At 49.4% G+C, this 72089-nt stretch overlaps 1 long non-coding RNA gene across 1 annotated transcript; it reads left to right on the forward strand.

Annotated features, from left to right (window-relative positions):
- Positions 1–33123: 33123 nt before the first annotated feature.
- Positions 33124–56289, forward strand: LOC117312916 (uncharacterized). Its single transcript, XR_004527327.2, has 4 exons — positions 33124–33412; positions 41925–42010; positions 45286–51014; positions 52547–56289. It is a non-coding gene; the product is annotated as an uncharacterized lncRNA (long non-coding RNA).
- The last annotated feature ends 15800 nt before the right edge of the window (positions 56290–72089 follow it).

The raw sequence follows: 72089 nt of genomic DNA on the forward strand, positions 1-72089 counted from the left end.
TTAAAATATCCAAATGTATCACTTTATTAAATTGATCAACTTTTAACACTTGCATTGAGCAGAGAAAACATGACCTGCATGATCTCAGTTTTTTAATATTTGTTGAATCTTATTTTATGACTTAATATGTGATCACTACAGTGGTTCCATGTGTGTCTGAAGAAAATATGCATTCTTCATTTTTAGGTGCAACATTATATCATTAGATCAAACTTCTTAATTTGTCTTTTAAAAGTCCATACCCTTACTTTGTCATACTGCAAGGGTGAATTATAAACGTCTCCTTATAATTCTGTCAAATCTTGCTTTATACCTTTTGAGGCTATGTTTTGGGGGTAATCTTCTGGTGAAATCTTCCTTTTGCCATTTTATAATGACCCTCTTTGTCATGATTAATGCTTTATTACCTTAAAGTCTATTTTGCGTGCTAATGGAGTTAATAGCTTTTCTTTTCATTTGTATTTGCCTGGGATATCCATTTCTCCACTTTTATTTTCCACCTTTCTATTTTACTTATGGTTTAAGTATTTGTCTTACAAAAGCATAAAGTCATATGTTTTTTAATTTATTTAATCTATCCGTCTCTGTCTTTATCCAGTAAATTTAATTAATTTACTTTTCTTGCAGCTACTAATCTATTTGAATTGTTTTGGCCACCTTTGTTTATGCTGTCTCTCTTCCTAGATTTTATTTCCTTTCCATTCTTCTAGAGCAGGGGTTGATGCACTATAACCTACAGCCCAAGTCCAGTCTGAGGTCTGTTTTGTAAATAAAGTTCTGTTGGAACACAGCCATGCCCATTTGGTTAAGTCTTCTCAGCCATCTGCTTTCACACTGTAATGCTGTTGAATAGTTGCAACAAAGACCATCTGTCCACAAAATCAAAAACATTTACTATCTGTCCCTTTACAGACAAGTTTGCTGACCCCTGTCCTGTAGGATTAAAGGGTTCTTTTTTTTTCATTTTTTCTTTACTGTTTTGAAAGTTACAAATTCTACTTCTGCTCTCTTAATATCATGATTAAAACTGTAACTTGTGCACTTGACTTGACAGAGTCTACACTTCCTCCATTTGTTCATGGGGTCCTTCGAGGATTTTAGAATCCTTGGATTCTTCTCCTCCCACCTTACAGACTGCTTAATCTAGTATTTCAGATCCTGCATATTTTTATACATTTACAGTAAGTCATGAATATTACTACTGTTTACACTGTCAATCTTGTGTAGGGTTTTACCCACATGTTTCCTAAGTTATTTGCTCACCACTCTGCTTATTGTTCTCTCCCTCCTTCTGGGTTCAATGATCTACTTGCTAAAGTACATCCCTAGAAGTTCTTTTAGTGAGAATCTGTTAGTGATAACTTCTCTAAGGCTTTGTTTTTCATCATTTCTTCCTAATTCTTGTATGACAGCTTGGTTAAGTAGAGATTTCAATTTTCCTTCAACACTTTGAAGATCTAATTTCACTGTCCTCTGGTTACTGTTGAGAAGTGGCAGCCAAATTAATTTCCATTCTTTTTTAGGTAATCTTTTATTTCTAGCGTTTGTCTTTGGTGTTCTTGCATAGCTCACTGTTATACATCCAGATGTAAATTTCTTTTATTTACTCTTCTTAGAGTTATTTTTTTCCCTGAATCAGAGAGCTCAGGAATATCCCCAAGTTTGGAAAAATTTCAGTCATCATCTCTTTGAACATAGACTCACTCCCCTTCTCTCTATTCGCTCCATGTGGAATCCCTTTTGTGGTTTTCTTGGACCTTCTTAGCTGTTCTCCATGCCTGTTAATCTCTTTACCTCCACGTGCTCAGAGTGATCTTCCACTTTATTAATTCTCTGTTTAGTTGTGTCTAATCTGCTTTTTAACCTAACCATTCTGGATTTGTTAAATTTCATTCTGTACTTTTTTTATTCCTAGAAGTTCTCTCTTGTCTTTTAAATCTTCCTTGTCTTTCGTTTTCCTTTGTTGGTGGCTTGTTTTTTTCTCATTTTTAAAAATTTTCACTGTGTCTTTAATTTTAACTACTTTATAATCTCTGTCTGATACTATTGTTTCCCGGAGCCCTCAGGGATTTAATCCTACTGTTTGTTACATCTATGAAACTATTCAGAGTTTATTTTTCTCCTCAGATTGGCACTGCATCTTCATTGGGGTTTATCTGTGAGAATTTTTTTTTTGAATTTTATTTTTTTATACAGCAGGTTCTTATTAGTTATCCATTTTATACATATTAGTGTATATATGTCAATCCCAATCTCCCAATTCATCACCCCACCACCACCCCACCACTACTTTCCCCCCCTTGGTGCCCATACATTTGTTCTCTACATCTGTGTCTCTATTTCTGTCCTGCAAACAAGAATTCTTTGTGCACATCCACAGAGGTTGTATGTTTTCTCCTGCCAGGTACTCCAGAGGTACCAGTCCAGGGTTAATTTTAACCTAATCTCTCAGATTGGGGCTCCATGTCACTCAGATAGTATAAATTCAAACCCCAGATACTCTTGAGGACAGCTACTGACTACAAATCTCCAAGGCAAGTATTTTCCCTCTTCAGAATCAGACCATGGTTGACAGGGTCATCTCCCTGTGACAACAGGTGGATTTTTTATTCTGCTCCACCTTTTCACTGAAAGTATAGCTCTTCAGGGGAGCAGGATGACTCCTGTGTAGGAATCTCAGTTCTAACCTCCAGCCTCTTATGAGCTCAAAGATTCATCTCCTGTTTCTGTACAGCCATTAAAACAAACAAAAAAATCAGTAATTAAAAAGACCCATGAAGTAACCTCTATTCCCATCTTTGCCACGCTCATGCCTACCCCCAGCACAGCCCAGCAGCAATTCCCATATATTTCTGGTTTTCATTCCCTTTTGGATTGGGGTCCTTATAAAAGATACCTTCAGTGAGTGGGGTCTATCTGTTATACTTTAGCCAACATTCCCAGACATTTTGTATCAGGATGGTGTTCATGTTCTCTGATTCATCAGATTTCATCAGAGATATAAAATATATATTAAAACTAAACTATTTTAAACATTATAAAGCAAACTCTAACATCCAGATTAATTTATCCTTAGTTTGAGCATGAAAAAACCAACATGGATGGACCTAGAGATTATCATACTGAGTGAAGTAAGTCAGACAGAGAAAGACAAATATTATATGATATCGCTTATATGTGGAATCTAAAAAAATGGTACAAATGAACCTATTTACAAAACAGAAATTGAGTCACAGATGTAGAAAACAAGCTTATGGTTACCAAAGGGGAAAAGGGGGGAAGGATAAATTGGGAGACTGGGATTCACATACACACACTACTATATATAAAATAGATAACCAATAACAACCTACTGTGTAGCACAGGGAACTCTACTCAATACTCTGTATGACCTATATGGGAACAAAAACTAAAAAAGAGTGAATATATGTATTTATATAACTGACTCACTTTGCTGTATACCTGAAACTAACACAACATTGTAAATCAACTATACTCCAATTTTAAAAATTAAGTAAAAAAGAAAAGAAAAGAAAAGAAAACTACCTCAAAACTGAAAAAATAATCATGGGAAAAAAATGTGTGACTTAGGGAAAAGGGTCTCCCACATTATGAGGAAACTTCTTCATCCGTTCCTAGGCCCCTTCCCCACAATCCTGCCAGTGCGATTTTTCTATCATCACTGTAATTTCTGAAAGCGAGATGGGGGACATGGAGAAAGAATCTATTATGTCAGTGAACATCTGAGGTGCCAAAAATAATACTTGGAGAAAATAGAACTGCTAGTAAGGTAGCAAATCTCTCAAGTCTTTCACAATATGTAGAATTTGCTCTTTTTGGTGTTTCCAAAACACCTGAGAGTTCCTGTTGAAACCCTGCCTCCAAACAAAAGCTCTCTCCAATACCCTGGTCATAACAACGGTGTTTAGTCAGCAGTATTTTTACAGCTTAAAGAGCCCTTCCACACACCTTACCCAATGGACATCTCCTCCTTAGGAATGAAGAGATGAGGCTCGGGGGTTAACCGAGTGCCCTGCCGCAGCGCCAGGAGTTTACTATCTTTAGAAGAAAGAAAATTGTGTTCGTATACCCTTGTAAGAAAGAACAGGAGGCAGAATCTGTTCTCCCACTGTCACACCATCACAGACACCACCTATAGGAACTCCAGCAACATTGGAAGTTAAATCAAACAGCCTTTAAAATCCTGTCCTAAAATGGAAATAGTGCGATTTCTAGCCAAGTGATGCTAGACCAAGGACAGACCCTCTGGAGCTTGGGAGGAAACAAGAAGAGGGAGAAAGTTCCAGACGTTGAGATGTGGGTCCTAGAAGGTGAGGTTGGAGGAACAAGATGTTGCATCATCTCAAGGGGATGGGCTGGGGTCCAGAGCTGCCTGTGGGCTGGCACCTGTGTCAAGGGCTGTTTGGGTGCAGGGAGACGAGTCTCACTTTTACCGGGGATGTGGGGAGCTGGTGGGAGTCACCCCGCCTTTCATCTGCATTCCCTTCTTGGCAGGAAGGATTTTCATTGGACCATACCTCAGCATGACCCAATACGTTTGGGGGGATGCATTGACTGAATTGCTCCTCAAAGAGGAAGAGCTCACAGCTTCCAGTCAGAGGTTTTACTGCTTCAGTCATGGCTTCCTGGCTTTTTGTCCCATGATGAACTGGAAGTCTTAGTGCACAGACGGGAAGTTAGCCATAAGAGACGGACCACCACCAGCCTCTTCATACCAGTGGGCCACGGGACAGGGGCTGACCCAAGCAGGAGACTCCTCTCCAGAGACCAGCCGTGACAGAGTAGCAGAGCAAGAACCAGTGGAGGAACAGAAGCCCAGGACTGTCAGACCAAGGGGCTGGCAGAGATTGACACACTGAGGACAGACCCACCAGTCGGCAGACAAGTAAGGCAGGAACCTGCAGGGGGGTCTAGGAGGTTCCCTAAAACTGGCACGGTGGTTGCTGGCTGGTTTTCCTTGGATACTGGGACACAAAGCAGGAGTGGTGGATCTCAGTACAACGTGTCAAGGATGGGCAGGCAGCCACTAGGCCAGTGGCACGGGAGGGGCCAGAATGAGCAACTGGTGGTGCGTGTATGTGCCTTCCTCTCGAGGAATTCTGTGCCCATCTTCCCAGCTTGATCTCATGCTCCCCTAAAGGGGGCCAGGGTGGTGGCACAGAGACCCTGCAGGCTCCCATCCAGCCCAGGCTCTTTGCTGATCATGACCCCTCCGTACTCATCCATCCACCCTTCATGCAGTAAAAGCCCAGAGTATCAAGCCAAGGACAGGGGTACATTTGTGGGCTGACCTAGGGCCTGAGCTTGGACTAGCTGGTTGTCCCCAGCCCCCCTGCCCCGGTCATGTTCACCCAGCTCAGCCATCCCCTCCCACCTCTCCCCAAATCTGCAACCACCAATAAAATAAAGGGAGGCTCTGTGAAATAGACAAGGCACAGGCACCACCTCTGAGGCGCTCAAAACAGGAAAAACAAAAAGTGGCACTGGGGGTGAGAAGACCAGGTTCCCATCCCTCCGTGACCATCAAGACCCCACAGACTCAGGAGAGTCGTTGAACCTCCACGAGCCTCTTGCGCGGCGATCAAAGTCATTTTCTGGAGTTACTACGGGATCAGATGGAAGTGAATATAACGTGTTAAAAGGTTGTGCATTTCTAATGCAATTTCACAAGAAACCCAAGAGGAACAGGCAGAGGACGGACAGCCCAAGGTCGGATGTGGGCTTTCTGTGGCGTCCCAGGAAGACGGGGGTCTCTGCCCCGCCATGGGAAGAGCACCTCAGGTGTCTTGGAGCTTGGGAGATGGAGCTGGGGAGACCAAGCCTGACTTCAGTCAGGCCAAAGTGAGACCACCAGGCTGGGACCACTCCCCAACCCAGGCGGGCGCCGCGCAGCGTGCGTCTTCCCCACCCCCTCCTGTCACCTCCTGCTTGTCCCTGCGCCACTTCGCAGCATCTGGCAGCCATGGCAGACCCTCCGCTCCGAGGGGGCCTCCCCCGGCGTTTCCAGGCGGGAGGAGATGCTGCTTTCCCCGTGGGCTCACGCAGAGCTCCCTCCAACGGCTTCCCCCGCGCCCAGGGCGGCTTCCCAGCGCATTCTTGGCAGGCTGGGCCTGTCTCATCCTGCCTGGCTGCACATGTGGGCCCCATTTGCAGGGGGGCACCGCGCTGGGGTGGGGAAATCAGAGGGGTGGCTGTTGGGACTGGGTTTAAACGTTTCCACCTGAGAATGTGAGGGAGTACCCCCCAAAGTGATGAAAGGGACCAGAGATCACGGCGCGGAGCCTGCCAAGAGGAAGGGGGCGGGGCCCCCGATGTGGGAAGGCAGGAGGGTCCTCAGGACACAGCACACAGTGCTGAGCTCAGAGACCCCCCAACGAGAGGCTGGCAGCAGGGACGGCGGGTGACAGCAGCGTCTGGGCAGCAGCTTCACCCTCCACCGCAGGCACAAGGCTGGCTGCGGTGCATTCGCGACTGCTCGGGGTTCACAGATAGGAGGAGACCAGGTTTCCGGACCCTCAGACCCGCCGGGTTACTGTCACGGCCGCCGCCACCTCCGTGGCAGCACGTCAGTTGCGGAGCTCGTGAGGGCAGCAGGCTCTGGGGTGGGCGTGGAGCCCTGCCCAGAATGTGCCCGGGACCAGCCGGTGCAGCCACGGCTCCCCGACAGCAAGCTGAAAGGCAGGAGGGCAGGCGGATGCCTGGCATCCAGGCAGTTAGGTGCCCACCAGCCTAAGTCAGCGACTACCCCCTGCAGCTCTTCCTTCTCAAGCACCAGAGGCTCTGCAAGTGTGTATAACCGACCAGGGCCTTCTGTTCTATTGCTAATATTTGAAAACAAAATGAACAAGTGGCAGGAAGGGGCCAAACCCTCCCAGTTCTGGCGGAACCTGGCACCTGCGGTCAGGTCTCGCTTCACCAAGGCCACTGTCCCCAGAACCAAAGCGTCCTCCCCCAACAGCAAGCACCTGCAGGATTCCCAGCCGCAGGGGCGGGACCCAGGGCTTCTCCGGGTGCCAGGCAGGTCCCAACCTCACGCACCGTCCCCCGCCCTTCCTGGAGGACCCTCTGTGAGTCTCTGCATTCCCCCAATTCTTCCAAGCAAAATGGACCCATTAACCTTTTCCCATCAACCCCCACCCCTCTTTCTCAGTTCCATCAAAAATTCTAGCTTTCAGGCTTCCCTGGTGGCACAGTGGTTGAGAGTCCGCCTGCCGATGCAGGGGACACGGGTTCGCGCCCCGGTCCGGGAAGATCCCACATGCCGCGGAGCGGCTGGGCCCGTGAGCCATGGCCGCTGAGCCTGCGCGTCCGGAGCCTGTGCTCCGCAGCGGGAGAGGCTACGACAGTGAGAGGCCCGCGTACCGCAAAAAAAAAAAAAAAAAAAAAAAAAAAACCACAAATTCTAGCTTTCAGTCCATCTGGGTTCAAAAGTTTATAGGCATACCAAGACAGAAAGGCTTTGGCGTACTTTGAGGCCATTGTCAAAGCTAAAACAAGCCAAACAAAAATGGATTGGCCTGTCACTAGGGGTTCACGAAGTGCTGGTCACCCCCAGCAAGGTGGGAACTAGTACATTGCCAGTTTACAGTCAAGGCTCGAAGACAACCTGCAAGGCCAAAAAAGATCCAGAAGGGACGTGAGGAGGACCTGAGACCGGCTGCGGGGAGGGGGGAGGGGGAGGGGAATAAGAGGCCGGGAGGGGTCTGGGAAGACTCCAGCTCGTGGTGGGGTCAGTGGGACTTTATTTAAAGGAGAAATGAGTTCTGTTGGGGGACTGACAACGAGGGGACACTTGCAGGCCTCAGGGGGAGCTGTCCTGCGGAAGACACTATATGTAGGTCTGGGGCTCAAGGGACTCGGGAGCAGGGACACCCAGGCTGCCCCTGCAGGGAGAGTGTAGGGTGGGGAAGGGGCCATGGGAGACCCCACATGGCTGGGTCCTCCTCCAGACGGCCCCGTGAGCCTGAGGAACCTGCCCCAGAATTCGTGTTTCGCAGCTGAGGGAACAGAGGTCGGGGAGGGGGCACGACTCAACCTCAGCCCTCCCCCGGCCCCCCACCCGGCCTGTCCACCGGCAGGTCCAGCAGGCCCGCCCAGAGCGGGATCCACACGAGGAATACAGCCTCAGAGGCTCCCGGTTCTGCTCCTGTGGGTGCACTGGGGAGAGACACTTGGCCAGAGGAAATCTGCTCGGGAAGGAGCCCCCAAAGAGCAGCCCGGGCAGGACAGGGGAGTCTGGAGGGCCCCCGAAACCCTGAGGAGCCTCGGAGAGGAAGGGACCCTCTGCACTTCCAGTACTGATTTTCCCTTTTAAAAAGAAAAGAAGAAGTTTAAAAAGGAAGAAAGAGGAAAGCATGTCCTGTTTAACCTCCAGGCACACTGTCCGGGGGGGCCAGGCTTGGGGCGGGTGGCGATGTGGCGAGGGATGTGGGAAAGCAAGGCGGGGCGCAGGATGCGGGGACCAGGAGGCTGGGGCGCGTGCACGGGATGAGGGAAGGCGAGGACGGGGATGCGCGGGCGCGCGGGATGCCGGGAAGGGGAGGCTGGGTGGAGGACCGCGTGGGACGCAGGGCCCTGGACCCCCAGCGCAAGAAGCTGCCTGGCGCTGGCACGGGGCCGCCTCCTGACTGAGGCTTTGAAAAACAACTTCCTTTCAATAAATGTGAACAAAAGTTTGGACCCATCTTCAAAGTGATGAGTTATGCTGAAAATATGTTCCTGCGAACCGGGGGAACGGGTCCTTCCTGGCATTTGGCATTCGGGAGAGTTTATAAATAACTGCTCAGGTCGGCTTGGGTTACGCCTGCCATGGGAATGCACGCCGTGCCAGCGAGGGGGACATGGGGCCCCGGAGCCAGATGTGGTCCATCACGAGGTAGAATTAGCCCGCCTGCCATTCCCAGCCTCCCCTGGCAGGGCAGGCAAGAGGGCGCCTGGAGAAGGCCAGTCCTCATGCCGGCGAAGGAGGCCGAGGGGCTCCCCAGCCTCTGTTCAGTGCTGAGCAATGAGGAGGACACCCGGACCAGCACCCCCTTTGCATTTTGGAGGGAAAGAAGGAAGAGCTCTCTTCTACATGTGGTTTCCATTGCAGAGAAAAGTAAAAACATGTGCTGGCATTTCTAGCTGACATGGTCCTTGTTATTTTAATGAGAAAGCCCGTAATTAGGGACAAAAGTGAAAAAGAAGCAACACCAGCCTTTCTGCTGGTGCCCGGTGCCCACACCTGGCCCCCCAGGGAAACCAACAGCCCCTGATGCCTGTTCCTTTGCACGCGTCTACCTGCCCATCAGTGCAGAAGAAGGAAGGACAGCAGGAAGAGAGCAGACCTTCCAGCCCTAACAGTTCCCGCCTCGGTGTCGAAGGTGCAGCCGAAGCAGTTCATTTGTCAGCGTTTGAACATCGTTACGGCATTAGCGGCCTCTGTCCATGCCAAAGAGCTGGCTTTGCACGCCTGTAACTCAGAGTATATCAAACCAGAGCTGACTGAGTCGCAGCCAATCAGAAGTAAAGCTTCCATAACTTCTTACAATTCTCTGCCTTCTTCCAATCATATTAAAATATTTATTTGTACCTTGCATGATACATATAAACGTTTTATTAAGAACATTTGAAAGCTGCTTCTTTAAACAGAAGAAATACATACTACATGCTGGTGGAGACGGCCAGTGTGCCGTCTGTGCAGTCGGTTTCATGTAGGGAAACGGCTCAGCTGGCTTTGCAGGGTTATCAGCAAGAACACACAGCTGGTCTCTCGGCTGCTATTTACGGCTGCTCACCTTCCCCAGGAACTTCCCTCCGGAGCAGGTCCCTGCTTGTCTCCCCTGGTCCGGTTCTGGGTTCTGGGACTTTACTCCAGAGCGGCAGGGCACCTTCTTCCCCCGGGAGCTGCCCGCATGCTGCAGAGAGCAGGACGCCGAGGGGAGTAGGAAGCTCCACCAGCCATCATCTTAGGAGAAGGACGTAGGAACGAGCTGGGTATAGAACCCCAACCCGCCACCTTCACCCTGCCGTTTCCTGGCTGTGTGACGCTGGCCCCTGAACTTCCCCTCTCTGAATCTCAGCCACCATTCGTCCTTGCCCACAAGTCATAGATGGTGACTGCCTGGTGTCTCCTTCCATGTCATCTCCATGCCGTCAGTACCTCCCCCAAAGGTCCCTCTGCTGACGACGTGACAGGCCAAGTTCTCTGGGATGGACCGCATCCCAGCAGAAGGATGCGGAGGCCTCCGTGAGCCTCTGTCTCTAGGTTTAATAATAACGCCACCACCAAGAATGCCTCCCATTTATGGCACGCTTACAAGGTGCTGAGCCCTGAACAAGCGCCATCCCTGTGGCCCCCACCCCAGCCCCCCAGGGAGGACCTCCAGCTGTGATGAGGTGTCAGGTGGCTGAAGGACTTGGCCAAGGTGGCATGGTGTGCCAGGCAGGCAAGTGCCAGGGCCTGGCAGGGGACCACAGCTCTCTACTGCCTAGCATTGCAACAACTACTGGACAGCAGAGCAGACTGGCCGGCCTGGGGGTGGTGAGGCCACAGGCAGGATCACCAGCCAGGCCAGGCCAAGGACAACCAAGTGGGGTTTGACGAGAGCAACAGGGAAGGGATTCTGCCCCCATGGAAGCCCCTGCCTGCAGAGAGCGCCCTGGCGTGGAAACACAGAGCTCATTTTTGTTAACATGTCCCCAACCACGAGAAAAAACCTCATGGGGCGTAATGGCTCCAGCACGATAGAAACTGACTTGTTTTTGCAACGTCTCAGGCAGGTGTTTCTGGTCAGCAGACATTCTGGTCCTCCAGTAGTTCAGGGACCAGCTGTCCTCCTCCCCCTTGGGCCTCACCATAATATGCACCCCCAGGAGGGAAAGGAGAAAGAGGCTGGAAGGCACCTCGGGGGCATCCGGGGGCCAGGCTTGGGAGTGGCGCACGTCCCTGTGCTGGTGTTCCATTGGCTAGAAGCCATTCCCACAGTCACACCTAACTGCGGCGGCAGATGGAAATGTAGTCCAGCCACGTGTCCGAGAAGAAGGGGGAAAGATTTCGGTGACTAAGTCACCATCTCGGCCACAGGGACTTTCCCACATAGGAAGAACTCAGGGGGCAGGTTTGACTGCTCAGTGATGCCTTCACAGACCAAGGTTCTGTCTGTTATGTCCAGCCTCCATCCCAGCAAATTAGCTGTTGCCCTCATGCTTGTTTCTTTGTGTTTGCAAGTGGCTGCTGAAGAACCAGACATCACATTTGCATTCCAGCCAGGAAGAAAGGAGACGGGATGGGGAATGGCACCAACCGCATCTGTCCCTTTTATAGGAAAGTGCACAAACTTTCCCAGAAACCCCTTCAGCACATAAAGTTTCACTGGGTCACATGGCCTCCCCTACCTGAAAGCGAAGCTGGGAAACCAGGGACAAGGACTGGTTTCCCAGGCTGATGGTGTTCCCGGCCTGGGATGAAGGGAAATGGGCGTGGGGTAGGCAGCCAACGAGGTCTGCTACCACTGGGAAGACAGATCTCTGCAAATGCAGCTGTGGTTGAATAGTGTGCCTCGAAACTCACGTCCACTCAGAATCTCAGAACACGACTTCCTTCAGAAACAGGGTTTTGCAGATGTAATTAGTTAAAAATCTCGAGATCTAATTAGTTAAGAGGTTGGACCCAATGCAGGCTGAGTTGCCATGGACAAGATGAAGCAGTGGGGCTTCCCTGGTGGCGCAGTGGTTGAGAGTCCGCCTGCCGATGCAGGGGACACGGGTTCGTGCCCCGGTCCGGGAAGATCCCACATGATGCGGAGCAGCTAGGTCCGTGAGCCATGGCCGCTAAGCCTGCGCGTCCAGAGCCTGTGCTCCGCAACGGGAGAGGCCACAACAGTGAGAGGCCCGCGTACCGCAAAAAAGAAAAAAGAAAAAAAAGAGGAAACAGTGGAGCAGAGTGGAAGCTAGTACTAGACGGGTCAGAAGTTCTATGGGGCTGAACAACAGGTAAAACCTTGCTGTGAGTCTTCAACCAAACAAGGATACAGTTTGATAATACAGACAAACGCACAGAGTCCAGCCTCCTGATCTGCAGGAGGTATGTCCTAGAGTCACGCCCTGGTCCCAACATTTTCACCTGCTGACCAATACATGACCTTGTTTTATGTGCGTTTCTAGTTCAAAACACCTTCTTGAATATATGCAGTTGGCTCGTTAGTGTTGAACGATCACAGCCAACCACACTGTAACTCAGGCCTGAGCAAAGCTTCTCTAACATGTATTTTCCCCACAAGGCACGTCGCAGCTTTGTCCTTAGGAACACAGAAAGCTCTTCAGCGCTAGGTCGGGGGCGATTTTAAAGAGTAAAGTCACCAACAAAAGAAAAACAGCACAAAACCTGCAAAAAATGGGGCACTAAATAGGCCAAGAAAAGGACACGTAATGACAGGGTCAGAGCCAGACCAAGAAGGCAGAGCGTCTCCTGGTTCAGCCTCACCTGAGCGGGAGTTGCAAAGAGCAGCTCAAAGTTTATACTGCGCTGCACATGTCCACAAATGACCCGAAAGCACCATGGGCATCGCTTTGGGGGTTACAAATACATTTTAGCAAGTGGGCCAGACTGCAAATATGGAGTCCGCAGATAACGAGCAACCGTGGCACTATAAAGATTTTGAACAAGCTTCTGCTCCACACAGGGGCCTGAGAGCCCTCCCCACCGGTGGGAAGGGGGCAATCCTGGGAGGGGCGGGGAATCCAGCAGGATCCGTCCAATGACCACAAGCTCAGAGTCAACCGACCCGGCTCTAACGGAAGCCAGGAGAAGCCATCAGTAAATGTCTGGTCTGCATAACCACTTGCGTATTTTTCATCTACTTAACCTCCTTTCATCTTAATTAGCCACTCACTCCCACATCGCGTGAAGATAGCCGCCAGTTCCCAGAGCTCAGCAATGCGATCAGAACGGCAACAGGAACTCCATTTGGGGTCAAGAGCACGGACGTGATCCAGTGACAGACAGACCAAGTGCTGGACTTCACTTTTTTGAGCGGATTTGTGGGGAAGGGAGGGTTTTGGGCATAGGAGAGGGCTCTCTATCTTGTTACGCAACACTGTGTACTGCTTAGTTTTAAGTTGTGAAGGTTTTGGAGATTTGGGGAATCAGAGCCCTGCAATCACAACTCAAATTATAAAATGAAACAGAAGAAAAGCAATCAATTGATCGGCCTTGCGTTCCCCTCAAAGGCTAGATAACTGACGCCAGGTTTCCGGTGGGACACAGGTTTCTTTCCTGGGACTGGTCAGCTTACTTCGTGGCCCTTCGAAGAGCTTCTCTTGCCTCTTGTAAAGGTTTTGGCGTGCGCATCAGAAAGAAGACTTTGAAGACAAAATTCATGGAGCTGAAACAGGATTTTTACCCTAGAGAGGGTCGACCGGCTGGGGTACGGTCTCAGCCGGGTAGGCCTTTCTCTTGGGCAGGCAGGCACAGTCCTCCGGGTCCATCTTGTCATGCCCACACTTCCTTTTGCAAATGCCCGTCAAAAAATTAGCAAAGCTGCTCTGCTTTCGTGAGGATGGTGAAAACAGTTGCTTGATATCCGTTGTTGGTAAGAGTGCAAAGTATTACTTTTCTGCTGAATGGCTTGGCAATTAATTTCAAAGCCTTGAAAGTATGCACATCCTCCCTCCTACTCCTCAGGATGGCTACTATGAAAAAATCAGAAAAATAACAAGTGTTGACAAGGATGTGGAGAAATTGGAACATTTGTGTGCTGTTGATAGGAATGTAAAATGGTGCGATCACTACGGAAAATAGTACGGCAGTTTCTCAAAAGGTTAATAATGGAACTACCAGATGATCCAGCAATTCCACTTCTAAGTATATACACCAAAGAATTAAAACCATGAATTCAAAGAGATATTTGCACACCCATGTTCAGAGCAGCATTGTTCACAGTAACCAAAAGGTGGAAGCTACCCAGGGTCCATTGACTGAGTAATTAATAAGCAAAATGTGGTCTATGCATACAATAGAATATTGTTCAGCTTTGAAAAGGAAGCAAATTCCAATACATAGTACACTGTGGATGAACCTCGAGGACATTATGCCAAGTGAAAAATGCCAGTCACTAAAGGATAGATATTGTGTGACTCCGCTTCTACGAGGTCCCTGGAGTAGCCAAATTCATACAGACAGAAACGTAGATGGTGGTTGCGAGGGGGAGGGAGGAGGGGTGTGGGGAGCTAGTGTTTAATGGGGGTTTAGTTTCGCAAGGTGAAAAGAGTTCTGGAGACGGTGGTGATGGCTGTGGGACAATGTGAATGTACTTTGTTCCACCGCACTGCACATTTAAGAATGGTAAACATGGGCTTCCCTGGTGGCATGGTGGTTAAGAATCCACCTGCCAATGCAGGGGACATAGGTTCGAGCCCTGGTCTGGGAAGATCCCACATGCCGCAGAGCAACTAAGCCCGTGAGCCACAACTACTGAGCCTGCGTGCCACAACTACTGAAGCCCACGCGCCTACAGCCTGTGCTCTGCAACACGAGAGTCACCTCAATGAGAAGCCCGCACACCTCAACGAAGAGTAACCCACACTCGCTGCAACTAGAGAAAGCCTGCACACAGCAACAAAGACCCAACGCAGCCAAAAAAAAAAGAAGAATTGTGAACATGGTAAATTTTATAATATTTTACCACAACTTTAAAAATATATATGTGAGTGATTTGACCTCATATTTCCACTTCTAGTTTGTTCTTTACCTGATTAACCTTCAATTATAAGGATTTAGTTACAAGCATGTTCTTATCAGCATTATTATTGCAAAAAAAGAAAAAATCAAACCTCAATGTTCAATAATAAAGAGTTAATTAGAATTCTGCATAAGCATTAAAAATAATGGTACGAAAATATATTTGTTGATCCAGTTTTTAGAAAATAATTATATATTCATATACATGGAAAAATATGAAAAGATCTATCAAAATGTTAATTAAGATTCCTCTGATTAAGGTAATTTTTTTCTTAATTGTGCTTAATCTGTATTCTCTGCTTTTATTCATGTAACTGTGTAATAGCTAAAACTTTACAAGTCAAAACATTATCCTGGAGAGGTAACATGGTTTTTGAAGCATTATTATTATAACTTATATTGCTTGAGCACCTGTAATATGTCAACTGTTATTACACAAATTATCCTATTTAATCATCAAAGAATTAGGTAATATAAAGTCTTCCCATTGTACAGTTGAAAAGCCTAAGTTGGTCTCTAATTAGATAATGGTTTTTAGCACCTTACCATTTCCAAAATACTTTAACACATGATTTTATTGCATCCCTGACCATAGATGAAAGGCATAAGGCAGAAATTATTCCCATTTCACAGATGGGAAAAATGAGGTGCAAAGAGGTTTAGAGATGCATTTGGTCAAGTTCACAAGTCTCGCAAATGCTATAGCTGGGGCTTGGGATCTTGCTTCTTTACTTCACTATATTGCCCATCCATTTGACAGCTGGGAGAAAAGGAAGAAGATAGAAAGTCTGGCGTCAAGTGTGAAGATGGAGGAAATGGGTCGAGATTGCCGGAGTTGCGTCAGCAGCACAGAAAGGCGGGCCCTGAGGCTGTCCTTGCCAGCTGGGTGCCCTCTCCATGCCTCTGAGTTTGCACCTGGGGCTGCCTTGAAACCATCTTCATATTAACTGGTTAAAAATTAGAAGATTTTTTAATTTCTCAGTCCCCAAAGCAAGCTGCAGTGGGTTGAATGGTGGCCCCCAAAAGATATGCCCGCCCATCACCTGTAAATGTGACCTTATTTGACCAAAGGGTCTTTGCAGTTGCAATTAAGTCAAGGATCTCAAGATGGGATCACGCATGAGATCAATTAGGGCGGGCCCTAAATCCAACGACAGGTGTTTTTAATAAGGGAAGAGAAGGGGAGAAGACACAAAGCAGAGAAGGTGATGTGAAGGCAGAGATTGGACGGATGCATCTATGCGCCACGGAGCACCGAGGATTGCCGGCAACACCTGGGAGAGGGAGAGAGGCCCGGAACGTGTTCTGCCCTGGAAGCTTCAAAGAGAGTTACACATGTGCCACATCTTCTTTATCCATTCATCTGTCAATGGACACTTAGGTTGCTTCCATGTCCCGGCTATTGTAAATAGAGCTGCAATGAACATTGTGGTACATGACTCTTTTTGAATTATGGTTTTCTCAGGGTATATGCCCAGTAGTGGGATTGCTGGGTCATATAGTAGTTCTATGTTTAGTTTTTTAAGGAACCTCCATGGAATATTACTCAGCCATAAAAAGAAACGAAACTGAGTTATTTGTAGTGAGGTGGATGGACCTAGAATCTGTCATACAGAGTGAAGTAAGTCAGAAAGAGAAAAACAAATACCGTATGCTAACACATATATATGGAATCTAAAGGGGGAAAAAACGGTTCTGAAGAACCTAGGGGCAGGACAGGAATAAAGACGCAGACGTAGAGAATGGACTTGAGGACACAGGGAGGGGAAAGGGTAAGCTGGGACGAAGTGAGGGAGTGGCATGGACATATATACACGACCAAATGTAAAATAGATAGCTAGTGGGAAGCAGCCGCATAGCACAGGGAGATCAGCTCGGTGCTTTGTGACCACCTAGAGGGGTGGGATAGGGAGGGTGGAAGGGAGACGCAAGACGGAGGGGATATGGGGATATATATATACGTATAGCTGATTCACTTTGTTATACAGCAGAAACTAACACACCATTGTAAGGCAATTATACTCTAATAAAGGTGTTAAAAAAATGATTTAGACAAGGAAGATGACTTGACTGCAGACTTCTGGCCTCCAGACCCGTGAAGGGTTCCATTTCTGTTGCTTTCAGCCACCAAGTTTGTAATAATATGTTATAGAGACCCTAAAAACTGGTCCACAGGCACATTCCCATTGGGAGGGAAACTGCTCTAATTAACTTACCAGTGGTACCTGCCCACACTGCACTGTTTCCCTCCAGCTCTCGGTCATGATGAGGCTTCCAGAAAAGCGCAAATGAGGGCTGAGTCTGCGAGGAGGGCGCGTGACCCACTGAAACAGGGAAGATGTTGGCGTTTACTCCACGGGCCAAGTCCAGGGTGGGTCACCTGGACCAAGAGACCCCGGCTGCTGGCCCCGCATGAGCAGTCAGCTGCTCCTGACCGGCAGTCCTGTGATGGGGCCAGGATACGGAGCTTCCCAGGGTGCACCACTCTGGGGGCATCCTCGTGGTCAATGGCCCCAGCCCACACGGCCCCCAGGTCTGCCTGTGATGAAAGCTTCAAGTGTCGGCTTAGAGGACCCGTTTGCCGTGCCCCTGACCCCTCACCTACCCCTACCCCTAACCTAACCCTCCCCTCGCGCCACACTCACATCTGCTCCAGCTTGGTCTTTTCGGACGCCCTCCCCACCACTTCCCATCCCACATGGCTACATCCATGGGAGCTCCAAGACGGTGAGGTCTCTTTTGCCCCCTGCCATTCCCAGGCCCCAGGACACTGCCCAACACACAGCTGGCGCTCCAGTACTGCGTTGACGGACTGAGTTTAAGGCAAAGTATCATCTAAAATTCAGATGCCGGATGCATCTCAGGGGTCTCATTGCTTCTGAGGGAAGAGGGGTGTCAGGTATGCCTCACACACACTCCACCCACCCAGCAGGGGACAGTCCCCATGCACGTCCTCTTGGTGCTCTGTCTCTCTGTGTCTTTGCCTGGGGCCTTTCCAGCCATGGGCACTTGCTTGGTCCTAGGTAGGGCAGCCCAGAAGCACCGGGGACTTACAGCCTGGGTGGTGAAAGATGGGAGTCAGTGAACGGACACCCCAGATTTCTAGTCTCCCAAGCTCCTCAGAGGACCCGGGGGCTGAGGCCCAAAGTCCACACAGGACCCTGCTCACCCGCCACCCCTCACCAGCTTTCCTCCCTCCCCAGCTCCTCACCTGGGATCCCTCCCAAATCAACCATGTGCATCCGTCTTCCTCATGGGGTCAGTTTTCAGGGGTGCCCACACTAACACGAGGCAAGGGCACCGCGTCAGCCCACTCCCACCCAACAAGAACACGTGCTCTTTGTAGCTCGGGAAGTCATGTGGGCCTCAGTTTAGTCTGGAAAGTTTTCCTTCCCAAATCACCAGACGCTTTACACTCTCTGGCAGTAATCTAGATCCTGAATCTGCAAAGCACTAGTCCCTGCCACGCAAAACAGCCATTCGGCACACATTCTTGGCGGGTGAGTTGCTAATTCAAAAGTTCAAGACACAAGCCAGAGGCCAGTGTGCCTCCTTTTCATGTTTGACGGTTTTCACATGGGCAGCTCGTGGGCTCCGTGATCTGCCTGGGAACAGGCTTGTTCAGCTGCTGCTGCACGTGGGCAGAGAACAGGCAGAGGCAGAGATTTTTAGGGATTGACTTCCTTCCAACTGGGAAACATGTCCTCAAAGCAGGAATGCTGCCGTGGAATGCCTTGGACCCACGCGTGGGAGGGGACCGTGCCCGCTGGGGGACAGAGCCTCTCCAGCCAGCTGTGCCCCCCCCAAGCCCACCAACACGACCTGCTCCCGTTCTCCAGGGACCACCACACCGCCACCTGCTGGCACTCCACCTGGACACCCATGCCTGGCCCTGCCGTCCAAACCACCCCAAGGCTGAGATCTCCATCAGCCTGTTTGTCTTGGCCCAGAGATCCTCATGACTTTTCAGTCATTCTAAAAACCAGCCCATGGCTGTCTTCAGTTTCTTGTTGGAAGAATGTAAAAGCCACGCATCAGCTGGGCTGATAGCATGGTGACAGGATACAAGGAAATTTACTCAACTGAACAGTGGAAACTGGCAGTTAGACTCAACAACCACAGAAACCAATTTTCTCCAAGGAGATGGACTGGACCAAAAAGTCAGCTGCCAGCTCCACACGGCTCAGCTGGTAGTGGATGAAAGTGCACCTCCCAGGGGAGTCAGGCGAGCTGAGGCCTCCAGGCAGGGGGGCCTGGCCACAGTAAGGCAGCCCGGGGCAGGCGGGGGGTGCGGAGAGAGCCTAGGAGGGCCATCCAAGGAGTGACATTTTAGAACATTTTTTCTGAATATAAATTAGCAAGTATTTATATTATGGAAAACTTGGAATCTCGAAAACTTTTAAAACACTGGTTGAATTTACAAGCTCAGGTCACGCCTTTTCATGCTGCTTTAAAACTCTTTTTAAACCTACTTTTCATATTTGCATGCCATCATTCCATTATAGCATAATTTATGCAAGCATTCTCCTAGTAGTAGACAATTATGCTATTTCCAGATGATTGTGGACAATCGCCATGGACATCTTTGTTTATAAATTTTGTCCCCCTTTACACAAAGGCGTAAGTACTGAGTCAAAAGTATGACCCCTCCTTTTAATATTTAAAATAACAATTTTGTTATAGAAATGACACATACTCATCAAAGAAAAAACATGTTTAAATAAAAAAGTAGTGTTGGGAATAAAGACACAGACGTAGAGAATGGACTTGAGGACACGGGGAGGGGGAAGCGTAAGCTGGAATGAAGTGAGAGAGTGGCATGGACATATATACACGACCAAATGTAAAACAGCTAGCTAGTGAGAAGCAGCTGCATAGCACAGGGAGATCAGCTCAGTGCTTTGTGACCACCTAGAGGGGTGGGATAGGGAGGATGAGAGGGAGACGCAAGAGGGAGGGGATATGGGGATATATATATATATACATATAGCTGATTCACTTTGTTATACAGCAGAAACTAACACACCATTGTAAAGCAATTATATTCCAATAAAGATGTTAAAAAAAAAAAAAAAGTAGTGTTGGAGTTCCAGTCTCCACTCCAGCACGTAGGAGCTTGGAAGTCATAACTCTGTCCTAACCAGAAGTAAAAACCTGAACAAACTGAAAAATTAACAATTCTTCTTGGATCCATCAGAGAAGTGTGGTCACAGGGAAAACCACTGCTCCCAAAACTGGAGAGATGGCCAGGTAGACACTGAGACTCACTACTTACCAGAACAGAAACCTACCCGCAGAAATCTCCACAGGAACCAGTGCCTGGGCAGAAAAGCCTGAACTGTAATGGGTGAATTGCTGGAGGCTCAGTGCAGATAAGTCTGAGAGGTAAAAACTCCAGGGGGATCCAGTCATCAGGGACCCCACACTTCTGTGAGCAACACCACCAGGGGCTCAACCAGGTTCTCTCAGTGAATATTGGAGAAAAATCCCCTCATGCTCTTGGCATGGGGAGGGGAAAAGAAGCATTTTGGAATAGGTGAGACATCTGTCCTGGGGAGAAACTAGTTAACCAGAGCCTAACCTTCTGGGTTTTATCAGACCCTAACTGTCCTGGAGGAAGGAAAATCCCCAACTCCCACCCATGCTAGCCCTCCTCTCCCACCTAAGGGAGGAGGAAAAAACTGAGAAACACTTATGAAGTTCACAGTCCAGAGGCACAGGCTCATAAAAAGAATGAGACCTAATCATAGGACCATAGTACCTTCCCTCCACCACAACTCACCACCACATCACTAAGGGCCTATTTACAGCAGGTCCTCTAACCCAGAACATCAGCTCTGGCTATCAGGAAAAAAATTACAAGACATACTAAAAGCCAAAAACCACAGTTTGAAGAGACAGCGCAAGCACAGAACCAGATTCAGATATGGCAGGGATGTTGGAATTACCAGACGGGGAATTTAAAATAACTATGATTAACATGCTAAGGGCTCTAGTGGATAGAGTAGATAGCACACAAGAGCAGATGAGTCATGTAAGCAGAGAGATGGAAATCCTAAGAAAGAACCAAAAAGAAATGCTGGAGATCAAAAACACCATAACAGAAATGAAAAAATGCCTTTGATGTGCTTATTAGTAGACTAGACACAGCAGAAGAAAGAATCACTGAGCTTGCAGATAAATCAATTGAAACTTCCAAAACAGAAAAGTAAAGAGAAAAAAAAAAAAGACTGAAACTGAAAACAGAGCAGAATGTCCAAATATGGGATATTCACCAATTAAAAGAGATTGTCAGAATGGATCATAAAACAAGACCCAACTATATGTTGTCTACAAGAAACCCACCTTACATATAAAGACTTATGCTTCTTCCATTCTAATTTGGAAGCCTTTTACTTTTTTCTTGCCTGATTGCTCTGGCTAAGACCTCCAGTACTATGCTGAATAGGAGTGGTGAGGGTGGACATCCTTGTGTTCTTGATCTTGGAGGAAAAGCTTTCAACATTGCAGCGTTTAGTACGATGTTAGCTGTGGGCTTGTCATATATGACCTTGAATCATGTTGAGGTATGTTCCTTCTATACCCACTTTGTTGAAAGTTTTTATCATGAAAGGATGTTGAATTTTGTCTATTTTTTTCTGCAACAATTCAGATGATTATATCATTTTTATCTTTCATTCTATTAATGTGGTGTATCACATTTATTGATTTGTGTATGTTGAACCATTCTTGCATTCCAGGGATAAATCCCACTTGATTATGGTGTATGATTGATCATTTTAATGTGCTGTGGAATTCAATTTACTAGTATTTTGTTGAGAACTTTGCATCTATATTCATCAGGGGTAATGGTCTGTAGTTTTTGGGTTTTTTTTTCCTGCAGTGTGCCTGTCTGGCTTTGGTATCAGGGTAATTCTTGCCTTGTAAAATGAGTTTGGAAGTGTTCCCTCCTCTTTGTGAAAAAGTTTGAGAAGCATTGTCATCAAGTCTACTTTAATGTTTGGTAGAATTCACCATGAAGCCATCTGGTCCTGGGCTTTTATTTGTTGGCACATTATTCATTACTGATTCAATTTCTTTGTTATTGGTCTGTTTAGGTTTTCTATTTCTTCATAATTCAGTCTTGGTAGATTGTATGTATCTAGGATTTATCAGTTTCTTCTAGGTTGTCCAATTTGTTGGAAAAAGTAAAATGCTTCTGTTTGCAGATGACATTATCTTACACATAGAAAATCTTAATTCTCCCCCAAATCTGTTAAAACTAATAAAACTATTTCAGTAAATTTGCAGGATACAAAGTCAGCATACAAAAATCAGTTGTGTTTCTATACACTAACAATGAACTATCTGAAAAAGAAAACAATCCCATTTACAACAGCAGCATAAGCAATAATACTTAGGAGTAAATTTCACCAAGGAGGTGAAAGATCTATACACTGACAAGTATAAGACATAGAGGAAAGAAATTGAACAAGACACAAATAAATGGAAAAGTATTCCGTGTTCAGAAATTGGAGGAATTAATACTGGTAAAATGTCCATACTACCCAAGGCCATTTACAGATTCAACGCAAATGCTATCAAAATTCCAGTGGCAATTTTCACAGAAATAGAAAAAACAATTCTAAAACTCATGGAACCACAAAAGGCTCTGAATAGCCAAAGTGATCTTAGAGGCATCACACTTCCTGATTTCAAACCATATTACAAAGCTATAGTAATCAAAACAATGTAGTATTAGTATAAAAACAGACACATAAAGAGCCCAGAAATGAAATCATGGAACAAAATGGAACAGAAATAAACCCAGAAAGCCCAGAAATAAACCCATGCATATAACAGTCAACTAATATTTGACAAGGGAGCCGAGAATACTCAATGAGGAAAGGATAGTCTCTTCAAAAAATGGTGTTGGGAAAACTGGACAGCCACATGCAAAAGAATAATACTGAACCCTTCTGTTACTGCTTCCTCTGGAAAAGACAAAACTATGGAGGCAGTAAATGTATCAGTGGTTGCCAGGGAGGGATGACTAGGCAGAGAACAGAGGATTTTTAGGGAAGTGAAACTATTCTGTTTATGCTATAATGGTGAATATATGTCATTGTACATTTGTCAAAACCCACAGAACAGACAACATCAAGAGTGAACTCTAGTGTAAACTATGCACTTTGAGTGATGATGATGTGTCAATGCAAGTTCATCAATTGTAGCAAATGTGCCCCTCTGGTGCAGGATGTCCCTGCCCACACTTTGATTTCAGACCTCTGGCCTCCAGAACTGTTACAGTAGCCACAGGAAACCAATACACAGTGAGCGGCCAGATAGTCACAATCTGGGTTTCACCCCTCACATCTTACTGCATCCCATCACTTCTCCATTCATCTATCCACTTCTCCATCCATCTATCCACTTCTCCATCCATCCATTAATCTATATTGTTGTTTTTTTTTTACAGAACACAAGTTAAATTGCAAATACTAATACATTTCCCCCTAAATGCCTCAGCATGCTTATAATTAACTAGAACTCAGTAATAGTTTTTTTCTTTTGATGTAAAATTTATATACAATGCACAAATCTTAAGTGTATATTTGTCAAGTTTTGACAAATCCAAACTCTTTTCAAAATACAGAATATCACTGTCCCCCTTCCCAGCCAATCTTCTGCATTCCACAAAGGCAACCTGGTCCAATTTTTCCTTCCATAGAATAGTTTTGGCTATTCTAGAATTTTATATAAATGGAACCATAAGTATGTATTCTTATGAGTAAGGCTTCTTTCACAAATGCAGCATAATTTTTTTATTTTCACCCATGTTGTTATATGTATCAATAGTTTCTTCCTTTTTCTGCCAAGGAGGCAACCATTGTGTGAATTAACCCAGTCTCTTATTGAGGTACACCTGGGCTGCTTCCAATTTGGGGGTACTATCTGCAAAATGACTGTGGACATGTTTGTACAAGTCTTTTTAGGAGCACACGTTGTTATTTCTCTGGGATAAACACCTAGAAGAGAATTGTTGGGTCATAGGGTAAGAAACTACCAAGGACTGGGTTTTCCAAAGTTATTATACCATGTACATTCCCACATATATTCTGGTTGCTCCCTGACCTTGACAACATTTGGTGTCATCAGTCTTTTTCATTTTAGCCCTTAAGGTAAGTGTATACTGGTATAGAAGTAGCCACACTTTTATTAACACTTTTCCACATAATCAGACTTTTCTTATTCTGCTAAATATTTTAAGGCATGATTTTAACTGGCTGCTTATTATTATTGGTATAAATGGACCATAATCCAGTTAATTGCTTCCCCTTCGTCCACGCACTCTTTTAAAATGTAAGTATTGCTTCCTCCTATATTGCAGCCACAGACACAGTCCCTGGCCCTGGAGGCCGTGATCTAGTGAGGGACACACATGTGTCCACAGGCAATGACAGTGCATGAAATATTGACCCAAGTACAGGGTCTTGGGGGGACGCTTAGAGGAGACACCTGGCTCTTGGAGATTAGAAAACGTTTCCAGAAGTGACAACCAAGCTAAGTCTCAAAGAATGAGCACAAATCCCACAGGACAAGGTGGGGTGTAAGGATGAGGCACACGATACAAATGGAGTAGGGCTTCCTCCCTCCAGTGGTTGCCCTAGACTCCTGCTGTGTCCAGCCAGGGAAGGGGAGGACACAGAGCAACCTGGGAAGGTCTTCCCTGGCTGGTCCCATCCTGCTGACCTAAGCCCAGCTCAGTGCTCCTGGGGCTTAAAGTAGACTCTTCACATTGGGTGAGTTCTCTGGAGACACCCTCCAATCCCATCGCTGGACTTCTCCCCTCAGTCCTCTTGGCAAAAGCAAGCGTTACTCATCCTCCCCCACCCTAAATGACAGTGCCACCTCTAGCTCCTTTCTGCCGAGGACTTCCCACCTGTTCAGGTGACCCTCATGGACAGGATCTAGGTTGACCCCGGCCCAGCTCTCCATGGTAGACCCCAGGCCAGCCCTCTGTGGTTGACCCCTGTGCCAACTCTCTACTGTTGACCCAGGGCTGGCCATTTATGGTTGACCTCCAAGTGGTCTCTCTGTGGTTGACCCCTGGCCATCTCTCTGTGGTTGACCCCTGGCCACCTCTCTGTGGTTGACCCCTGGCCATCTCTCTGTGGTTGACCCCAGGCCAGCTGTCTGTGGTGTGGGGCCCACACGAGGTCTCTGGGAGTCCAGACAAAAGCTCCAACTCTGCTGCTACAGCCCTGGCATACAGTCTCTCACCCCAAGGGAGTCGGGGTCTCCCAAGTGCAGAGCACCCATATCAAGTCTCCCCAGAAACATCCTGGAAGCAGCTCTCACTAAGCCCAGGGTCAGAATGAGACACCCCTCACCCCATGCCCTTCCAGGGCAGGGCTCCCTAAACAGCTCTATCCAAAGGAGCCCCCTCTAGTTTCCAGGGATCCTCTTCTTGGCCTCTTCCCCTCTCCTGTTGGCTGGAACCACTGGTCCACTCAGGATTTAAAGCTGGCTTCCTTCCACCACCTTTGCAAGCCCACCGCAGTGACCTCGCAGCTCCTCTGGACAATGGCGTCTGTCTCCGCAGCCTCATATGGCAGGGTCCCATCTTCACATCCTGATTCATTCGCTTTTCCACGCTCTCCCCCCTCCCCCCAGCCTCTGGAGTGTTTATCAACTGAGGGTGGAAAAACTGTTTCTCATTCATTCTGCATTCTTCCCAAGTCTGCTGTTTATAACATTGGGTGCACAAAAATTTAACCTTTAAAGACTACAAAGAGCTTTTCTCAATGTACAGTCTCATCTGGGGAGTTTCAAATGTTCATTTTGAAACTCAAAACCTGAAAGCGCTCTCCTTTGTTCTCTCTTGTTCTGTGGGGGCCTCCCTTCTCTGAGACGTGGGTCTTGCACAAGATGCTGGCGGCTGGAGGATCTTGAGGGAAGGGTCATCTGATAAACGTCACTGCCGGGAATGAAGCCTCCGTGCCCCACCCCCCTCAGCGCTGGTCCAGCCACCTCTACCTCTCACCTCATCTCAGCTCTGCCGGGGGCTCCCACCTGCTCTCCCTCCGCCTCCCTCCCCTTCCTCTCACCTAACAGCCGGCCTCTCTCCAGCGGCAGCTAGAGTGGTCTTTCTCAAGCTTCAGCTGGGCTGCACTGAAAGCTTTCCGCAGTCTCCCATGGTACATTCAATGAAACTCAGTCATCTTACAAGGCTTGAAGCCCCCGTGATCCAAGCCAGCACCCCCTCCCAGCCCCTCTCTGCGTCTCCAGCACACATGCACCCAGGTCTTTGCTCCCTCTGGACCTTCTCACACCCAGTGCCCCTCTGCCTCGACTGCTCTCCCCAGTGTTATGTGGAGACAGCGCCTTAACTTCTATGAGTTAACTTAAATGTTACTTCAATCTAGGTAATGTCCCCATGGTTTTCTTTGGGTGCGCATAATTTCTTTCACAAATTACGATTAACTAATTGTACAAATTATCACAAATTACAATTATGTACTTTACAATCTGTTTACCCATTTATGAGATATTTCCCTCACTATAAACTGTAACTCCGTGAGACTCCAGAATATGGTCCATAGTCAGTGCTCAAAAAAATGCCTTCGGGCTTCCCTGGTGGCACAGTGGTTAAGAATCTGCCCGCCAATGCAGGGGACACGGGTTCGAGCCCTGGTCCAGGAAGATCCCACATGCCGCAGAGCAACTAAGCCCGTGAGCCATGGCCACTGAGCCTGCGAGCCACAACTACTGAGCCCATGAGCCACAACTACTGAGCCTGCACATCTGGAGCCTGTGCTCTGCAACAAGAGAAGCCACTGCAATGAGAAGCCCATGCACTGCAACGAAGAGCAGCCCCTGCTCGATGCAGCTAGAGAAAACCCATGCGCAGCAATGAAGACCCAACTCAACCAAAAATAAAATAAATTAATTTTTAAAAAATGCCTTCACGGAGCCAATAAATGAATGAATGAACGAATGAATCAATCAATCAAGGAAATCTGGCATGTTGGAAGCTTTCAGTCAGTTGTGCTTTGCAAGAAAGCCCAGGCACACGGAGGAAGAAAAAGGCCAAAGGAAGATTGCAAGGACAAAGAGGCTCCAGACTTCTCCTATTATAAACAGTGCTGCCAAGAACCCACTGGCATGAAAATGTCTGTGTGTCTCTGGTTCTTTTTTAAAACTAAGTAACAGGAAATGGAATTACTGGGCCAAATGGTACAAACATTCCCAAGCCTTTACATATACATTGCCTTCCAGAAAACTGTCAGTCAACAAAAGTGTGTATCTGTCCCACTAGCCCTGTGGATACTACTGGGTGAGATTGATATTAGAGGAAGAGAAGGAGTCTAAAAAGAAGAAAATAAATGGAGAGAGAGACGTGCAGACACAGCAATGTATGTTTAACCCAGCACTGACGGACATAATAAAAATGTCTAAACGTGGGTCTGGGGCCGACTGCACTGTCTGTCCACACTCTTCTCTTCCAGCCCCCCTTCCATGACCCCTCCCATCCCTGCACACCATCCCTCTGTGCTGGGCTTGGCCAATGGGATGTGAGCAGGTGTGATGGAAGCAGAGGCTTTGAACAGTTCTTGCACTTCTGCCCCCTCCGTGAGAGCTGCGTGCCCTGAGGAACCAACGGGTCCAAAACGAGGAAGTGTGTGGAGCAGTCCCCGCGGTCTCAGTGGAGTCCCCGCTCTCCCCAGGTGTGTGTGCTCTGCGAGGACCAGGTAAGGTGGCCAGGAGGAGTGGGCAGGACGGTTGGGGGGACACCGCCATGTCTGAGCTAGGGTTGGCGGTGATTGGACTAGGGCAATAGGTGTACACAATAAAAGTAAATAAATAGATTTTTTGGATATGAAACTTAGAGGACTTACTGGCAGATCAGTGCGGTGGATTTAAAGTGACCACAGATTCCTCAGTCAAGAGATGGGGTCTTTTCCCAATAATATGTGACAGAAGTGACACTGAGTAAATTCCAAGGTTGGGCCCTAAGAACTGCAGCTTTCACTTTTGCTTGAGAAGCCCGATCCATCTGGAGAAGCCCCTGCAGGGAAAACCAGGGGACTCTGCTCGGCAACCTTGCTGAGCTCCCAGCCAAGAGCCAGCACCGCTGCCGGCGAGGTAAGTGAACCACATCCAACGTCCCAGCCCTGAGGACAAGGGCCCAGCCAAGACCAGGGGAGCAGAAGAGTCAGCCAGCTGAGCACAGTCAACCCAGAAACTCATGAAGGAGAACAAATGGTGTTGCTGTGGTTTCTATACACTAAGCATTACCTTTACAGTTTACTGCTTTGGAGGAGCTTCCACCGAGGAGCCCCGCCCATACCTGGACCTGATTTAGAGATGAAATCCTGGGCCTCAAGCCTGAGTCTGATGCCAGAATGGACCAGGGTAAAAGGATTTTGTTTATCAGGCGAATGTAAATAACTTTGGCCATAGAGAAGACTACAGATTAAAGATGGCCCCATGTTCTTTGCCGCTCTTCCCATGAAGAAGCCAAGCCGGGTAGAAAGGCCACCTGGAGGACCACCAAGGAGCTCTGATTCACAGCCCTGTCCCCTCCAGCCCTCAGCTGAAAGCCAGCACCAACTGGCAGCCGTAAGGCTGAGCTGTCTGGAGACACCACCTCACTTGATCCTCCACTTGACTGAAGCCCCACCCAGAGCGAGATGGAACCAAAGAACCATCCAGCTGAGCCCAGTCAACCCAAGAATTCAGGAGATAAGAAATGGCTGCTACGCTTTAAGCCGCTAGGCTTTGGGTGAGTTTGTTATGCAGCGATGGATGGTTGAAGCTACAGGTGTGAGAGGAAAATAGGAATCAAGAGCAACTCCAGGATCTTTGGCCTGAGCACTAGGTGAATGGTGGTGTGGTTGGACCACAGGGGAAAGAATAGGACTTTATCCAGGGTTGGAAATCAAGGGTTCAAGGTTGGATTTTTTTTTTAATTTATTTATTTATCTGGCTGCGTCGGGTCTTAGCTGTGGCACGCGGGACCTTCGTTGTGGCCTGCAGGATCTCTCACTGTGGCACATGGGCTTCTTTGTTGCAGTGCACGGACTTCTCTGAGTTGTGGCATGTGGGCTCTAGAGCACTCGGGCTCAGTAGTTGCGACACGTGGGCTCTCTAGTTGTGGAGCACGGGCTCTAGAGCATGTGGGCTCAGTTGCCCTGCGGCATGTGAGATCTTAGTTCCCGTGTCCCCTGCATTGGAAGGCAGATTCTTAACCACTGGACCCCTAGGGAAATCCCGGGGTTGGAAATTCTAAATTTGAGGTGCCAGCTAGACATTGAGTTGGAGGTGGTGAGTAGGCAACTTCGGGTGCAGGGGAGAAGTTTGTATAAATTCAGAGTCATCGCTGGGTCCAGGTGTACACAGCCAGTGTTGGGATGGAGTCCCCTGGAGGTAGGAAGGGGTGGGCTCTGATACACACCAACTCTGAGAGGCTGGAGGGGACACGGCAGGTGCCTGCAAAGCCTGGGAGCTGGGGAAGAAGTGGGGGAGATGCCAGAAAATGAGGGCGAGTATCCTGGGAGCAAAATGAGACAATGTTTCACGGAAAGGTTGTGAGCAAAGGTGCTGAGTCGCTGGGTGAGCCGAGCACCAAGGATTCACCCTTGGAAGGGCCGGGAGATCTTCCGCGACCCTGAGAGCATTTCCGTGATGCTGAAAGTGGAAGCCGGTGAGAGAAGGTTGAGAAGCAAAGGGGGGCGTGGGGAGGAACTGGAGAGAGGAGAGAGCAGGTGGGCTACACTTTCAAGAAACTTGGTCTAAGAGCACAGAGACATGACGCAAGGGCTGAAGGGAGACGCGGGGCTGCGAAAGCGTTTGTCAGGATACAAGCTGTTCAGCACGTTTCTAAGGGCGAGATCTAGAGAGCAGAAGACTCGGTGGTGACGGCGTGAAGATCCTCAGCAGCTGAGAGGGGTCTGCGAGCAGGGCTGGTCCTGAGAGCAGAGAGACGTCACCCTCTGCCACGTGGGCAGCCAGCCAGGTGGGTGTAGACGCAGGTGAATTTGTAAATTGGGTGATGAGGGCTTCTTGCTGATAATGAGGACTTTCAAATAGAGTGAGGACATCAGTTGGGATTGAAGAATGGAGAGAGGGTATTAGGAATATGAAAAGAAGGACGAAAGGGCGGTAAGGCTGTGAGGGAGCGGGTTACTAAGGAAGTGAGTGGGCATGACCACAGCTTGGAGCAAAGACAGCAGAGGGTGTTCCTAAGAGGGAAAGGAGAGAAGGAACCCCCAGGAAGGAAAATACAATGTGTCTCTGAGATGGAGAATTAGTTTGTGCGCCCTCTGCTCTCTCTGTAGCCAGCAAAGTCCTACTAGAAAGTCACCTGCATCTCGGGATGAGCAGGGGCCTGGTAATATGTCTCCCCTCGGACAACTGGGGCTGTGACCTTGAAGACAACGGGAAGGGGGCTCCACTGCCCAGGAAAAAAAGGTGGAATCAGAACTTCTGTGCTTTGAGGCTGAAAAGAAAAATCTGCCCCAAATGCTAGCAACTAGTGATCTGTCTTCATTATTTCTCTCCTTTCTGACTTCCTGCAGGTTTGAAAGTTTTCAAGATAAAAGTTGGGGGAAGAGGAAAGGAAGTTCTGCTTGAGCTCTTAAGGTGTAAATCTTCAGGTAAGAAAAGGGGACCGACTGGGGCTCTGGGTTCTGGAGCCTAGGCCACACTGCCCCGTCATCCTAAGAGAGCCGGGCTCTGGGGAGATGATGGAATATAGGTTTGGAACATAAGTCGGGGCACAGGAGCAGAAAGTTGTCCACCTCAGCAAGGTGGAGGCCACCTGTCCTCTGAGCCAGACCAGGGAGGCAGCAGGCCTCTGGGTGACCAGCCAGCCTGTTGGACCCTGGACGACCAGCCCTAGACAGTGATGCCACATGGCAGGAAGAGGTGCTACGTGGCTGGGGACTGACTACCCCGCACAGAAATCAGGCACAAGGACCCCAACACCCAGACTGCACAAGACCTGGCGTCTTGTGGGGGATGGGGAGGGAAATATTCAAGAGAGAAAAATCTAGTACTTCCAAAAAAAAAAATGTAGGGCACACATTTCAGGGAGCAAAAAGACCTTTCTCAGCCCCTGGAGTTTGGTAGGACAAGGAAGCATCCACTCCCTCCATCAGTGGTCAGTGCTCGACCTGCCCACGCTGTGCTAGGCCCCAGCGAGGACCAGCAAACATGTCTCTGTCCTCTTGGGATGCCCAGCACAGTGTGGAAGCTGCCGGTGGGCAGGTCTGAGAGCAGAGCTGGGGGACCAGGTAGGGGGGAAGCAGTAGGACTGAATTCAGACTTGGCCGATCAGCAAAGCTCCCCAAGGAATGAGATCCAGTGAGACCGGGTTCTGGAGAAAGTCCTCCTCCTGGCCACATCCTCACATGGCCTTTCCTTAATGCCCTCATGTACAGGGAGAGGGAGGGCTTCCTCTCTTCCTAAGGGCCTCGATCCCACCGTGGACCTGTTAGGGAACCACTGGCTGAAACCACGCACCCTGGCCGGGCCCTACAGTAACCACTTGCGTGAGTTCTCTTACTACAGGAGGTAAGGAAATCGGAACTAACAAACTACCACCAACTGGAAGAATTCAGGAAAGGTCAAAAAGAGAAAGTAGACACCAGTCTATATGTCCTACCAACCTCCCAGAATCCTTCTCGCCGGAATCCATGTTGGCTGCACACACCACCAGGAAGGACCCTGAGTCAGAATGATTGGCCAGAGACAACCCAGAAACTAACCCCATCACCATAAAACCCCAGACTGGGAGCCACGCGGCAGAGCAGTCCTCCTGGGTCCTCTCACCCTCCTGTTCTCCCCCCGGGCGCCCCTTCCCAATAAAGTCCCCTGCTTTGTCAGCACGTGTGTCTCCTCGGACAATTCATTTCCGAGTGTTAGACAAGAGCCCACTCTCGGGCCCTGGAAGAGGTCCCCCTTCCTGCAACAGACCCACACTCATGACCTCATATAACCCTACTCACCTCCCAAAAGCCCCACCTCCTCATATGGGGCCCTCATAATCACATTGGGAATTAGGGTTCCAGCGTAGGAACTTGGGGAGATGCAAACATCCAGCCCATAGCAGAAGCGACAGGACCAGATGCACGTATCGGAAAGGCAATGTACACGATGAATCAGAAGGGAGATTGGCAAGCAGGAAGACAGGGAGAGGTGAGGGTACCTGCAGGAAGGAGGAGAAAGGCTGCTGGGTCTGAGAGGAGGGGGCAGGTGGGACCCACAGAGCCCCCAGCACTGCCTCCTGGCACAGGGGCCATCACAGTGCAAGGCCTAAGTGAGCCCCCAGGCTCAGCCCCTGGTCAGCTGAAGGGCGGGGCCTGGGGCACTAGGTCTTCGGCGCTTCTGGTTCTCCTCCCGCTGGCCGGCCACATGGTAGATTTGGAAGGCAGGAGGCACGTGACTCACTCTGACCAATTAGATGTGGGCAGAAGCACCCTGAGTCACCTCCACAGGAAGCATTGAAGAGCCAGTGAGTGGGCTCTTCAATGAGCCCACTTCCCGTGCCACCCTAGCCCACGGGGTCCAGACAGGGAAGCCTCGAAAGCCTGAGCGCCTCACCAAGTGGCCGGCCTGGTGAATGGCAAACGAGTGTCTGTTGCTCAAGCCGTGAGATCTTGCTTAAGCCGCTGAGATCTGAGGTGTGTTTGTTACCACACTTGACCTAGCCCATCCCTGACTGATACATCCCCTCTCTCACTCCGTCACAGGATGGGGGCCTTGGGCTGCGGGTCACGTTTCCCTTTTCTCCAGAACAGCGCCATTAGCAGGACTGAAGTGCTTGCTTACAACATTCTGGGCACTGTTTTAAGGGCTTTATTTATATTGACTCATTTCTCACCACAACCCCATGAAGGGGTTGCTATTCTTGTCTTCATTTTAAAGATGGAGAAACTGAGGCACAGAGAGGTGAAGTAACTTGCCCCAGGTCACCCAGCTAGTAAGTGGCACGGCCAGGATTTGAACCTGTGCCCTCTGGCTCCGTGCTTTTGTTCACTGAGCTGTGCTGTCCCTCAGGAAGCAAGAAGTGGTGGTAAGAATTTATTGGGAAGGTAACTTCATCCTGGGGAGAGTTCTCCAGGAAACAGTAAAACGTGAATAAAGAGGAGAGCCTTTGGCACGCTGGGCCCAGGCCGGTCCCCAGGACCCACCGTGAGGAAAGCAGGAGGCCTTTCCCGGCCAGTCCAGACCCCGACACCTCCTAGAATGTTGCAGCCACAGCCTGGAGACCATCTCTCTCACCCCTGGCTCAGAGAAGAGAGACTCCCAGGCCCGCCCTGTCCCAGCCCCTCGGCCAACCATCCCAGGAGGAACAGCCGCAGGCACGTCTCACGTCACTGCACAGCCATCCGTGGGGCGGAGCTGCTGCCACCAGCGCTGCTCCAACACACCCAGGGCCCCTGGTCTCCAGCCACGACCACTCCACCATCTGCAGCTCAAGCCCACCGTCCGGATGGGCCGTCCCGGATCTGCATCCCTCGCCCTCCATCGCCCCTCCTCCAGGTCCAGTTCCGGCTTTGGCACCAGCTGGACGACGGATCAGATCCAGGTCAGATCTGAGCCGCGCTGGGCGGCCCAGCAAGGTGTGTCCCCAAAGGGCGAGGAGGAGCCGTGTCCCTGAAAACACCTCTGCAGTTCAACCAGGTAGGTCCTGGCAGAGGCTGTGTCGTCTGGGGGCTTGGGAGTCAGGTCGCCAAGGATTCTGGCACTTATATTTGGTCGTGACCAGAGGTGAGCGCTGAGGCTGAGTGCATGGGAATATTATTTCAACTGCCTTTAAGACAACTCGCTCCCCGTCATAAAACTCTTGGCTGGCACCTTAGCTCTCGAGCTTTCAGCCTTAAGTGCCGTTGGTACGTTTCTCAGCAACATTAATTAAAATCCTTTTAAAGACCGGGCTGTTTTCCACACAGGAAGGCTCTCACCTGGGGAGCACTTTCACAGGTGAATTGACTCTTTAAAAGCTTTTAAATTAATGTCATTCCCCACAGCTCTTATTTTTCCAAAGAGAAAGCCTTACAAAGTCACCTCCTTCCTCCCCGGCGGGCAGGCGAGCGAGGTCAAGTTCGGTGGGGAAGTGGGGGCAAGGGTGGCCCTGCAGAGGGCGCTCCATGGGAGGCCACACGGCCTGCCGGCACCTACACATGGGCAGACCTCACCGGGGCTTGGCTTCAATAACACGCTTCTGGAAAGGGAGGTCTCCCTCTCTTTGGCTTCACACACTGTTTCTGTTCAGAAGAAATTATCCGTAGAGGACTAAATGCCCCCCACATTGTTCTATTCCTCAAAGACCCTGATAGCAGCTCAGTCCGTGCACTTAACCCCCTGCTCCTGGCCAAGCAGGATTCCTGAGCAGATGCCGCCCCAGCATATGGCTGCGGCCTGTGTTCAGTGCTTGGGGCGTGAGATCTAATTTCGTCCTCACAGCTACGCCCTGAGGAAGTGTTATGATCTCCTAAAAAGGCAGAGAGGGGCTCAGAGAGGCCAAGCGAACTGTACCAGGTAACACAGCAGGTGAGTGAGGAAGCAGGGGCTATATTTCAATTCTTCTGGCTCTGAAGTCTGCTCTGGATAGTGGGCTGGTTTTGTAAATATTTTAATAAAGATGAAAGGTGCAGAGAAGAATCAGGAAGCAAAGAAGCAGAGAAGAATCAGGAAGCAAAGAAGCAGAGGAGACTCAGGAAGCAAAGAGGCAGAGGAGAATCAGGAAGCAAAGAGGCAGAGGAGAATCAGGAAGCAAAGAGGCAGAGGAGAATCAGGAAGCAAAGAGGCAGAGGAGAATCTGGAAGCAAAGAGGCAGAGGAGAATCAGGAAGCAAAGAGGCAGAGGAGAATCTGGAAGCAGAGAAGCAGAGGAGAATCAGGAAGAGCCCAAACGTGCAGCTTGGCCTGCGACTCTGGCACTTCCTACCTCCCCCAACCCGGTGGGCGGCGGAGGGGGGGGCGTTCTTTAGCCCCTCCCCACCTGTTAGAGAGATCAGGGTAGAAGGCAGGGCTGAGGAGGCCCCCAGGGGCTCCCAGAAGAGGCCTTGGAAGCTGGAACAGAACAGGGTGCAGCTGCAGCCCCGGAGGCCCCGGGTGAGCAGATCAGCCCCCCCAGGACCCCCGGGACCTGTGGTACTTGTGGGACAGTGGGGAACCCAGGGCCAGGGCAGCCTGCAGGCCGTGGACCTGCTGCCCAGTGCCAGCTGATCCAGGGACAAAGCATGACTTAATCCAGGTTAGGGAGAACGTAGCGCCGGGGGTGGAGCGCTCGTCCAGCTGGCTTGTCCTGGGAAACATGACCCCCCAACAGCAGCGAGAGTGCAGAGGAGCGGGGATGGGGGTGGGAGGAGGTCCGCAGCGGGTGTCACCCAGCGCCCGGGCAGACTGGGCCACGAACCACCCAGCCTGGGGGAAGCGCGACCCCAACTCCACCCTCAGCCGTGGGCAGCGCTCGGAGTCAGAGCTTCCAGGTGCCCAGAGGGCCCACAGCACGTCAGCAGGACAGCCAGGGCCTGGGACACACAGGAGAATCGGGACAGAGCCCGTCGGTGGGTCGGGCTGCTGTGAAGGCGCCCCCTCCTCTGTTCTCAGCAGGGCCTGTCCGCTCACACACACGGCGCTGAGCCCATCCGCAGGGGGCCCAGGAGGCCCCCCGGGCTTCCGCGCAGATGACGGGGCTCAGGGAGCAGGGGTGCTGAGTGGAGGGTCTGCGGGGACCCCCGGAATCCTCTCTGGAGGTCACGGGCTGCGCGGTCAGCTGGGGTCTCTGATTCCGGGATCCCGTGGGCAGGGGGCACCCGGCCACATCCATGCGGAGGTGCAGGGGCCACTGGGCCCTGCATGAGCGACAGGGAGGGGGCATCAGAGCTGCTGCACTGTCCTCGCACCCGTGCCGGCGGTTCTCCCTCCCCACCCGACCAGTCCACTCGGGTCTAAATGAAAACCTGAACTTCTCATCCCGTTTAAAGCTTCCCACCACCCGCAGCTCAGGCCTGACCCTCAGCCGGGCAGAGCAGAGGGGCTGGTCTGCTTCCCCACCTGTCCCTCCTCTGCCCATCCACCCCGACGGTTCTCCAGGCCGGGGAGTACTGGGGAGGAGAGGGTGGTGAGGGGCTGCGGAAACCACACCGGTGCCCCCCTCTGACGGTTGTCCGCACACTCTCTGTGGGGACCCCTGGTGTCCCTGTGCCGTGCTGGCCGTCACCGTGGCCCTCAGCTCCACCTGGTCCACCCACCACGTCTTCGCCGCCTTCCCCTCAGCAGGAGCTTCCCAGGCAGCTGGCCCTCAGCCGCGTTCCGAGGCTCTCACACCGCACCTTGTCCCATCCCAGCCGGGGATGCAGAGACCTGCCGCCCCTGCCCCCAGGCTGGGATTTATTTACAGGTAGTGCCAGGACCCGGGCTGCTGGCAGGATGACAGCCCAGCTGGGATGCATGCCCAATGCCCGCCCGTAGAGGGAGGCCAGCAGAGACACGGAGAATCCGAGGGACCCCTCTCCCCACCCCTGTACCTGCCAAGCTGAGACCCGGCCTGGGGAGACTCGAGGGGACCCCTGAACTGAAGGTTTAAACACCGGGGTCAATCTGGAAGACATTCGGTTACATTTCAGTTATCAGGCTCCGTGGAGCCTTGATTCCAAAAATACACTTGGTTACAGAGAAATAATAATTACCTTTGGAAACCTTTTACTAAAGTGCACTATACAGACAGAGAAGGGTGCCGGCTGTAAGTGTGGAGCTCAATGAATCTCTCACAAACTGGAGACACCCAATAAAGTGGTTACTTTTTAAACTTTGCGTGTGTGGCCTGTGAGAACACTGTTCCCGCAGCAGGGGAAATGAGTCTTCCAGCCAACAAGCGTTTTCAGTCCCCTTGCAGAGCCCCTCGCACACACAGGCCACCGGGGAGGTCTGGCCGCATGGAGGACAGTGTCCAGCTGGCAGACAGGTCCCGGTCACCCCTGTGGGGACAGCGGGCTCCTGACGGGGAGACCTGGGAACTGGCGCACAACACAGGCAATGTCCTCCAGAGCGTCCGCCCTCCACCCGGCCCCGGATGAAACATCAGTCGTGTTTCACCTGGGGGCTGGTGAAAGCCCGAAGCCCAGGCCGCCCCCCAGACCAGCTAATCAAACCTCCGAGGTTCACCCCGCAGAGCCTGTTTGTTAGAGGCGTCCAGACAGCTCCAGGGGCTGTGGAGTTCATGCCATAATCCTTGACACTGCTGTACACACATTCCCCAGGAACGGGAGGGTTCAGGAAACCTCCGTGAATCCTTTGTACACGTTCAGAAAGTTGAGGAACTTCTTGAGGGCTAGTTGACCGGGGCGTTAGTCAGTGCAGGCCGTCTTAACAAAGAACCACAGACCAGGCGGCTTAAACAACAGAAACCTGTCTCCTCACACCTCTGGAGCCTGGAGGCTGAGATCAAGACCGGGGTTCTCGTGAGGGCTCCCTCCTTGCGGTGTGCATGGCTGCCCTCCCTCTGTGTGTGTCTGTGTCCTCGTCCCCTCTTCTCATAAGGACGCCCACCCTGGTGACCTCATTCTGACTTAACCTATGTAAAGAGCCTCAGGATGCAGCACATGCCAAGGTGCTGGGGGTCAGGGCTTCTACATGTGAACTTGGTGCGGTGGGGAGACACAGGTCAGCCCATGCCAGCCAGGTACCTGCTACCTGACCAGTAGAGATGCCCGGGGCTGGGGCTGGGGGGCACCCTGTACAGAATTCTCTTTCCATGTGGACAGAACACGATGCTGGATGAGCCCTAATCAGAATCAGCTCGGCTCCCGGTACCCAGAGGCCAGCGCCTGGCGAGCGGCCCCTGCTCCGGCTGCCTTTCCGCAGCTGATTCTGGCAGTGTCTACACTTCACACGGATTTCAGACAGCGTGTCTGTTGTGTGGGGGAGGACGGATCTGAGCGGGAAGAGGCCGGGGTAGGGGAGGCATCAGAGGCTGCAACAATCGTCCTGGCGATAAGTGATAGGATATAAAAGGGGCGTGGGCCGCGAGGGTGCACATCGCCCATGGAATCACTCACAGATGTCTGTGCACAGGGAGGAGAGCCAGGCTGCGCGAGAAGACTCGCCGTGTCAGTCAGGATTGGGGATGCTGCCCTGACGAGCGAAGGCAGGAGCACCGCTCAGGGACCCCTGGAAATGCATCCCTGTCTGGACTCCATAACTGTAAAGGTGTTTTATTTCCTGCAACATTTAGATCAAAGGGCTTTGTTTTAAGACTTGGGGCTGCTATTTCCATTTCTCTGGAGGATTCATAAGAGGGAAGAGCCAGCTCCTATCAGGGCAGGCTGAAGCGAAGAGAGAGGAAAGGGCTGCATTCCTTTCAAAAGCAAGACCCCTCAAAGACCCCTGGGCTTGCCGATCTCGTGTTGCCGGAAATGAACTCGGCCCCAATAGCAGATAAAGAATGAAAATTCCTTTGGTGGAAGGAAAAAGGATCGGGCTCTTGTTGTGAACTTGCCCCTCTCTCCAGGAAACACACACATGCTCTCTGAAGCCATCAGAAAAAGAGGATCTTGGCTTCCCTGGTGACACAGTGGTTAAGAATCCGCCTGCCGATGCGGAGGACACGGGTTCGAGCCCTGGTCCAGGAAGATCCCACATGCCGCGGAGCAACTAAGCCCGTGCACCACAACTACTGAGCCTGCACTCTAGAGCCTGCGAGCCACAACTACTGAGCCCACGTGCCACAACTACTGAGCCTGCGCTCTAGAGCCCACGAGCCACAACTGCTGAAGCCTGCTCGCCTAGAGCCCATGCTCCGCAACAGGAGAAGCCACTGCAGTGAGAAGCCCACGCACCACAACAAAGAGCAGCCCCCGCTCGCCGCAACTAGAGAAAGCCCGCTCGCAGCATCGAAGACCCAACGCAGCCAAAAATAGATAAATAAAATAAATATTTTTAAAAAGAGGATCTTCTCATTTGCTGCTTCTGCAGAGGTGAAGACACTGCTTCCACCTCCATCGCTGGCAGGGGAGACTCTGGGTGACCTCATGTTGTCCAGACCACCCATCCACCAGAGCTATCCTCACCCTCTTCCTTACCAACAGGAGACTGCTCCACTGGAATGTTCCAGGGGAACAAGAGACACCTCACGATCACTTCCACTTACATCACCCCCACTTCCCTTTCAAAGAGCTCAAGGGCGCTGAGGTTTTATGTGTAAGGGGATCCTAGGGCCACCCACGTGGTAGAAGCCGGGGCTGCCAGAAGAATTTCCAGATTGTACATATCTCCCTTCCTGGATCTGGGCTCTTAATCTCATTACTAAACGTTGAGTCTTTTGCACTAAGGTATGAGATTTCAAATATTTATAAGCAGAGGCATCATTCGTAAAATGAAATCTTACGCAGCAACCTAATTTATAGAATAAATTACTGTGGAGCTCTGCTGGCTGCGGTGGGCCCAGAGCCTCCCCTCACCCCTGGGTGGGCTCCAGGCAGCCCACAGAGCTCAGGTAGGTGCCTCCTGAAAGCCGGGGAAACAAAGGACTCCCTCACCAGGTGGAAACGCCCAGCCTCCCCAGAGGGACAGAGGGACAGTGGGACAGCTCAGGACACTAGTTTCTAGTATGTGCCTACGTGTGTCCTCAGGGGACGTTTGTATGAGCCCAGCAACACACCCAGTGTTGTGTTCATTCCTGAGGGTAAAAGCATCTTGGACGATCTTGCCTCTGCCCCCAGAGTACTGACGGGTCACCAGTGGGAGAAATGTAGCAGTAAACAACAATCGTGATTCACTTAAGGAAGATGTGAAGGAGAAGGAAAAAATATGGGAAGACACACTGTGCTTCTAAGTGTAAATTAGATTTTTAAATAAGTTAGAGTTCCCCAAATTTTCATGAGTTTAATGCCACCCCCAAAATTCAACTGAATGATGCCAAAGATTACCTGAAAGAATAAATTGATAAGAATACCTAAGACTTTGGGGAAAAAGGAGCAGTGAGGGTTACTTGCCATTTGGGATATTAAAACACATGAGAAAGTTACAACAATAAAAACAGTAACTTAAGGGTGTAAAGATCAATAGACCAATGGTGGGTATAAGATACACCTGAAAAAGACCCTATTAGTAAAATTTAATATACAATCAAAGAAGCATTACAGGGCTTCCCTGGTGGTGCAGTGGTTGAGAGTCTGCCTGCCGATGCAGGGGACACGGGTTCGTGCCCTGGTCCGGGAGGATCCCACGTGCCGCGGAGCGGCTGGGCCCGTGAGCCATGGCCGCTGAGCCTGCGCGTCTGGAGCCTGTGCTCCGCAACGGGAGAGGCCGCAACAGTGAGAGGCCCGCGTACCGCAAAAAAAAAAAAAAAAAAAAGAAGCATTACAGATGGCTAGAGAGGGGATGAAACACTCAACTAATGGTGTTTGAAAAACTGACTCAATGGGAAAAACTTTAAGTTAGAGCCTCACTCCAAGCCATATCCCCAAATAAATTCCAAATAGATGGAAAAGCTAAACATAAAAAGAAACCATGACAATTTTCTAGAAAATATAGTTGAATATTTAACTGACTTCACTGGTAAGTAAGATCTTATCAAGTATGAAAACAAATAGCAGAGGAAAAAATTACCTAAAATGTAAGAGGGTCTGTACCTCAAGTGATAAGATTAAACAAATGACAAATCAAGAAAAAATACGGGTAACAAAGATGACAAAGAGTTAATAGCTTACTCTAGAAAAGGGTGTTTTAACACAGTTTTTAAAAGGCAAGCTTCCAATAGAAAAAAAAGAGGCAAAGACCTCACAGGAAATTCACAGAAGAAAAACATGGAAATGGCCAAAACATTATATTAAAAATATATTAAACCACATTAACCCATGTTTTCTTCTCTATAGTTTACTGCATTTTCTAAATTTCATCTTCAGAAGAGAGTGCAGGCAGGATGGATTCATTTATAGAAAGCCCCGAAGCAGGCAGAAACTCATCTGTGAGGCTGGGAATGAGGGCGGAGGTTCCTTCTGGGCGTTAACCTCTGGATGTGGCGGAGGGGGGTGAGGTGTTCTGTACCATTCTACTCCTGCTTAGGTGATGATTACACAGGCCTGTTCACGTTGTCGAAATTCACCAAGCTGAACACTTATAATGTGTATACTTTTCTGTCTTTATGTGTACTTTGTTTACTTTTAAAAAATGTATATGGCAAAAGATCCCACAAAAAATAGAAAAGAAGAAATGTACAAAATATATTTTTAACAGAGATGACCTGTAAGGTGTAAGTGCCCAAAATATACAGTGAGGGTGAACTCACAAGAGAGACCCGAATATCCAACAGAAAAACGGACAAGGGCTATGAACAGGTAAAAGAAAGGAATCGGAATAAATGCCCATCACACACCTGAGGAGGTGCTCACGATCACTAGGAGCCAGGGAAAGCCGATTAGAGCAACAGAGAGACACCACTACACCCATCAGCCCACAAAAAACTTAAAAATAAAAAAATCCGGAATACATGTTCATGGGAGCGATATGGAGAGAGGGGTCTCCGTACACTGCTGGTGGCAACGCGAAGAGTCCTGGCGCTTTCCGGAAGCAAAGCGGCAACTGATAGTAAAATCAAAATGGAATACGTGCCCTCCAGGTAGAATCCAAGGTAACAGCAACTAAAGGAGACACGGTGTTTTCAGAGAGGCTTGTCTTCTCCTTGTCTTCGAGGTCATAGGAGTTGCCGGTTCACATCATAGGTCCCCTGCTGGATTTTCCCCCCGTTCATTCATCCCAGAAGCAGGGATTGACCTGGACTGGTTTGCTCCCCTACGCTGTCTGAGGGCTCTGTGTGCCCCTGTTGGTGTCCACCAAGCTTTATGCTGGTGCAGTAGCCTTCTCCTGGGTCTCCTGGCGTCCCGCTTAGCCCGCTCCATCCCGCCTGCACACTGCGGCCAGCAGGAGCCTCAGAAAACACGGATGCGATCAGGGCATCTTCTGTCCATTGTTCTTCATTTTTCATTTCCAAGAAAAAAATGAAACGTTCTCACCAGGGCCTTCACACCCTGGCCCCTGCCAGCCACGCCTGTTTCATGTCACCACCCTGAGCCCCTCCCTCGCCCACCCCCTGCCACTCTGGCCTTCCGTCACCTCCTGGACCGCACCAGGCACCTTGTTCCTTGACAGCCTTCCCTCAAGCCCCCTGTGCTTGTCCTCCCCTTCTCCAGGATGCCCTGTCTCCCTGCGGCCAGGCTCCGGAGAGCATCACCACACGCCTGCTGTCCCTTGGACCCTTCCCAGCTCTTTCACAACCGTGAGTAAATAACTCTGTAAGCCCTTGAGCGATGTCTGTCTCCCTCCGAGACCGGAGCTCCTCGGCACAGGGAGCACGTCCACCCCCCTCACAGCCGCGTCCCCAGCTCCCCGCAGGGTCTGGCACCGGGAAGGCACCCAGTCAGTAACAGCCGAACGCTGCATTAGCGCACTGTCCGCTGAGCCCGGCAGGCGACATCTCCCAGCGCGGTCGTGCGATGGAAGGAGAAGGGACAGTGGGGGAAGCATGCTGGTGTCTCCTGGGGGTGACAGATGCTCAGGCCCCCTATGTTTCCTGAGAATACCCCAACGACCTCAGGGCTGGGGGTGTGGGGAGACCCTGGGGTCTACTCCGCAGTCAGATGCCTGGGTTCCTGGCCCAGCTCTGATACCAACAGCAGTGGGACCAGGACTCTCCACGCCTGTTTCTTAACCTAAAAACTGGGCAGGTGGGAGGAGGTGGAAGATGACAGTGACACCAGGTGTGCTACCTGGGCAGCCACGCCGGGCCCCTTGCTCAGAAGGCCTGCGCTTGGTGTAATGCCCTGTTGTCCCTGTCAGGAGAGCCTGAAGACGTTTTGAACAAAAGGCCCACACTTTGATTCTGCCCTGGGTCCCACAAATTGTGTACCCAGGCCCGATACCATTTATCCCAGTGTGGTAATGCCAGGGGCGCGCCTTCAGCCACCAGGAGCGTGAAGGGCTCGCTAGGTGGCGTCTGCTGCCTCGGGGGCCCCCTGGCTCGTGGGGGATGGCTGGCCTGACACCTCGTAGCCTGAGGGCGCCGTCTCTCCAGCCCCAGGAGGATTTCAGGGACCAGGGCGCTGCTCCAGGTCGAAGTGGCAAAGGTGCAGCCCACCCACTCTTGTCCCCCCTTTCCCCTCTTCCAAGGGGCCCCTCCACTGTCAGGAGAAATGCTCGCATGTTCGGGGACCCCTCCCTACCACTTCCTGTGAACACTTTGAGGCTTCTGACCCTCCGGAGTCGCCTCGCCCCCGAGCAGGTGGGCCCCGAGCAGCGGAGGTGGGTGAGCCCTCCGCCCTCCGCCCTCATGAGCCACCGCAAAACCACCGCGGCAGCTTTACGATGGGGCAACCGGCCTGGAGGGGAGCGAGCTCTGCTGACTGTCACTACCTTCCACAATTAGCAAAGACATATTTCAGGATCATATATGCAAGCAGTCGAAAGGCAAATGGCTTTAACAGTGAATTAGTAAAGGGTTTTTTGCCGGGCTGAGAGTCCCACAGCATATAAAGCCCGAAGCGCTTAGCGTATGGATTTAAGCGCCAGCAGGCGTGTGTGCTCTGCGCGGTCCCCCTGCTGGCGGCGCTGACCCAGGGACGCTCTCGTTCCCACCCTGGCTTGTTTCCCAGCAGCCGGGGCGCCCAGGGGTGATGCTGGGTGCTGAGTCTGCCTCCCCGCCTCCCAATGCAGCTGGAACCGAACCTCAAAGCCCCTTCTCGCAGGGCGCTGTGGTATCTCCGGAAAGCCGCCATGCAGAGTGCCTTACACAACAGGCCTGGCCCTCACCACCCCTCCGGATAACACTGGAGATTACTTTAATGCCTCCAGTTCTTAATTTGAAAAACAGATGAGAAAAACACTTGAGATCATCTCTAAAAGTACAGCTAAACCCTAAATTAACTTCACCTTATTTCTACCATCCTCAACATTTTTTTTTCTCTGTAGGTTAATAGTTCTTGAGAAAAACGTGCTTGCCTCACCTGGAGATGGAACAGTTTCCCCCGAGACGGCAGGTCACGGGAGGGGAGAGGAAGGGCCCTGGGAAGGATCTCACCCCGTGAGGGGACAAACAGGGAACCGAGGCCAGCCAGGACAAGAGGCAAGAAGGCGGTCAGTTCTGCTGGTTCTTGGACGAGGTGTTGAGGAAGCAGCTTGGACAAAGGGAGGGAGGCAGGTGGGACGGAGGCCAGACAGGCCACCAAGCTGCCCTGTGCCGGGCCCGGCCACAGACCGGAGCCCAGCATGTGCGGGCCCAAGGACCCCAGCCGGGACCAGAGAGGGGACCCAGGTGACAGTCAGAAAGGGCTGCTCTGGACGGCACCTTTGTGTGCAGAATCCAGCCCCACCTTACACAGGAGGAAACTGAGGTCCAGAGAGGTGAACCTGCCCCCCCTTCTCACAGAGGAGGGCAGAGCCAGGCATGTGCCAGGCCCCTGCCCCCAGCACAGAGCCCAGCCCCCAGGCAAGCTGTACAAAGCTGGACGAGCTACGAAATGCCAGAAACAGGACCTTAAAGTGTAACTTTAAATGCACGTCCTTTGCGCTCAAAGTGCCAACTCTACACCAAGCTGAACAGGGCAGCTCTGAACCTTACCCACTTGGAGTCTAACGCGTCAAGTTCGAGCGGGAGCCCTCAGGGACCCACCCTGACCTGTTCCTCCCCTTCTAGAAGCCCAGCCCAGCCCACACCCCACACACACCTGGGGCAGCCACTCCACTGTCACCACCCCACCAGCTCCAGGGTGACCGACTCGTCCCCATGACCTGGGACTGGGGGTCCCCCAAATGCAAGACTTTCAGTTTTAAAAACAATAAAATTCCGGACACACCAGGACAAGCTGGTGACCCAGCTCCCCTCCCAGGCGTCCCTGTGCTGAGGGCCACCCCTGCCCCATCAGGAAGCCACCTCCCTGCCCCCAGACAGAACGCCCTCCCTGGGGTCTCCCTGCTGCTGACCGCCTTCTTCCTGACCCAGAGCCACTGGTGCACATGTGGCAGCTCTGTGGTCAGGGGGGCGCAGATTAAGGATCCTGTCTTCGCATGGCGGGGTCTCTTACTTTGCAGCTGCTCACAAATCAGCAGTTACCCAGAGCATCACAGAGACGCTGTTTATGAAGCACACATCCATTTGGGCTCTCCTCCCACCCACCATTCTGCTGCCGGCCGCCCCCCGCCACCCCAAAGACCATTTTTAGGAAGTCAATGTATGATTCAGAGGCAGCCGATGTTCCAAGAGTCCTTCCTGCTCCGTGAGCACCCGGAGCTGAGTTAGCCATTCAGGACTATAGTACGTGAAGAAACTATCTAAGGACATAAAGTGCAGCCCCGTCAGAGCTGCTAGACAGTGCTGGGAACGGTTTAAATGGCCTCCCTTTCTCCAAATGAACCAGGACTGGTCCTTGTCCAGAGGCCCTTTCTCTCTCCTCTTACTGCTGCGCGGGGCAGCAGAGGGCTGTGGGTGCGCTGGGCACGGGAGTCCACACCATGTCTTTTCCAAGACACTTGGAGTGACCTTCTCCCTTTCTCCCCTAGGGCCCCTCCCCACCTGCTTCTTTTTAAAAAGGGGCAAGGAAGAAAAGGTGGTGGGGAATAAAAACAGAGACAAGAAGAAAGCGCCAGCCCATGCTTGACTCCTGCTTGGGGGCCTCAGAGCAGAGCCAAGGGCCAACCATCCCCTGAGACCTGCCTGATGTGGGACATTGGGGCCTGTACGCAGTGAGAGGTGCTGACCCTCCTGCTGAGTTTAAGGCTGTCCTGGGTGGTTGTCAGGACACCCCGGGCATTGCAGCCACACATGTGGAGCCAAAGCCTGGCCACAAGCATTAGGGGCCGGGGCCTCTCACCACTCATCGTGCCAGCTTGACATAATGGCCCCAGCCCTGGTGTCACCTCCTCAGCACGCCTTCGCTGTGACTGTCGGTGAGGGGGCTGGGCAGGGATCTTCCTGCTGCTTCTGTCCCACCATCACCCAGTCCCCCTCCCAACACATCCTGAGCCACCAGCCTTCTGCACCCGGGACCCCGAGGTTCAGCTGCCTGAATGGACTTGCTTCCCGCCCAGCAGAAACTCAAACTGATACCCTCCCATCTGCTGACCATCCACCACTTATCCGTCCACTTTCCAGCTTCGCAACGTTCTTAACGTCTCTCATGCGCCAATGTCCCTCTTCCTTTCTTCTGTCCTCACCAGTCCTCACTTAGCGGGATTTCAGAAGGGGCAGCGCAGTCCTGCATCTTTAACCACACGTCCTCTGTCAACAGGGACAGCTCCAGAATTTCTACAGAGGATGGTCTGAGGGCAGCAGTCAGGGCAGGGAAGGAGGTTGCCTAGGGATATGGTCCTAAAGCAGCTTTTGCTCAGCAAGTGCACCTTTTTTTTTTTTTTTTTTTTGGTGTATGCTCTATTTAGATTGTATGCCAGACAGGATCCTGGCAGGTAACAGAGGACATCTCCGATTGAGTAACCTGAGGAGCATTTTTTATGGAACGATCTACAAAAATACAAGCAGAACTTTTAAAAGAAGCAGTAGAGGTAGCAGAGTGTTCCACATTATTCTAACAACCACCGGAAGATGCCACCCAAGTCCTGAAAGGGGCGTGGGGATAGCTCATGGGACCTGGAGAGAGGGAGCTGGCTTCCAGGCTGGGATCTGCAGGAGCAGAAGCTGAGATGAAGTTGAGGTGCCAGGTGTTTGTTAAGGAGGCAGATGGCCTCCTTTCAGAGGTGAAATCCAGCTGTTACAGGCCCACTGCAGCCTCAACCAGCCCTGTGGGGAGCTCAAGAGCAAGGGGTGGCCATGCTGGCCTCTCAGTCACCAAGAACTTGACCAGACAAGATGGGTCTCCACCAGGGACAGACCCCGAAGGCTGCTGACCACGCCCTGCTGCTGGGCCACGGTCTTTCCTGGAAGGGAAAAGCCAAGGCCGAGACCATCAGTAGGAGGGTGCATCCAGATGACAGCCGCACGTGGAGCAGGGAGCCAGGTGGCCTCCCTCACCTTCTGCCCCTTCTACTCTCCCTCCAACTGTCAACCCTGCCCAAAGTCAGAGAGCAGGAAGCCCTGGCATCCCACAGGGCAGTCTCCTGCCACACTCCTGCAACACTGCAACCCAGCTTCATCCTGCATGGCAAGGAGGGCAACGGTGGCAGTTAGCCAACTCAGCCACCAACAAAGCATGGCCATCCCCAAAAGACCTAGGACTTAACCTCCACCACCACCACCACCATCATCATCACCATCACCATCACCATCACCATCATCTCCACCATCACCATCATCATTATCACCATCATCATCACCATCACCATCACCACATCATCACCATCATCACCATCACCATCATCACCATCATCACCATCATCATCACCATCACCATCATCACCACCATCATCACCATCATCAACACCACCATCATCATCATAATCATCACCATCATCATCACCACTATCATCATCACCATAATTACCATCATCATCAACATCACTATCATTTGTACTTGAAGGAGTTAGGAAGCCTGAGGGGGATTACAGGAGGCTAAAGCACCCACACTCATGCCCACCCCACACACACTCACACACATACACACACTACACACATACACCTGCACTCACACACACAGATATATAGCACACATACACATATATACACTCACACACACTCCACACACAATCACACACACGTACACCACACACACACAAAGCCACACTAAGTTGCTGCAACTCTTCCAACTTCCTCAAATATTTTGTATAGATGTTGGCACATTCAAATATTCTAGCACTTCTTCAATTAATTTTAATGATATATACTTTTCTAGAAAATTAATCTCTTTGGCCACATTTTCAAACTCTTTCAGCATAGAGTTGTAAGAATTATTCTCTTCAAATACTGGTTTCTCTGAGGCTATTTTCATGTAATATATTCATGTTTTTCTTACATTTTTCTTGATTAACTAGCTAGTAGTTTATTCTCTTTTCTTTTTCTATAGAGTGATCTCTTGACCTCCGTTTATCAATTCTATTGTTTCTGTTTTCTAATGAGTTACTTCTGCTGTTATCTGTAGTCCTTCTGCTTTCCTTGGGTTTTTTTCTCTTGACATTTCTTAATTCCCTCTGACAATTTTTAAATTATAAACTTATTTTCTCAGTACAGTTCCAGCTACATCCAATAAGCTCTAACATAACTTTTTCTCTTCCATTCTTTTCTAAATATTTTGTTATTCCTGCTTTGATTTCTCTCTTTCATCCATCAGATGATTGTTTTAAATGTTGCAAGAAGTTGGTCTTCTGTCTGTTTCTAATTTGTCCTTTAATTTGTATTTTCATTCTCTGCAGTGGGAGAGCACCGTCTGTGCTATTTCTGTCATTTAGGATTTATCGCTGATCCAAGGACACATAGAACAAGGGTCATTCTACATCTTCAGGGTACAGTTACAATGTAGACTTTTAGATCCATCTTACATTATTCACTTAAATCAATGCAGGGTAGGAAGTGGCAGCAAGGAGGGACTTCTCTCAAGTTAGTAGGGGCACTGCCCATTGCGGGAAAGGGAAACCCAGATATTGCCTTTGTAAATATATCAAGCTCCTTTTGGTGGGTCTGGGTTCTGAGCCTGCCTACCTAGACCACAAAATTCCCACTGGGCTATCATCCCCCCTGAGAATAGAAGGGAGAGGAAAGAAAGCTTTGCTCTAGAGGGAGAAGGGGCACTGCCACTGCCCACACCCCAAGTTAACACACAGGTCCTCACCGGCACCCAGAAGCAGAGGAACAAAGAAGGGCTGTGGGCAGCCCGTGGCACAGTGTACTCAAGGCCTCAGACCCATAGCTGGAGCTGGCAGACTTCAGGTAGACGGACGTGACCTGGGCAGGGCACAGCTGCAGAAGCCAATGGACAGAGGACCAGGGCTCTCTCCCCTGTGACCCAGATTCAAGGGGGTGAGGCTTCAGTTTTTCCAAAATCTCATATCAGACTTGCCACCCATCTTGGCTGGTGGATGTTTCCGTTGAATTTAACTTGATTTGGGGGAAAGAATTTCACGTGTCATCACCTGCACTCTGAATGGTGTGGTGCAGTGAACACCCTTAAGCCCACTTTCCTTTTGTCCACATAATCTATCAAGACCTGAGAGGCAACTGGCAGAGTTTCTCCCACAACTGCATGTGTGAAAAGTTCTCCTTGTATTTCTGATCCTTTTTCAAATAAACATTGATATTGCATTATATATTATATACAGTTTTGTGAAAATGTATAACTTGATTGTGGACTGATCATTTCATCAATGAAAAGAAACCCTCTTCGTGCAGTTTAATATTCCTGCTTTGACGCAATTTTTCTGGAGTAGTGTGAGAGCCCTACTTTATTTCTGCTTTTATTTTCTTTTTCATTTACTTACAAACATTCTTATTAATCTATGTCCAGCTTTCTGAGAGCTAATATACAACTGGTTTGTTCTACGTGCCACCTTGAGACTCTTTTTCTTAAAGGTTACATTTATAATATAATGGATACATTTGGTCTTACTTTAGGAGATGGGATGTATCTAGATCTCCGGTTTTACATGCTTCCTAGCAGTCTCCTTGCATTGTTTTATTTATTGCTACGTTGTTTACTTTTTCCTATCTTCTGTCTTCTCTTACAGTTTGCAAGAGTATAATCTAGCGTGGTTGTTTTAGCTGCCATTGTTTTTACACCTTTAAATAGACGACCTCAACCTGTGTTTCTGAGTGTATGATCTTCAGAAACAAAATAATATGAAGAAATTAGTATAAGTACACTTTCCCCACTTCCCCCATTCGCCTATTTTTGGGTGGTGTGCTCTGAGAATTTTATCTAACCATTTGAGTTAAGATGCTATTTTTATCTTCTAATGATTATTCGTATTTTTCAGCAAACACTTATTGATCACCTACTAAGTGCCAGGCTCTGCTATTGCTGGTGGCACAGCAATAAACAAAACTAAATCAGCCCCATACTCAAGCTCAGAAAGATTGCAGTCTGCAAGAGAAGCGAACTGTTTCGTGACAAGTCCTACAAAGAGACGCGTAGTCCATTTCCATTCTGAAATGCTTTTTCTTTCTCAGCACCTCTGAGATCAAGATGTATCTTACACTTGGTGGCCTCTGACAATCTCCATCAGCCATGTGGAGACCTGATTAGATTAGAAGTCCAGACAACATTTATGTTCCGATGTGAAGCACACTACCGTTATTCAGACCTAATGTGATGTTTAAATGGAGTCTGTGCTCACCACCTGCCTGCCCTCTCCTTCCCCAATCCACATTTCCAGTGGATGCCTTGAGTGTCTTTTGGTTGGTTAGAACAGACCTTCTAGTCCTGGCAATAGCAATAGAATTGTTTCTTTGAGACAGCAGGCACACGGGACATGAGTCCTCCTGTGGGGGGGTAATGTCTTCCGGTGCCGTTACACAAGCTGGGGATGGGCAGGGGAAATATCTTGGTTTCACAGATGCTTACCCTCAAAACCTGTGGATATTGACCAACTATCTTTTGTCATCCGGCCTCGAGAGAACTCTGATGCCAGCCTCCCAGGTTCCCTTTCTAAGTAACTCGTGTTATTCCTGGATCCCTGAGACTCTACTCCTCATCCTGGACAGGTAGGGGCTTCACCTGGCACCAGATGGAATTAATAGTGTTCTCTCGGACACCCTACAATTTGTTAAAATGTAGATTTGTGCCTTCTTCAGTCACAGAAACTGTTCTCCTATTACAGCTTCAAAATATTATTCCCGCTCTTTCGGTCTGGTCTCCTTTTCACACAACCAGTTCTCCTCTCATTGCATCCCCTTGCTGGCTGTTCATACCGACCAGCAGCTCTTGATTCCTCAATTTCAGAGCTTTTTGTTTCTGTTTGTTTTGTATTCCCACTGTTTATTTTGTCTAGAGTAGTAATTCCAGTCCTTGTTGCTCTAATAATAACTTAAATTCTGCAACTGCCTATTGGTTTATCATCTTTCCTTTATCAGCTCTCAAGCATCTTTTCATCTTATATTTCATCTCTTTCTTAAAGAAAGTCCATATTTTCTTTATTTGTCTTGTGTGTGCAAGGTACTGAATATCTCTCTAAATTTTTTTTCTGGATAAACTTTAAAACCATGTTCTTTATTTGTTGTATGATATGTTCTATCTTTCTTTTTGTTCTGGAATCTTTTTGCACAGGTCCCATGTCAAATACTTTGTTCAGCACTGTGTTGCCAAAACTACAAGGATTTCAGGAAATTTTCGGATCCCATTCCAGATACAGTAAGTCCAACAACTGATCTCACCAAATTGTGGATTATTCTTTCTGCTGCAACCACAGAATCTGAGATTGGGGGTGTTAGAAGAAACGAGGTGATGGTGGATGCAGGGGGTGCTCTGGTGCACAGTGGTGATGGAGGATGCACGGGGTGCTCTGGTGCACGGTGGTGATGGAGGATGCAGGGGGTGCTCTGCACACAGTGGGGCTCGAGCATGCAGGGAACTCCCTGGTACGTGAGGTGTACCTCCCCAGTGTATTGTGAGCAGGTAGGGAAGGTCACCCCAGTTTCAAAGGCCAGGGCTGCCCAGAAGAATAGTCAGTGATGTTGGGGAGATGGGCACTCCAGACAGAGGGGACAGCACAAACAAAGTCACAGAGAGTTCACACTCAGGGTCAGGTGCTGGTGGCTTGGTCGAAAATGACTGGGCAGGACATGTGCTGGGGAGGGAATCTGCCCCAAAATGCCCGAGCAGATTGCTGATTTGTATCTGGAAGATGACAGGGCTTCCTAAATTCCAGTTTAAATTATCCTAAAGCTTCATTTTCCTTTCTACTGCTCGAGAGGAAAGAGAGGTCTTCTTGGACCAATAAGTGCAGGAAACACTGATAAATCTCCCTGCCTCGGGGACTCAAAGCTGCACACAAGCGTGACAAGATGAGCTGCCTCCCCAGCACGCTGGCCCCGATCCCTTTCATCAGAGGCCATCCGTGACATCTCCTCAGCCAGGGCTCCACGCCCACCCACACGGCACTGCAGGAAAGAACCTTCCGGACACTCGGCCAGCGCTGTGCTCCACCCAGAGCCCCTCGCTAAATGAGAGAAACACACACAGCACACACCATCTACCACATACACACACACCATATGCATGCTCACACACCACACCACACCACACACACACATACACCACACACACTCACACACCATAAACACACACACCATACACACCACACGCATCACACCACACATCACACACACAACACACACATACACCACACACGCTCACACACCAAACCACACACACACACACATACACCACACACGCTCACACACCAAACCACACACACACCACACACGCTCACACACCACACACACACGCACACGCACAGTTTTGCAGGCACTGTCAATCACTGGCCCCTCATCGCATCAGGGTAAGCACGTGATCTCCCTGGGCCAATCACAGAGCTCCATCTTCCCATGTGCAGTGATTGGTGCAGGGCTGGGCATGTGACCAGGCAGGGCCAGTCAGGTCCTGCCCTGAGGTTAGATCCGTGCGACCAGGAGAGAGTCTCTCAGATTGTGAGCGATGGCACGGGTGGGGCTGCCAGGGCTCCTCTGGACCACAGGCGGTGCCAGGAGAAGCGCCCACAGGCGGGCCGAGGGAAGGGGTGTGTGGTGTGTGTGCCTGTGGTGTGTGGGGTGTATGTATGGGTGTGTATGTAGTATGTGTGTGGTGCGTGTGTGTGTGTGTGTGTGATGTGTCACTTGTGGGGGTGGGGCTAAGGCTCCCCTCGTGTGTTGCGCCCCTTTGAGTTGTCACCGGAACCAGGAAGTCTGAGCAACCCCCTGCCTCCAGACCGGATGTGCTTCCCGTGTGACCCTGAGTGGAAGTGTCCTCCGAGCCTCTGTCGTCAGCATGTGAAGTGTGGCAGGACTGGGCCATACTGGGATCCCGTCGCTCCCCACGATTCCCACATGAAATCCTGCACAGCAGCGGCGCAGTTGCACTGGAGAGGGGGGTGGAGGCCGTGGGTTGCGGATCACATCGTGGACTCCTCCAGCTGTGCTTCAAACAAGTGCCTCCCAACGTCTCTGTCTCTGAACTGCTCAGAGGAAGGGCTGACTGACGTCACGCTTCACGTGTCCACCATGAGATCAGGAAGGCCCTCGGAGCTCCTTCAAGCCCGCGGTGGCTGTACCTGCGCCCCATCAGTCACAGATGAAACCGCGGTCGCACTCGGAGGAGACGAGGACATCCTGGAGCTTTGCCACAGAAGAATCACTGGGACTCGAATAAGGAAGAAGACAGGGCCAGGGGAGAGAGTGGAAGGGAAAGAGGAGCTGCTTCCAGAAGGAATGCATTTGTGCGTGTACTTTGATCCTGCTGTGATTTTCATTTGTTTTAGCCACATCCTTTTCACTGCATCACTCAGCCAAAGGTGCTTTAAATTAGATGGAGCTAGGAAGCCCTTCCCCCGCCTCCTGTCCTGCCCACAGGCCATGGTCTTCAATCAGTGTGAGATGTATAATCACGCCATGCTCAAATGTAACTGGAATAAATTGAGACAAATAAATAAACTCAAAGGCACCGCATGCATCTGGAATGCTCTTTGCCATGGTTTCCTAACATGCCTGCAGACAGCTAACTCTCAAGGCAAACAAAAAGTGGCAGTATTTACCCAGTTTCAATTTGGGGCATGTTAAGAGCCCCTGACTCATAGATCAATGCTGGTGGAATGTGCACACAAATCGTGTTCATCATCACCGTGTCCATCATTCCCTTCCCTCTTCTGCATTCCTCTCTTTCCCAGTGATCCAGGCTGAACAGGGGCTTATACTGGATTCACCGGCCTTCCCTTCTACCCGTCTTCAGTGGCACAGTACAGAGGTCGTGGTGTCCTGAGAGCAGGAAGATGGGAAATGGGAAGTGAGCCCAGGACCTTTGATCAAAGAGCAAGCCGGCGCCCAGCCTGGCAGCCTCAGTTTGCTCAGCTGTCCGGGGAGAGCTATCCATCGACAATTTCCTCTGCTCTGTTCTGGTGAAAGAGGCACATGCCTCCGGGCTATAAGGGAGGCTCTGAAATGAACCTCTTACCTTTCAAAACCTTCTTCTGCAGACCTTGTTCCCATGAACAGCCACGTGGCTCTGGTTCACCAGCACCTGGAATCCTCCCCTCCCCTCTAAGGGAACATCAGGTCCATTTCTACCTTCGGGAGACACACGTGTGGGCTCTGCTCCTGCCCCCGTTGGGCACAGCTGTGACAGCCGCAGGGCCATCGCCCCCAGCGTGGAGATGCAGCTTCAACGGTGCCGAGACGAGCGTGATAGCTAACGACTGAATCGTGTCCATGTCCAAGGATTGACAAAAAGACTCGTAACTTTAAATATATATATTTATAAATAACATCCCTTATTTTCTGTGATTCCAATAGCTTCATACAATGAACTGCAAGCTGGCCACGCCTCTGAGGAGGTTGCTACGTCTGACGCTCCACAAGCGTCCGTCTCTCTTTGCTCTCTTTAGATCTTCTTTGGCTGCAGAATACCCGCGCTCCCTGCCTGCAACAGCATTCCAGTTTCCTAGTGGGGAATCACCTCTCCCCTGTTGCCCATGGTCTGTGGGAAGGTGTTCTCCAAGTAGACCATGGTTCTATTGGTCAAGGTTCTCCAGAGAAACAGAACCAACAGGATATACATGAGAGAGATTTATTTAAAGGAATTGGCTCAAGCAGTTGTGAAGGTGCAAGTCCAAACTCTGCAGGGTGGGCCAGCAGGCTGGAGACCCAGGGCAAAGCTACAGTCCGGGTCCCAAAGGCCAGCTGCTGGCGGAATTCCTTCTTGCTCAGGGGAGGTCAGTCTTTGTTCTCTCCAGGCCTTCACCTGATTGGGTGAGGCCCACCCACATTAAGTCCACAGATTTTTTTTTTTTTTTTTTTTTTTTTTTTTAGTTTTTGGCTGTGTTGGGTCTTCGTTTCTGTGCGAGGGCTTTCTCCAGTTGCGGCGAGTGGGGGCCCCTCTTCATCACGGTGCACGGGTCTCTCACTGTCGCGGCCTCTCCCGTTGCAGAGCACAGGCTCCAGACATGCAGATTCAGTAGTTGTGGCTCAAGGGCTTAGTTGCTCCGCGGCATGTGGGATCTTCGCAGACCAGGGCTCAAACCCGTGTCCCCTACATTGGCAGGCAGGTTCTTAAGCACTGTGCCACCAGGGAAGCCCAAGTCCACAGATTTAAATGTTAATCTCATCCCAAAACACCTTCATGGAAACATCTGACCAAACATCTGGACACTGTGGCCCAGACAACTTAACACATAAAATGAACCACAACAGGATAATTCCAGGTAATCAGCTTCCGTTTACAGAAGGGGCAGGGCCGGGAGCACGCCCTCACTGGAGCGGCAATAACTGGAGGGCAGGGGTAGAATCCACGCCTTCCCCTAAAGCCATGCTGTGGCGCTTCCTGCCTCCTGCTTCCTGGCTTCCAGAGCCACCTGCACTTCTGTTCACTCCACACATGGCGTGCAGCCCCTGGTGGATTCTGGGGGCATCTCTCCTTGGCCCCCCGCCCCCGAGAAACACATTCAATATCCTCCCAATAAAACCACCCGGGATGGGGCGCAGTTCTTGCAGGGAATTCTTAGAATCTTTTTTCCATTTCTTCCTATGCGTCTCTTTCGACTTCTTACTTCTTGGATCAACTCTGCTGATGTACACATCCCCCAAAATCATCCATTCCATCTGATGTCTTAATGTATTAGGATAGAGTTTGTGGCAGAACTCTTCAAAAATGTTCAACCTGCTCCACACACTACCCCAGGCCCTTGCAGGGTCACATGACTGGTTCTGACCAATAGGCTTTGAGCAGGTGTGACGCGTGTCACTTCTGGGCCAAAATATAGAATAGCCAGTGTGTGACTCTCCGGTGTTTCTCCCCTGCTATACTATCCCAGACAGTAGCGTCTCAGCAGCCTGGGTCCCTGAGTGTCTGGGCGGAGCAGAAACCCTGCTGACCTATGTTGGACGTGGAGCCCGAGGAGGAAATAAATCTCTGTGGCATTTAACCTCCGAGACACCACTGTTGGTTCTATCTCATTCCTAATATCCTCTCCTCCCCAAGAATACAAAAACATTCTCCTATATCTCCTTCTGCAGTTTTGCAGTCTTCTTTTCTTACACCTAATCTTTAATCCAGCTGGAATCTATTCGAGGTACGACATGGAAAGGGAGGCCAGTCTTCAGGTAACTTTTTTCCCCTATAGCTGTAGCCAATAGTCCAAAATCTTGTATTCAATGTTCCCTACTTATCTGAAATGCCACCCTTATTAAATGATAAATTCCTCCATGTCATGGAATCTATATCTGGAATCGCTGCATTGGTGACCCTGTACTGATGGAAATTGCAGATTGTTGTAGATGTCAGTATGTTTGGGCAAGTTATTTGGCGTGTCACCCATCACCCTGGAGTCAGTATCTCCCCTGGACACACACACCTAATACCAACGGGCCAGGAGCCTCACTCCAGAGCCACGTGTGCAGGTGTCAGAAACAGATCAGAAGGTATCAGAAACCTTGCAATGAGCAAACACTGGGGGTTAAGACTCACACGGACCACCAGTTTTCCTGAGGAAGGTCAAGGGGATTTGCCAAACCCACTTGAAGAACAAAAAGTGAGAGCTTCCCAACGGTGGACCCAGAGGGTGGTGACAGGACCTCCCGGGAGCCATCAGCCCCGGCAGGCCTCCAGCTCCAGGAGAAGCAGAGGCTTGGAAGCAACATTCCTGATGCCAGGACAGCCTTGACTGTTGAAGTAGAAACGCCAGATCACAGCCCTCTGCTCTTGGCACCTTCCCAGCGCTGGCTGAGGCCTTGACCCTGTCCAGCACTCGGAGCTGGGTGGGGAAGGACAGCCACGGCAGCCAGGGTTGTCCTGTACCCCAGGAACACCCCATCTGGCAGCTCAAAACGTCGAGGACCGAATACCTGGCTCTTTGCTGCGTCTCCTCTTTCTCAGGCCACAGCTGCTTCTGACAGAAGGGCAAGGAGGCACAGGGAATCAGACAAATACAGTCGGTTCCTATTTCAAAATGTTATTCTGCCCCCAGTAAGCTGAATGGTCTATAAGAATCTGCGTTGGTGAGGTTCCTTGGATTTTATTCATTTTTCCTGATTTCAAAATCCACTTGAATTTTACTCTGCTCTTCCAGTTCAAAATGGCAGGCTGCAGTATTTACATCTTCCACCACAAATCCCATTGAAATGACAAAATAGATGTGGAAATAAGAATATACTTCCTGCAGCACTGAAAATAGGGAGCAGTGCCATAATTCTGGAAGCCATAAAGCAGAGAGCATTACTTTGATGCAAACTCCACGCAGAGCCGAGAAGCCCAAAACACAGCTCAGGCCTGGGACTGGGCCCTTGGAGAGGAAGGGCGCTTGGTTTCCCCTGAGGGGCCTCAGAAAAAAATCACGTTTGGGGACTTTGAGCAGCAGAGGGGCATGGGACAGCTATGGGGGTCACAGAAGACCTCATAGGTGTAGAATATATACAGAGAGCTCGGCCAAGACACTCCCTCTCCCCCGACCAGGCTATGGCCAGTGAGAATAGTTCCCTAAGTGAGGGCGTGACCTGCCTGGGGGCCACAACAAGAGCTTACGGCCACAGAGAGGCCTGAAGCGGTCCCCTACCAGTCCCCAACACGAACAGAGGAAGACAAAGAAACAGAGGCTTGGGAGGGTGGCAAAGTCACCCCGGGATAACGCCTCCCTGGGACCTGCTAGCATAGGGACGCCCCAATAACTTCGATTAGTAGAAACCAACCCGAGAACTGCAGTCCGAGAACCAGAAGATCCCAGGAGCCAGTCTCTGCTCCTTGGCACGGCGGAGCTGTCGGCCTGACTGTTTCACTAAGCCAGCGCCACCCCGGCCCCCGTACTAGGCAAAGGGAACCACCTCCCAGACCTTGGAGCGGCCCGAACATGTACTAAATTGGATTCTCAGCTGCAGATCTAAAAGCTACTTATGGTTGCCAGGGCTCGGAACACAGTCTGCCAATTAGTTTTATACTTCCACGCTCTATAGCACTAGCACGCCACTTCCTCCCTCCTGCTGCCCACCACCCAGCCCCTGCCTTTTCTGCACATGCCATGTCCTGGGGCGCTATGCTCGTTCCTACCACGTGACTGACTCGGGAATCCCACCATGCACTGGGGTTTCCACTTCTCTCCCAGTTCCTGGGGAGGATCCTGCTGGGAGGACTGGTCTCCCCCATCTCAACTCAGGCCCTCCCAGAGGGCACTCGGCTCTGCTGAACCCATGGCCGACCCAGCCCAGACAGCCTTGGGTGGTGTTGATGGGATCTGGTTTGGGTCCTCCCGCCCTCCCCCTCCCCCTGGCTGCCGCACCTTCTGCTGGCTGGGTTGTCCAGGACAGGATGCCTTGATCATTTGCACCCAACCAATCAAAGTCTGTGCAGTGGCCTGAGCCCCCAGGAGCCGGGTGACTGGCTTCGCTTACCCACGCAGAGCCAGAGGACACGCGCGTCCCACCCATCTGCCTCTCTCTGCTACGTAGCCTTCCCGCCAAGGGCTGGGCCCTGAGCAGCCTCAGCATCCCGGGTCATCTGTCACTGCAGCCATCCAAGAGGGCCTCGAAGAAAGGGAGCCCCTGCCAGCATTTGAGGTGGGAAGTGATGAGATCCAAACTGTATTTCGGGGAAATCTGCTCTCCGAGACAGAACTTGGACCAGGTCGGGTAATTCATTTGCTTGAGATCTCGGGAGACAAAGGGTTCTGGTAAGTCCAAGCGTTGGTTGTCAGGAAGGTTTGGATTCAAAATTCAGCTCTGACTCTGACAAGCTACGGGCCTGCGAAGAACTCGCCAGCCTTCTCCCGACACCAGCTTCTCCTGGACGTGGCGTGAAACCCCACCTGGCCGGCCCGACAGGGATGTCTTCTCGAACGCGCCATGCCTGACACGTGTGGCCCCGCACGTGTGGGTGTAAGCTGTGGCTGGCGTGGATGTCTCCTGTGACTCCGTGTTAGCAGGTGCCGTTTTGGTGGCCATTAGTACAGAGTGTAGGACCCAGGAGGCCCCCTCCACCTCCCAGCTTCCCAAGAACCGTTGGGGCCCTTCTCACTGCGTTTAAGGAGAAGACTTCAGACCAGAGAATCATGTGCTGTGCGAACTCATCCCGGCCGAGCCCTCCAGGATTGTCCATCTGGGTCAATCGAGAGAGAGAGAGGCCTCCCTTCTCTGAAGTAAGACACCACTGCGCCCCCTTCCTGCTGCCTCAGGCCGTGGGGTGACGTCCCCCAGAAGAAGGCCCATCTCGTCCGCCTGCAAGAAATGTCTGCGGTGCTCTGGAGCTGGCTTTCCTCAGCCTGAAGTAATTACAGACATGTGTCAGCACCCGACCCCGGCCAGACTGCCACGACCCTGCTGCCACAGGCCTCATTACCCCCAGGCCTGTGGGACTTGGCCAGCCCAGAGCTGGACCTGGGGAGGTTTGAGCTGATGGCATCAGAGACAGAAATGCAAGAGCTATGAGGCCAAGAAGCTGCAGTGAGGACCAGGGGGCAGAGGAAGTGAAAGGCGCCACCCTCCCAGGTGACAAAGGAGGGGCTGCCGCCAGGTGGATGCTGCCTAAGGGGTCGGACATAGCATCTCATCTTGGCTGTGGGAAGCCAGAGAGAAGACTTTGGGAATCGGCGCCCAGGTCCGTTCCCCACCACCACCTCCCTCCCAAGAGGGGCTATTAAAACCCCTTCTGGCCTCCAGATGCGGGCCTGCAAGCTATTTCCCTTTTGTTATTTCAAGCTCGGGGCCTTGATCTTTTGCCACTTTGGAAGAAGCAGAGAAACAAAGAGGTCTGGGGTTGTTGCTTAACAGCGAGGCTGGCTTCCCCGCTCTGGGCCAGCATTTATCCGATCCTCCGAGGCGAGCAGCGAACCATCCCTTTGATGGCGTCAGGCAGGGGATCTGCAGGGAAGTGGGGCATGAGCGCCCCGTCCTCCCAGAGTAGCGCTCAGCAGCGCCCTCTTCTGACGCCTGGCGTCTGCGGCTCACTGGAGGGAGCTGGCCAGCCTCTGATGTCTTCCTTCTTGCAGCGGCCGCCAGAAAGCAAGAGGTAAATAAGGATGGGGCTCCTGCTGCCAGCGACACGTGGAAGCAGGGTGTGTGCCCTGAGCACCTGGAGCTGCCAGGCCCCGGACCCCACTTCACTCACGCGAACCAAAGGTGCAAAATGCCCGGCAGGGCCGTGCTGGCCCCTGACGCTGCTGCGGCCTGTTGGGAAGAGCACTGAACCGGGAGTCCACAGGCTGCGTCCCGCCTCCAGGCGGGCAGGGCCTGCTTGCCTTGTCGGCCGCTGGGGCCCTGGCTCTGAACACAGGGCTGGGCTCAGTGGGGGACACGGCAGACACTTGCTCAACAGTGGAAATTCCAGTTCTGTCACTGGGAGCCGGCAGGACCCCGGACGTCCCATTCATTCATTCAGTCACTTCCTCATTTATTCCCGCACCCAGCAAGCACACTCCGAGCCTGCCCCGTGCCCCGACATTAGGTACCAAGGGCCGCGACGCTGAGTGTCCTGCTCTCACCCCGACATTAGGTACCAAGGGCTGCGACGCTGAGTGTCCTGCTCTCACCCCGACATTAGGTACCAAGGGCTGCGACGCTGAGCGTCCTGCTCTCACCCCGACATTAGGTACCAAGGGCTGCGACGCTGAGTGTCCTGCTCTCACCCCGACATTAGGTACCAAGGGCTGCGACGCTGAGAGTGTCCTGCTCTCACCCCGACAGCGGAGAAGCAGGGCACGCTTCTTTCAGGCTGACGCCCAGAGCTGACTGAGCCTGGAGGGTGGAGAGAAGGAAGAAGGAAGACCAGTCCAGGTGGAGGATGGAGCCCGTGGCTACTGGAGACACCAGAGGGTGGGGCCCCCCGGGGGCCTCTAGGGATTTAGTCCTGGGCCATTAAAGCAAAAACTGCCAATAGGCAGAAATGAAGATGTGATGAAGGGCAGGGGAGGCCCAGGCCCCGCGAGGGGGGATGTGCTTTATCCTGGGAGTAACACAGGGGCTCGGAGCAGGGGGTGTGGCCCAGCTGGAAAGTGTGAGGTGCAGACTAGACTGGGGGCTGCAGGCCAGCAGCCTAATACAGTGGCCGCCACACCCAGGAACAGCAGCGAGGGGCCCCCAGGAGGTGGCAGGAGGAGGCAGCGCTGAGAACTGTTGGGATTAGACAGGGACAAGTGACAACCACGCCACCAGCTTCCTCCAGAGCAAGTCGTGGAGCAGGGGTGGGAGAGGGACTCAGCTTGGCCGTGTTCCAGGTGAAGTGACTGAACCAGGTGGCAGGACGCCAGGCCAAGGGCAAGCTGCGTTGGGAGATCAGGAGGACAGTCTGGGCTAGAGCCTGGGAGGGACCTGGGGCCACGCGAACGTGGGAAAGCAGAGGCTGAGGACGGAGAGAATCCAGGGGAGCATCCCTATCCAAGGGCCAAGGGCCGGGCTAAGAAATGGAAGGTGGGCAGAATGCCAGGAGGGGTCCTGGGGGTGTCTCAGCCCGCCCTAAGGAAACACAGTCACGTGTCCAGGCCCCCTGCTGCTGGAGGAGGGGCAGGTCCTAAGGCCTGTGGGCACAGGCTGCAGCCCTCATAGCAGACTGGTTCCCCCACAGAAACATCCTTTTCCACCTCAGTCCCTGCAGACCTGCCCCTCATCTACATTGTCCCGGTCCTGGGGGTTGGGCTGTGGCCACATTTCTCTGAGCCTACGCATCCACAGAAAATACCTTTCTTTCCAGAAGTCTTTGGTTTGAACAAGGTGCCACCACTTTCAGACCGAAGAGGGGCAGAGCACGGGGCTGGGGAGTGAAAGGTCTGAGTCAAGTTCAGCTCTACCTTTGGGTCAGTAGTAACATCTTCTCTTGGCTTCATTCACTCCACCGGGTGATTGATACAGTGCCTGAGTGTCTCCCCAGAGGGTCGGGCAAGTATCAGCTAGGTATGAAAAGGAATGTTGTATGCTTTGTCAGCATAACATGAACATAGAAGATGATATCACCATCACCACCACCATCACCACCACCACCACAGTCATCATCATCACCACCATCATTATCATCACCATCATCAACGCCATCATCACTATCACCACCATCATATCACCAGCATCATTGTCACCATCACCACCACCATCACCACCACAGTCATCATCATCACCACCATCATCATCATCACCATCATCAACGCCATCATCACTGTCACCACCATCATATCACCATCATCGTCACCATCACCACCACCATTATTAGCATAAACATCACCATTGTCATCATCACCATCATCAGTCCCGCTCTTGAAGTCCTGCCACCACCCTATCCCACAAAGTGGTCTTCCTGTGGCAGAGAACACACCACCACCTGAGTCAGCTCAACCTATTTACAGGCAGTTTTGCTAACAGAAAGTTCTTTGCCTTTTTGTTTGTTCGTTTCAGTTGTAAATCAGCTCCCCCGTCCTCTTCAGCAAAAAAAAAAGTCAACATCCCTCTTTCGTGCAACATTTCTTCAAATATTTTAAGACAATCATTGTGTATCCCCAAGTCCTTTTTATTTCAGACCAAACAGTTTCTTCCACCATTCCATTTTATTTTTAACTAACCTTTTAATTATGAAGTTAATACATGCTCATAGTCACAAGTTTAGAAAAAAGAGATAAGCTCCCAAAATAAAAACAATTATCAATACCTGAAAATCCCATCACTTAGAGATAATTACTCAGTGTTTTCATTCTTGTATTTTTTCTATATTATAGACAATAAATATATACATATTTACCAGCCAAAGTGTAAGATTTATCTTGTGACCTGGCTTTTCCACGCAACACATCAGTAACATGCTAACTAAAAACCTTTCTAGAAAAACATCCTTCTCCTAGGACATGGGAAGAGCAGGGATTGTGGGGAAAGCAGCACCTGGTGCCTGGGTCACCTCCAGGGACCAGGGTTGCCGGTGGCTGGGCCCCCAGAGGACAGGGCTGCAGATTGAGTGGGAGCTCTGTGAGCACCCAGGGAGAAGCCAAACCTTTGTTTATTCACCTGGGCCTGGCTTTCTGGTCTTTAATATCAGGCTGGACCAGACACTGCCCCAAAGACCAGAAGATGTGTGTGTGTGTGTGTGCACGCACGTACGTGTGTGGGTATGTGCACACCCCTGGGAAGAGGCCCGGTTATCTTCAACAGATACCCCCTGGGGCCCAGCACTGAAAATTGAATAAGAACCTCTGGATTCAACACCCAACCACTGTGGCTGGTGAAGCCTCCCTGGGTGTGGAGGGGGTCCTCAGAGAGCAGATGCAACCCCAGAGCCAGTGGGGACCCCTGAAGGACGGTGAGAACGCCCCGACTTTTCCTGTGCTCCCTCTAGGTAAGAAAGGCTGCAGGATCCTTGTCCAAAAAATGCTGGTTGAAGAGAAGCTAATAGGGGCCTCGGGTGCAGATTAGAGCAATGAGTTCACGTTGCGGGAACTTTCCTGATAGGCCAGATCTCAAAGTTGGACATTTAATTGATGAGTCCCTCCATGTAAAAATAAACAGAGAGATGACCCAGCTCTGTTTCGATGCACAGAGAGGGTGGGGAAGGAGGCAAAATCTGCCCTACACATGGCGAGGCCAGGAGCGTGTGGGTCTGAGTGTGTGCAAGTGCGTGTCTGTGTAAGTAAATACATGGACGTGTGTGTGAAATGTGTGTAAACATCAAGTGCTCGGACTCTCCGTTTGCCTTGGGAGGCGGAAGCCCTCAGAGTAAAAATCAGATGCAGCTTTGTGTCAGATGGAAAGTCTAAGTCTAATTAAAGCAAGGCTCCTGCCACCCGCACCCCGCTGGGGACTGAGGTGACCCCTGCAGATTCGCAGCAGGTTCTGCAGGTTTGGTGCTCTTTTAGAAGAAGCTAACCATCAGGTATGAACCATGAACACTGTATCTTTCCAGTTAAGCCTCCTGAGTCTAAAAGGGTATTCAATTCCATGAAAACCATTGAAACCCTACAGGATTCCGAGGAAACAGCCTCTTGATTCAGGTCAGTCCTTCCTGAACCTCTGACAAGACAGAGTTCTTTCCTGATGAGTCTCCTGCTCCAAAGCTGGATGGACATTTCAACGAAGCAAGAGCCTTGATGTGAGAGAATTGCTGTTATTTGGGCTTACAGATGTGGCTGCCCCATGAATGGACCAAGGAGATTTTCTGTTCATTAGCGTTGACAAATTCCAGGGCTGAGGCAGTGTTTTGCTCCCTCCGAAATGACAAAAGAAAGAAAATGGCATAATAATGCACATTTATCATAATACCATACATTTGTCCATAAATCACACCTCAAAACACCCTCTCTTTTAACCAGTGCCACAAAAAATAAAGAAAATGATCAAGGATTCTGAAATCAGGAAAAGCCACAACCTTGCGATGAATGACCTGGAGGAAACCAGCTGGTGATGTGTAGAGAGGGCTCCAGGCAAAACCCCAGGGCTGGGGGCCAGGGAGGGGGGTGGGGGCAAGGCACAGGCACCAGGCATACAGGACAAGGACTTTGCTCTTAGGTCCTGTATTGACTTGGGTCTAAGGGAAAACCCATATGAAACTCCCCTCCAAGATGAGTAGACGAAAGAAATCTAACATCTTCACTAATGAAAGAATTCACAATCAAAACATCAAAATAGAACAAGAAAGCAGATGAAGAGAACACTACATAACACTTGGTGCAAGAAATTAAAGTTTACAAAAAAAACTGCGCATCTTCTCAAGCAAACAAAAGAATATATGCAAATATATATACATCTAGCTATCTTTCTGTCAAACTACCATTTTAAGTGCTCTCTCTCTCCCTGTGCTAAGTAAGCATAGTACATATATCATCTTACTTAATCCTTAAGTATTATTTTCATTTCACAGATAAGGAAACTGAAACCCAAAGTTAATTGATAATTATAATAACAATAAATATAAATGGGACAAATTCATGTTCCCACTTCTATTTGCTATGCAGTGAATCACCGCCAAAACTTGGTAGTGTAAAGTCATTTTGTTTTGCTCACAATTCTGCAGATCAGGAATCAGAGCAGGCATAATAAGGAAAGCACATCCCTGCTGTACAATGTCTACAGCCTCATCTATTTTGTCTCAAATAGCAGGAGATGGCAGGGATGGCTCAACTAGAGCCATGTGTCTGGGCCTCAATTCTTCATAATGTGGCATCTTCTGGGGCTAGAACTACCAAGATGACTTCTTTTGTCACCTACCTGGAACATGGGATGGGATGGCTGGATCAGCTGGGGACTTGTTATGGACTGAATGTTGGTGTCCCCCCCCAAACTCATATATTGGAGCCCTATCCCTCTGTGTGGCTGTATTTGGAGATGGGGCCTCTAAGGAAGTAGTTAGAGCTAACTGAGGTCATAAGGGTGGGGCCCTGATCTGATAGAATTAGTTCCTTCCAAGAATAGACACTAGAGAGCTTGCTCTCTCTCTGCCATGTGAGGACACAGTGAGCAGGGGGCAGCTGCAAGCCAGGAAGAGAGCTTGCACCAGAAACTGACCATGCTGCATCCTGATCACAGAATTCCAGTCTCTAGAACTAGTTTCTCTAGTAAGAAAATAAATTTCTGTTGTTTGAGCTCTCCAATCTGTGGTATTCTGTAATGGCAGCCTGAGCAGACTAGTACAGGGATGGTCAGCACTTCCCACTCCTCAGGTAGCTTCTCCACATGGCTAGCTTGAGCTTCTTATAGTATGGTGGTCTCAGAGTAGTTGGATTTCTTACATGGTAGCTATCTACCCTGACCCCCTCCCAAGCAAGTATTCCAAGATACCAAAGCAAAAGCTGCAAAGTTGCTTCCAACCTTGCCTTAGGAGTCTCCTGCATTCTGTTGGCCAAAACAGTCATAGAGCCTGTCCAGATGTAGGGGAAGGGGAGCTATAGACCCCACCTCTTGATAGGAGAAATATCAAAGAATTTATGGCCATCTTTAATCCACCATACTAACTTTTTAAAGGAAAAAAGTCACTCATGAATCAGGAAACACTGCAACCTCATACTGCATACACTGGAGGAAACCGCTGAAGAAAATAAACAACACACTCCTAAATAACCAATTGGTCAAAGAAGAAATCACAAGGGAAATTATAAAATACTTTGATATGAATGAAAACAAAAACACAACCTATGAAAATTTATAGGTTGCAGCAAAAGCAGTGCCCAGAGGGAAATTTATAGCTGTAAATGCCTATAGTAAGAAGAAAGATCTCTGGTGGTGGCCATAGGCAGGGGGTGGGGGATAGGAAATCGGGTGAAGATGGTCAAAAAGTACAAACTCCCAGTTATAAGAAAAATAGGTCCTAGGGAAGTAATGTACAACATGGTAACAACAGTTAACAGTACTGTAGTGTGTATTTGAAAGTTGCTAAGAGAACAACTCTTAAAAGTTCTCATCACAAGGGGAAAAATATAACTGTGTGGTGATGGACGCTAACTACACTTATTGCTGTTATCATTTTGCAATATATACATCTATCGACTCGTATTGTTGTACACCCAAAACTAATACAGTGTTACATGTCAGTTATACCTCAATTTTTAAAAAAGAAGAAAAATCTCAAATCAATAACCTAACCTTCCACATTAAGACACTGGAAAAAGAAGAGCAAACCTAAAACAAGGAAAAGGGAGGAAATAATGAGATTAGGGCAGAAATGAATGAAATAGAGAATAGAAAAACAATAGAGAAAAATCAATGAAACTAAAACTCATTCTTTGAAAAGATTAACAAAATTGACAAACGTTTAGCTAGATTAACTTTTTAAAAATGAGAGGGAGAAAGAAGCCTCAGATTGCTAGAATCAGAAATGAAAAAGGAATACACTACTATGTATAAAATAGATAACTACTGAGAACCTACTGTACAGCACAGGGAAATCTACTCAATGCTCTGGGGTGACCTAAATGGGAAGGGAATCTAAAAAAGAGTGGATATATGTATATGTTTGACTGATTCACTTTGCTGTACAGCAAGAAACTAACACAACATGTAAAGCAACTATACTCCAATAAAAATTAATTTTAAAAAAAATGAAAGAGGAGACATTACTACTGACCCTGCAGAAATAAAAAGTATAAAGGAACTATTGTATGCCATGAACTATGGTATATATATACATTTATAAATTATGTGCCAATAAGTTATATAACTTAGATGAAATAGACAAATTCCTAGACACAAACTACCAAAACTACTCAAAAAGAAAGACAATCTGAATAGACCTATAGCAAGTGAAGAGCTCAAAGTAGTAATCAAAGAACACCCACAAAGAAAAGCCCAGGCTCAGACCACTTCACTGGTGAATTCTACCAAACATTAAAAGAAGAATGAACACCAATTCTTCAGAAGCTATTCCAAAAAACATAAGAGGAGAGAATACCTCATAACTCATCATACAAGGCCACTATTTTCCTGATACCAAGGCTGGAAGCTGTCACAAGAAAAGAAAACCACAGACCAATATCTCATATGAATATATATACAAAAATCATCAATAAAATACTAGCAAACCAAATCTAGAAACATATAAAAGATTTATATACCATGACCAAATGGGATTTGTCCCAGGAATTCAAGGTTGGTTCAACATCTGAAAATCAATTACTATAATACATCATGTCAATAGAATAAAAAGCAAGAATCACATGAGCATCTCCATAGATGCAGAAAAAGCATTTGACAAAATCCAATACCATTTTGTGATAAGAACAATCAACAAATGAGGATCAAAAGGGAACTTCTTCAACCTGATAAAATACATCTACAAAAAGCCCACAGCTAAATTTATACCCGATGGTGAAAGACTGAATGCTTTCTCCCTAAGATCAGGAACAAGACGAGGATGTCTGCTCTTACTTCTTTTCAATATTTTATAGTAGAGGTTCTAGCCAGGGCCAACAGGGTGGATTAAAGATAGCCACAAATTCTTTGACATGCATTGAACCATGCCATCTGTATATAGAGATAGTTTTAACTTCTTCCTCTACAATCTGGATGCCTCCTATTTATTTATGTCCTGGCTGGCTGTCAACCAGGGGCTGGTTTTTGCTCCTGGAGGCTGCCCACATTCCTCATCATGCTTTCTACGTGGCCCCTTCCACTCCTCACATTTAAAGCTTTCTGACTTCTCCTTGGAAAAGTGCAAGACCTGCCAGGAAACAGGGCCTTAAGCCTGACATCCTCAATAACTATATTAGGACACCGATATGAACGAGATTGGAAGTGGATTTTCCCCAGAAGAGCCCACATTACTTTGTAGCACCTTAGGGTCCTACACCTCAGTTTTGGACCCTGAGCATAGAACCCAATTGAGTGAAGTCAGACTCCTGACCTACAGAACTATGAGCACTAGCTTGTGCCTTGTGCTGTTTAAGCCACTGAAGCTGTGATGGTTTGTTATGACAGCAACACAAAACTAATACCCACTCTCCCCTCGTAACTATCCTATAGGATCCTGCCTGTACATCAACGTAGGGGAGGAGAACAGGTTATTCAGGCCTCAGATGGGGCATTCCTGCTCCTTTAGGAAAACACCTTTCATAGTCTTGTTTGGCCCCAGAACAGCACGGAACAAAGGGTGAAGACAAAGCAAGAAGTTAATCTGATGACAAAGTTACAGAACCAGGATCCTAGGATGGGAGCTGGACCCCAGATCATTCGCTTTGAGGGTATTTCTCCCCTGTGGTTCAGTTGCTCTGTGATGCCAAAACCTTCTGTTACTTTTGGGACACACAACAGCCCTGTGTTAGATGTGTTTTGAGGAGAGAAAGTAGAGGAATGGCATCCATTTCAACCGCTGCTTTAAAAGCAGAGCAGTGCAGGAAATGAACCAGTGAGCAAGTCCATCCAAAGGCAAGACTTGCACAGCACAGGGGTCAGAAACTCGGGCCACTTTACTGGGTATCAAAGGAAGGAGTGACGCCAGACACCAGAGGACACTGGGACATGCAGAAGGAAGATATTTGCATTTTTTTTCAGCTTGTTCTTGCTTTAATATTGTTCTTTTTTTAATAACATTGTAGTCTATGGATGTAATATCTTCTTAATTCTCTCTGAGGATACTAATATAATTCTTTTCTTCTAACTTTAATTTTTTAATTTAATTTAATTTAGATTTAATTTAAATTCTAATTTTTTAACATCTTTTTTGGAGTATAATTGCTTTACATTGTTGTGTTACTTTCTGTTGTATAACAAAATGAATCAGACTATACATATACTTATATCCCCATATAAGTAACCCCTCCCTCTTGCGTCTCTCTCCTACACTCCCTATCCCACCCCTCTATGTGGTGACAAAGCACCAAGCTGATCTCCCTGTGCTATGCGGCTGCTTCCCAATAGCTATCTATTTTACATTTGGTAGTGTATATATGTCAATGCCACTCTCTCACTTCGCCCCAGCTCACCCTTCCCCCTCCTTGTGTCCTCAAGTCCATTCTCTACATCTGCGTCTTTACTCCTGTCCTGCCCCTAGGTTCTTCAGAGACTTTCTTTTTTTTTAGATTCCATATATATGTGTTAGCATATGGTATTTGTTTTTCTCTTTCTGACTTACTTCACTCTGTAGGACAGACTCTAGGTCCATCCACCTCACTACAAATACCTCAATTTTGTTTGTTTTTATGGCTGAGTAATATTCCATTGTATATATGTGCCACATCTTCTTTATCCATTCATCTGTCGATGGACACTTAGGTTGCTTCCGTGTCCTGGCTATTGTAAATAGTGCTGCAATGAACACTGTGGTACATGACTCTTTTTGAATTATGGTTTTCTCAGGGTATACGCCCAGTAGTGGGATTGCTCAGTCATATGGTAGTTCTATTTTTAGTTTTCTAAGGAACCTCCATACTGTTTCCATAGGGGCTGTATCAATTTACATTCCCACCAACAGTGCAAGAGGGTTCCCTTTTCTCCACACCCTCTCCAGCATTTATTGTTTGCAGATTTTTTGAAGATGGCCATTCTGACTGGTGTGAGGTGACACCTCATTGTAGTTTTGATTTGCATTTCTCTAATGATTAGTGATGTTGAGCATCCTTTCATGTGTTTCTTGGCAATCTGTATATATTCTTTGGAGAAATATCTGTTTAGGTCTTCGGCCCACTTTTGGATTGGATTTTTTCGGGTTTTGATATTGATATTTTTTGATATTGGGTTTTTTGTTTTTTTTATATTGAATCTGTAGATTGCTTTGGGTAGTATAGTCATTTTCACAATGTTGATTCTTCCAATCCAAGAACGTGGTATATCTCTCCATCTGTTTGTGTCATCTTTAATTTCTTTCATCAGTGTCTTATAGTTTTCTGCATACAGGTCTTTTGTCTCCTTAGGTAGGTTTATTCCTAGGTATTTTATTCTTTTTGTTGCAGTGGTAAATGGGAGTGTTTCCTTAATTTCTCTTTCAGATTTTTCATCATTAGTGTATAGGAATGCAAGAGATTTCTGTGCATTCGATTTTTATCCTGCTACTTTACCAAATTTATTGATTAGCTCTAGTAGTTTTCTGGTAGAGTCTTTAGGATTCTCCATGTATAGTATCATGTCATCTGCAAACAGTGACAGTTTTACTTCTTCTTTTCCAATTTGGATTCCTTTTATTTCCTTTTCTTCTCTGATTGCTGTGGCTAAAACTTCCAAAACTATGTTGGATAACAGTGGTGAGAGTGGGCAACCTTGTCTTGTTCTGATCTTAGTGGAAATGCTTTCAGTTTTTCACCATTGAGAACGATGTTGGTTGTGGGTTTGTCATATATGGCCTTTATTATGTTGAGGAAAGTTCCCTCTATGCCTACTTTCTGGAGAGTTTTTAACATAAATGGGTCTTGAATTTTGTCAAAAGCTTTTTCTGCATCTATTGAGACGATCATATGGTTTTTCTCCTTCAATTTGTTAATATGGTGTATCACGTTGATTGATTTGCATATACTGAAAAATCCTTGCATTCCTGGGATAAACCCCACTTGATCATGGTGTATGATCCTTTTAATGTGCTGCTGGATTCTGTTGCTAGTATTTTGTTGAGGATTTTTGCATCTATGTTCATCAGTGATATTGGCCTGTAGTTTTCTTTCTTTGTGACATCTTTGTCTGGTTTTGGTATCAGGGTGATTGTGGCCTCGTAGAATGAGTTTGGGAGTGTTCCTCCCTCTGCTATATTTTGGAAAAGTTTGAAAAGGATAGGTATTAGCTCTTCTCTAAATGTCTGATAGAATTCACCTGTGAATCCATCTGGTCCTGGGTTTTGTTCGTTGGAAGATTTTTAATCACAGTTTCAATTTCAGTGCTTGTGATTGGTCTGTTTATATTTTCTATTTCTTCCTGGTTCAGTCTCAGAAGGTTGTACTTTTCTAAGAATTTGTCCATTTCTTCCCGGTTGTCCATTTTATTGGCATATAGCTGCTGGTAGTAATCTATCATGATCCTTTGCATTTCTGCAGTGTCAGTTGTTACTTCTTTTTCATTTCTAAGTCTGTCGATTTGAGTCTTCTCCCTTTTTTTCTTAATGAGTCTGGCTAATGGTTTATCAATTTTGTCTTCTCAAAGAACCATCTTTTACTTTTATTGATCTTTGCTGTTGTTTCCTTCATTTATTTCTTATCTGATCTTTATGATTTCTTTCCTTCTGCTAACTTTGGGGGTTTTGTTGTTGTTGTTCTTCTTCTTTCTCTAATTGCTTTAGGTGTAAGGTTAAGTTCTTTATTTGAGATTTTTCTTGTTTCTTAAGGTAGGATTGTATTGCTATAAACTTCCCTCTTAGCACTGCTTTTGCTGCATCCCATAGGTTTTGGGCCATGGTGTTTTCACTGTCAGTTTTTTCTAGGTATTTTTTGATTTCCACTTTGATTTCTTCATTGATCTCTTGGTTATTTAGCAGTGTATTGTTTAGCCTCCATGTGTTTGTGGGTTTTTTTTTTTCATTTTAACATCTTTATTGGAGTATAATTGCTTTACAATGGTATGTTAGCTTCAGCTTCACAACAAAATGAATCAGTTATATATATACATATGTTCCCATATCTCTTCCCGCTTGCGTCTCCCTCCCTCCCACCCTCCCTATCCCACCACTCCAGGCGGTCACAAAGCACCGAGCTGATCTCTCTATGCTATGCGGCTGCTTCCCACTAGCTATCTACGTTACGTTTGGTAGTGTATATATGGCCATGCCTCTCTCTCGCTTTGTCACAGCTTACCCTTCCTCCTCCCCAGAGCCTCAAGTCCATTCTCTAGTAAGTCTGTGTCTTTATTCCTGTTTCACCCCTAGGTT

Source organism: Tursiops truncatus, chromosome 7 (assembly GCF_011762595.2).
Source record: "Tursiops truncatus isolate mTurTru1 chromosome 7, mTurTru1.mat.Y, whole genome shotgun sequence".
In the NCBI taxonomy this organism is placed as follows: domain Eukaryota; kingdom Metazoa; phylum Chordata; class Mammalia; order Artiodactyla; family Delphinidae; genus Tursiops; species Tursiops truncatus.